Source organism: Macrotis lagotis, chromosome 1, assembly GCF_037893015.1.
Source record: "Macrotis lagotis isolate mMagLag1 chromosome 1, bilby.v1.9.chrom.fasta, whole genome shotgun sequence".
NCBI lineage: Eukaryota > Metazoa > Chordata > Mammalia > Peramelemorphia > Peramelidae > Macrotis > Macrotis lagotis.
In genome coordinates this window covers 395,769,065-395,841,153 of record NC_133658.1, presented here as the reverse complement: position 1 = coordinate 395,841,153, position 72,089 = coordinate 395,769,065, and positions in this window count along the sequence as shown.

Sequence of the window (72,089 nt, the reverse complement as noted above, 5' to 3'; positions counted from 1 at the left end):
TGACTCTCTTCCTGTTATCTGAGAAGTCTGTTTTCTTTTAGACTTGATTTCTAGTTCCAATTCTTCCACTTATTAATGAAATGAAGGTCTTTATAATTGCAAAGTTCTATGGTGGAACTTCTGATTGTATGAGTCTGGGGCAGGATCTTAGATTCAAGGGCCTCCTAAATCCAGACATTCAGTATTAGAGTTAGAGGGTTAAAACCCAAGAAAAGGGATTGATAAATGGCAATAGTTCATACTTACATAGTGTTTTGTGCTTACAAAGTTCCATAATAAGTAGGGAAAATACATATTATTATTTTTTAAATTATGTTTATTTATGCTTTTTGTTTTTTTACATAATAATAATAATAATAATAATAATTTCTAAACACATCATACTACTCTACCCCACATTGAATCGTTCTTTCTAACAAAAAAAAGTAAAGAAAAATAATCAATACAATGACTACATATAACATATGCAAAAATGAGTTGGGAAGGTTTTATTTGTCCTCTCTTACAGATGAAAAATACGAGTGTCAGAAATCACACAAGTCTTTGGCTTTAAACTCAGGTGTCCTGATTCCAGGTCTAGAACTCTAAACCAGTAGTCATTCTTCTCTCCCACCTTGAAAAATACTATAGATAAGTAGTTGGGAATGGGAGGAAAGGGCAGAGAAGATGCAGAACTCTATTTCAGAGAGCTAGCTTAATATAGTAGAAAGAAAATTGGTTCTAGAGTCTGAGGAACTAAGTTAGAATCTCGTATCTGCCATCCACTTCATACTTCCCTTGGGCAAGTCACTTCAATTCAATACACCAAGCATTTATTAAGCTCCTACTGTACTAAGGAAATACAAAGACCAAAAAGAAGCAGGCCTTGAATTCAAAGCATTTATATTCCCTGTACTTCACATCTTTGTGCCTCAGTTTCCTCTTCTGTATAAGAGAAGATTACTTTGCATTCTTTTTGTTAACTTTGCCTTCTTAAAAGTTATTAAGGATTTCACATTGTTTTTTGTTTATGTAGATTATATCACCAACGGTTACCATATTATGAATTAAAATGTCTTATTATGAAAGTAATTTTGATTCCTCAGACCCCACTGAAAGGGTCTCAAGTGCCTCTGGGAATCCCCAGACTACACTTTGAAAACTATCCTGTAAAATGATAGGCTTGGGGGTGGGTAGGTGGCACAGTGGATAGAGCATCGGCCCTGGAGTCAGGAGTACCTGAGTTCAAATCTGGCCTCAGACACTTAATAATTACCTAGCTGTGTGGCTTTGGCCAAGCCATTTAACCCCGTTTGCCTTGCAAAAACCTAAAAAAAAATGATAGGCTTGGATTAAAATTGGCCTCTAAATTCTCTCCTTAATCCCAATCTCAACCTCCTTCTTAGATACTGAAACTGCAAAGCTGCCATAGCCCTCTAGGTGGCGCCTGGCTCTCTTTGGGAGCCTGGCAGGCGTCTCGTGGTGAATGCAACAGGAGAGAGATGGCTTGCCTTGGCTACCAAGGTCGACTTTCCCAGGCTTCCCAGAGGGAGCCTGGGAGTGACCGGTGAAAAGAAGTTTTGAGCTGGGGGAATTTTAGGGCACAGAAGGTAGGAGATAGAAGGGAAGATAGACTACAGATCAGAGAATAATAGATTAGAAAGGGATTTTTCAAGGTCATTTTAATGCAGGAGTTATTAACATTTTGGGGGTCATGGAACCCTTTGACAAACTAAGGAAGTTTATGATCACCTTCTCAAAACAATACTTTAAATACATGAAATAAAATACATGAGATTGAAAAGAAAACCAATTCCACCGAAAGTTAATTTTTTTTGTTTAAAATTCATAGATCCCCGTATAAGAACTCCTGATGTAATCCAAATCTGTCATCATATAAATGGGGAAACTGAGACCTAGAGTTGAAAGAAAGGTATAAGGAGCAAGTGCTGTATAACTTCAGGGGAAGGAGAGATCACTAAACTGGTTAGAAAAACTTTAAGGTAGTCAGACAATAAACATCAAGCACTTACTATGGCCATATATACACAATATATACTGGTTATACAGAAAAACACACAAAAAAAATCTCAAGGAGCCTCTAATCCAAGGAGGGAGACAACATGCAAAATATTATGTACAAGTAAGATACAATATGTGTGTGTGTGTGTGTGTGTGTGTGTCTGTGTGTGTGTGTACATATACAGGATGAATTGGAAATAATTAATAGAGGGAATGCACTGGAATTGAAGGAGTTCTTATAGCAGATGGAATTTTAGTTGGGTCTTAAAGGAAGTCAGGGAAGACAGATGAGGAGAAAGAGCTTGGAGCAGAGAAGATGGGGTGTATTGTTCAAAGAATAGCAGCATATATGGGAGGAATAGGGAGGTTAGGTGTGAGAAGACTGGAAAGGCATGGGGCAGAATGGCTGGTGATGAAGAGCTTTGAAAGCTAAAGAGAGATCTTTATATTTTATCTTGGAGGTTATGGAGAGTCAGTGGAGTTTATTGAAGAGGGGGGATAGCATGCTCAGATCTGTACATTAAGATTACTTTGGAACCTGGAGGGTGGGCTAGAATAGAGAGAGACTTATGGAAGGCTGTTATTGTAAATAGTCTAGGTATGAGATAATGAGAACTGCACTGGTGGCAGTGTTAGAGGAGAGAAGGTAACAAGAGATGTTATGAATATAAAACTGACAGACCTTGGTAATAGATTGGATATGAGAGGTAAAAGAGTGTGAGGAATCAAGGATGACTCCTGGGTTGTAAACTTGGGGGACTGAGAAAATGAAGTGACCTTAAACCATATTATGAAAATTTGAAAGGTTTAGGAGAAAAGGAAATAAATTCCATTTTGACACAATGAAGTTAAGATGAAGATGTCTACAGGACATCTGGTTTGAGATGTCTGATAAACTGCTGGAAATGTGAAGCTGAAGGTCAACAGAGAGGTTAGGTTTGGTTAAGTAGATTGAACCTTTATTTGAATACAGTTGGAAATTGAATACTAAGTGAAGTAGTATGGAGAGAAGGAAAGAAGAGAAGAGAAGTGAATGGAAGAGAAGGGAAAGGAAAAGGAGGCAGAGCCTTGTGGAACTTTCACAAATAACAGATGTGATCTAGATGAAGATTCATCCACTTTTTTTTAGGTTTTTGCAAGGCAAACGGGGTTAAGTGGCTTGCCCAAGGCCACACAGCTAGTTAATTATTAAGTGTCTGAGACCGGATTTGAACCCAGGTACTCCTGACTCCAGGGCTGGTGCTTTATTCACTACGACACCTAGCCACCCCCTAGATGAAGATTCAGCAAAGGAGGGTAAGGAGTGGTCAAATAGGTAGGATAAATATCAGAGGAAAGTGTTGTCAGAAAAAAACAAAAGCAAAGAGAGAAGAAAGCATTAAGGAGAAGAAAGTGAGTGTTAAATTCTGCATACGGTCAGGAAGAATGAAGATTGAGAAAAAGCCAACAGATTTAGCAATTAAGAGATCATTGATAACTTTGAAGAGAGCAGTTTTTGTTAAATGATGAGGTCAGAAATCTTGAACTGGGTCTTGAAAAGGGGGCATGATATGTAAAGAATAGGAAGATTTCTTTGAAGATCATTTCTACTTTTAATTTTTTTCAAACCAGATAGCCTCTTTTAAAAATTATTTTCCAATTACATGTAAAAATAGTTTTCAGCATTCTTCCTTTTGCAAACTTTTAAGGTCTACATTTTTCTACCACCCTCTGTTGTACACGTACAATTGTGTTTAACATAATTCCTCATTAGTCATGTTGTGAAGGAAGAATTAGAACTAAGGGGGGGACCACAAGAAAAAAAGGAAAAAAATAAAAGAAATTTAAAAAATTGAATATAGTATGCTTTGCTGTGCATTCTGGCTCCATAGTTTGTTTGGTTTTTTTTTTTCTGAATGTGTATGGCATTTTTCTTAACAGGTCTCTCAGGATTGTCTTTTATCACTTAATTGTTGAGGAAGTTGCATCTATCATAGTTAATCATCTCACTATGTTACTGTTAATGTGTACAATGTTTTGCTGGTTCTGCTCACCACTCAGTGTGAATAGATACTTTTTTAATGGAGAGAAGTAGGGAACCTGAGATAAGGGCTTGGGTGGGACTCTGCTTTGGAAGATGGGGGGTCTAGATGGTCTCAGGGCACATCACTGTTGATTCCTCCACATAGATGGCATATATGGAACAGTGATTGTTGATGTTTTTTCTCCTCTTCTTCTTCAGTTGTTTGGTTGTTTCACTTGTTTCAGACTTCATTTGGGATTTTCTTGGAAAAGATACCTGAGTGGTTTGTCTTTTCTTTCTCTAGCTCATGTTCTAGATGAGGAAACTGAAGTAAACAGGGTGGAATGACTTGCCCAGGGTCACCCAACTAGTAAGTTTCTGAGCCTGGATTTGAATACAGATCTTCCTGACTTCAGGGGACAAGGATTCTCCAGTAAGGAATGGTAAAAGAGAAAATTTTTTTTAAAATTTAAATATTTTATTTGTTTTTCCAACTACATGCAACAGTAGTTTATAGCCAATCATATTTTTGGCAAGGTTTTAAGTTTTACAATTTTTCTCCCTTCCTCCCTTCCCTCCCTCCTCCCCATGATGGAAAGCAATCTGATATAGGCTCTATAGTTAAAAACCATGCTAATCATAAATCGATATTGAACATGTTGTGAGAGAAGAATCAGATCAAAATGGAAGAAGAAAAAGAGAGGGGAAAAAATTCATAGTATATAAGACAACTTTTAAAAACTGAAGATAATAAGCTTTGGTTTTCTTTTAAACTCCTCATTTCCTTCTCTGGATATGGATGGTATTTTCTGTCACAAATCTTTTTTTGAAAAATTCATTTATTTATTTATTTTGAATTTTACAATTTCCCCCCCTCATCTCGCTTCCCTCCCCCCTCCCCCCCCCCACAGAAGGCAGTCTGTTAGTCTTTACATTGTTTCCATGCTATATATACACATTGATCTAAGTTGAATGTGACAAGAGATCATATTCTTAAGGGGAAAAAAATAAAGTATAAGAGATAGTAAAATTACATAATAAGATAATGGGTTTTTTTAAAAATTAAAGGTAACAGTCTTTGACTCCGTTCAAACTCCACAATTCTTTCTCTGGATACAGATCATTATTCTCCATTGCAGATATCTCAAAATTATGCCTGATTGTTGTACTGATGGAATAAGCAAGCCCATTAAGTTGATCATCAACCCCAATTTGCTGTTAGGATGTACAATGTACTTCTGGTTCTGCTCATCTCACTCAGCATCAATTCATGCAAATCCTTCCAGGCTTCACCGAATTCCCATCCCTCCTGGTTTCTAATAGAACAATAGTGTTTCATGACATGCATATATCAGTTTGCTTCCCCAATTGATGGATATTCACTCAATGTCCAAATCTTTGCCACCACAAACAGGACATGAATATTTTTGTACAAGTGATGTTTTTACCCTTTTTCATAATCTCTTCAGTGTATAGACCCAGTCGTGGTATTGCTGGATCAAAGGGTATGCACATTTTTGTTGCCCTTTGGGCGTAATTCCAAATTGCTCTCCAGAAAGTTTGGATGAGTTCACAGCTCTACCAACCATGTATTAGTGTCCCAGATTTCCCACATCTCTTCCAGCATTGATTATTGTCCTTTCTGGTCACATTGGCTGGTCTGTATCACAAATCTTTTAAAATTGTCTTTGATTATTATACTGCTGAAATGAACAAGTCCATCATAATTGATCATCACCCCATATTGATTAGTATATATATAATCTTCTGGTTCTGCTCATGTCACTCAGCATCAATTCATTCAAGTCTTTCCAGGCTTTTCTGAAATCCCATCCCTCATGATTTCTTACAGAAAAATAATGTTCCATCATATTGAAATCTCAGTACACAAACATTCAAATGGGTCTGGGATCTCATAGAATAAGTGTTTATTTAGTCCCATTATGAGCCAGACCCTGTGTTCAAAAAGAGACAAAAGACAATTCCTGACCTCAAGAAACTCATCATCTAATGGAGGAGATAACTCACCAAAAAATACAAGCAAATTATAGACAGGATAAAGAGGAGATAATAGAAAGAAGGCACTAGAATGAACAGGGATTGGAAATGACTTGGACTTTAAAGAAGTCAAGGAAACAAAGAGGCAAAGATGAGGAGGGAGAGAATTCTAGGCATGGGGGACAGCCAGTGAAAATACCTGTAGCTGAGAGATGGAGTGTCTTGACCAGGGAATAGAAAGGAAGTTATAAATTAAATAAATTTAAAAATATATGGGAGCAGGAAGGGTAAGATATACATAGAATTGGGAATTTCTGACAATGATGTGTATTTCAACTAATCTACACTTGCTAATCTTATATTTTTTTTTAGGTTTTTGCAAGGTAAATGGGGTTAAGTAGCTTGCCCAAGGCCACACAGCTAGGTAATTATTAAGTGTCTGAGACCGGATTTGAACTCAGGTACTCCTGACTCCAGGGCCGGTGCTTTATCTACTGTGCCACCTAGCTGCTCCTAATCTTACGTAATTTTCAACTAAGTCCTCCCAAAACTTCACCACAATGGGTATTCCATGCTTCTACTTTCTACAAACATCTCAAAAAACAGGATGGGACTGAAGGCCAATGCCAGTGAACATTTGGCCAGGTCCCATAAGCCTACCCCACTAATTGCTTTTTCCCTAGAGACAAAATTAACCAGGAAACTCTTCAAGATACTCTAAAGGACTAGACTTCCAGAATTAGGGACACCTGGGATCCATTGGGTAAGCTTTGAATTTAGTCATAGCTACTACTTTTTTCTGGATCCTGGAATAGTCAAGCAGGTAAATCAGAACTGGTTGAAGTGGAGAAAGAGAAAGCCATTAATAAGAGTTTAATAGGTACAGACTCATTAAACTATTATTTACTCATTAAAGGGTACCTTGATGGCACAGTGGATAGAGAATTTGTCCTGAAGTCAGTGAGAGCAGAGTTCAAATTTAGCCTCAGATACTTACTAGCAGTGTGACCCTGGGCAAGTCATTTCACCCTATTTCCTCAGTTTCCTCATCTGTAAAAGAGCTAGAGAAGGAAATGGTGAACCATTCAAGTATGTCCACCTAGAAATCCCCAAATAGGGTTGCAAAGAGCCAGAAGCAACTGAAAAAAAAAAGACAGAATGTCAGCAAAATGCTCATTAAAACTCATTATGTCACTGATTTTGGGATACCAAAAAAGGAGTACTGCTCTGCATCCTCTGAAAAGAGAGTGAAAGATATATATACATATATATATATATAAAGAAAGAGAGATATAGATAGATGCATATTTTACATATATATACAAATATCTATTTTCTGCATATGAATATATTTTAGGAAGATCCTTGATATACTACAATGCATCAAGAAGAGGTCTACTAATAGGGATGTATTGGTAAATGTTTAACAACCAATTCTCTAAAAATTGTATACACAGTATACTTCTAAGTCTCATCTGCATTTTTAACATCTTCTCTATCACTTTCCTAAGTCTAAACAAGCAAAACCGTAATAAATCAAGCCCTGATTTGTAGTGTTTGCTGATTTCTGAGGAACAAATGCTCACACTGAAAATTTGCAATCATCTCTTGCAGATATGAACTGGACCCAATACACCTTTGACTATTAGCATGACAACAGAAAGAAAAACATTAAAAATAAAGTATGGGGAGGTGAGGGGCGGAACCAAGATGGCAACAAGAAGGGAGTCTTAGGCGCTCTCTGATAAAACTTGAAACTAAGGACTCTAACTAAACTTTCGAGAGACAGAACCCACAAAGGGACCCAGTGAGCCAGGTCTCCTACTCAAGGTAACCTGGAAAAGAGCAGAAAGGCTCTGCTCCCCAGGGTCGGGAGGGCGGCCCGCCAGAGGGGTGCCCCGCCAGAGGGAAAGAACTTCAACCCCTCAGAGGCAGCCCCAAGGAGCTGGGAGCTGAGGCTCATAGAAGCAGGGGAGTCTCCTGAGCTGCACCCCGGGGAGCACCCGACACGAAGTGGTGGAACAGCAGGGGACCTCTGCCAGAGGGAGCACATGGAGCCCAGCCCTTAGGGCACACAGAGAGCTGCATGGTCTTTCAGCAGCAGAAACAGAAGCAGGTGGAGCCGGTAAGCAGGAGGCCCCGGGGCATGAGTCCATTGATCCTAGGGAGGGGAGTGAAGAGAGACTGCTGAGCTCTGTCCTCTGCCCCTGGAACAGGACTCTGGGGCTCTGACCACATTCAGATCCTGATAGCAGTCTAGGCCCCCCATAACACAGCAGGACCCCCCCACCTCAGCCCAATGGCAGAGGGGGGTGCATATGGTCATTCACAGACCAGGAGGGAGGACAGAGCTTCACACACTGAGACCCTTGTGGGAGTGTCCCAAAAGCTCAGGAAGCACCCCAAAACCAGGCTCAGGCTGGGAAAATGAGCAAGCAGAGAAATAAGAGGAAGACCATTGAGAAATATTTTGCATGAGCCCAAGAACGATCAAACCACTCAGTCTGAAGATGAGGAAGCACAAGCTCCTGCATCCAAAGACTCCAAGAAAAACAGAAATTGGGCTCAGGCTATGACAGAGCTCAAAAAAGACTGAAAATAAAATGAGGGAGTTGGAAGAAAAACTGGGAAAAGAAAGGAGAGAGATGCAGGAAAAACATGAAAATGAAGTCAGCAGCTTAGTCAAGGAAATCCAAAAAAATGCTGAAGAAAATAGCATGCTAAAAACCAGCTTAGGTCAAATGGATAAAACAGTTCAAAAAGTTATTGAGGAGAAGAATGCCTTAAAAAGCAAAATTGGCCAGATGGAAAAAGAGATAAGGAAACTCTCTGAGGAGAACAAATCCTTCAGACAAAGAATAGAATTCAGGGAGATTGATGAATTTAACAGAAATCAGGAATCAATACTTCAAAACCAAAAAAATGAAAAATTAGAAGAAAATGTGAAATATCTCATTGAAAAAACAACTGATAGGGAAAACAGACTTAGGAAAGATAATTTAAAAATTATTGGAATACCTGAAAGTCATGATCAGGGAAAGAGCCTTGACATCATTTTCAAAGAATTACTACAGGAAAATTTCCCTGATATTCTAGAAGCAGAGGGAAAAATAGAAATAGAGAGAATCCACCAATCCCCGCCCCAGAAAGAGATCCCAAAAAACCAACCCCTAGGAATATTATAGCCAAGTTCCAGAACTTCCAAGTCAAAGAGAAAATATTACAACCAGCCAGAAGGACACAGTTCAAATATCTTGTGGAGCTGCAGTCAGGATCACACAGGACTTAGCAGCAACTACATTGGAAGCTCGTAGGGCTTGGAATATAATATACCGGAAGGCAAAAGAGCTTAGAATGCAGCCAAGAATCAACTACCCAGGAAGGCTGAATGTCCTCTTCTAGGGAAAAAGATGGACTTTCAATGAACCAGGGGAATTTCAAATGTTCCTTTTGGAATGGCCAGAGCTGAGCAGAAGGTTTGATCTTCAGATACAGGATTCAGGTGAAGTATGGAGATTGGAGGAGAGGGGGGAAATATGAGGGACTTAATGATGATGAACTGCATGTATTCCTGCATAGAAAAATGACACTGATAATACTCATATGAACCTTCTCAATTAATAGAGCAGGTAGAGGGAGCTTTTATAGTTGAAGCACAGGAGAAAGCTGAATTCGAAGATAAAATATGGTGTAAAAATGGAGTCAATAGAAAAAAAGGGAAATGTAATGGGAGAAAGAAAAAGGAGAGGGGGAATAGGCCAAGATATTTCATATAATAAGTTTTTTCTTTATTACAATGAGCTGTTGCAATGATATGGAAGGGGGAGGCAAGGGGGAATGAGGGAACCTTTGCTCTCATCAGAGGTGGCTAGGAGAGGAAACAGCATATACACTCAATGGGGTATAGACATCTGGAGTAAGAAGGAGGGGGGAGCAGGGGGAAGGGGTGGGGATGTGAATAAAGGAGGAGAGGATGGACCATGGGGGAGAGTGGTCAGATATAATACATTTTCTTTTTTTACTTCTTGCAAGTGGCTGGGATTGGAAGGCCTGTCCAGGACCATGGGGCCAGGTGGATTCTGGGCCTAAGGGTTGGTATGGGGGCTCAGGGCTTCTTGGCCCCAGGACCAGGGACCTGTCTGCTGTGCCACTCAGCTACCCTACAGCAGAGCCAGAGTGAAAGGAGAGAGAAAATATAGTACATGGTAGTGGAGAAATAAGAAAGGAGGGAGTTGCAATCAGCAATGGCAACTTTGGAAAAATATGGAAGCAACTTTTGCGATGGACTTACCATAAAGAATGCGATCCACCCATGACAGAGTTGTTGGTGTTGGAACAAAGACTGAAGCACATTTTTTATTATTATTATTTGGGGGAGGGTGCAGGGCAAATGGGGCTGGGTGGCCTGCTTGGGGCCGCATAGCAGGGTGATCTTTGGGTGTCTGAGGCCGGATTTGAACCCCAGTGCTCCTGGCTCAAGGGCCAATGCTCTGTCTGCCACCCAGCCACCCCTACTATGATTACTATTTTATTTTATTTTGGGTCTTTTTTTCCTTCTTTTTGGTTTTTGCAGGGCAGTGGGGATCAGGTGGCTTGCATGTCACATGGCTGGGTGATTGTTGGGTTTATGGGGCTGGTTGTGGGCTTGGGTGCTCATGGCTCCAAGGCTGGTGCTTCATCCATTGTGCAACCTGGCCATACCTACAATTATTACTATTATTTTTTTTAATTTTAATTTTTTTTCTCTCCCCTTTACTTTATCGCCCAAGCAAGTCTATATTCATGGGGGGAGGGGTATTTTGTTTACTCTTAAACAAGACTATTTTATTAATGTAAAAAAAATTTGTACAAAATGAGAATTAAAAAAATAAAATAAAATGAAACAAAACAAAACAAAACAAAATAAAAAAACTTCTGCTCTCCAAAAAAATAAATAAATAAAGTATGGGGAGAAAAACAAGTTCTGAATACAAGACTATTCTAAAGAAGAATAGGGAAAAAAGTTCTACCTGTGATTTTGCTTATATAGGTAGCTAGGTGACATAGTGAGTGGATAGGATACTGGGCTTGGAGTCATGAAGTTCATGAGCTCAAATCCTGAGTCAAGCACTTATTAGCTTCATGACCCTGGAAATCTCACTTAACTTCAATCAGTCTTGATTTCCTCATCTGTTAAATAGAGGCAACAATGGTACCTCAATCACACAGTTGTTGTGAGAATCAAATATATAATAAGTACCTTATAATACTTGCATACCTTAAAATGTTATATAGATGTTAACCATTATTATTATTAGGAATGCCTAAATGAGGAGACTTACTCTACCAATGAATATTGGTACCTTCTCTGTAATTTGTAATTTTATATCATTGCTTGAGGTATCAAAAGCTTAAGTGACTTGTTCCCACTCACAGCTGGTATGATATTTCTGCTCTTGGAGGGATATCCTCTATTATTCCACATTGCCTGTAGAGAAGAGATCTTATATTGCTCAGTCCCAGAAAGATGGACATTACAGAGAATGTTTTCTGCTCAAGAAAAAGAAAATTTCCTAATGATGAGAATTGTTTAAAAGTGGAAAATACTATTCTGGGAGAAAGTGAAATCCCTGCCACCAGATTTCAAGTATCATCATCATCATCAATATATCAATATATCATTAATATATCTGTTCACTATGTCTAAGTACTGGAGATCTGAAAAAAGCAAATGATAGTCCCTGCCTTCAAGGAGCTTACAATCTAATAGGGAAGATAATATGCAAACAAATTTATACAAAGTCAGTCATATATAGAAAATAAGGAGATAATTTGCAGAAATAAGACTGAATGATCATTTGTCTGGGATATAGAAGAGCTTTATGCTTCAGGCAGAGGGTTGGCTTAGATTACTTCTGAGGTCCCATCCAGTTCCTGAGATTCTTCTATGAGAGTTCAAATGAAAGCGTGTTTGTGGACTAGGGTGGTCAGGGAAGACTTCTGGTAAGAAATGTGTGTTGAATGATGATTATGTTTTCAACAGGCATAAAAGATGAAACAAGACCTAAGGGGTAGGGGAACAGTGTGAACAAAGGCACAGAGCATAATTGAAATTAATTTGGCTTGTCCCTATGTCAATGCTAGAGAAAAATATTACCATGGATAAGAGGTTCAGTCTGCAAAGGTCCTGGGGAAGTTCCAGTTCTTGCAGACCCAGAAAAGCTGAGTAACACTTCTACTCCCAGGTTCTTAGAAAGAAATTTAGTAACAGTTTTTGAGCAGAAGAGATAGCCCAGAGAAGTCAAATTATAGTAAGAATGAGGAAAGAGACAAGTTTGTGTGTCCCCACTGCAGGTGGTCCCCCTCACTCTCAGTCTTCTGGGGAATGAAGTGCTTAGCCCAAGGGGATCAACCTCAGATAGAAAAGAGGGCCACTAAACTGTACACAAGGATCCCTGAAGATTGTATTGGCTTAGAAAACCACAAATTAACACTATGTTTGTTGTATTTTTATTTATTTTGTTTATTGTCCAAAAACATTCACTCATCATTGTCAGTGCTACAATGCAGCCTAAAATTGTGTATCTGATACCTCTGACCTATCTTACTGCTCAAAAGGCTTGAGTGGATGCAGACTTAATAGAGGAGTGCTTAGGAATGTAACTTCTGGGGGCAGCCAGATGGTGTAGTGGATAGAGTACCAGCCCTGGAGTCAGAAGGACTTAAGGTTCAAATCTACACTCAGATGCTTGTCACTTTCTAGATGTGTAACTCTGAGTCATATAACCCCAATTGTTTCACCAAACAAAAGGAAAAAAGAAAAAAAAAGAATTTTCAACAAGAATCTAGGAATCAAGCAACACAAAAAGAGAAATATATAACAGAAAGTGCTACTCAAATACAGACAATTGATCAGATTGGTTGTGTAATCTTGAGTCTTTATTTTTCTGGGTCTCAGTTTCCTCATTTATAAAATAAGACAACTGAACTAATATCTTTTTTCTAAAGTACTTTTTATCTTTGGCCATCTATGTTCTAAGACTCTTTTGGGTCTAACATTTTTCTTTCTATGTTCTAAGTTTCCTTCATGCTTTAATATTACATGTTTTATGATCCTTTTCAGTTGGGATGTTCTGAATTCTGCAGTTACAGTGAGGTGGGAAAGAGTTCTATACTTAAAGTCAAGAGAAGCATCAAGTTTCCTTTCTTGCCAAAACAAGATAAGCATTACATAAATCAGAACTGCTGACCATTATTTATTCTAAATTGTCTTCATGTTGTAAATACTAAAATTCCTTCTAGTTCTGACATTCTATATATCCTATCTATCACAAGTTTCTTGCAGATCTAACATTCTATCATTCTGAATTCTAAGATTCTTCCAACTTTTAACATTCTATTAGGATATACGGTGTGGGCTACAGAACCTTTATCTACTTTTGATGTCCACCTCTCACCTAACTCTCACCTGGGTATACAAGAAGCTGTAGCAGGCACAGTAACCATACCCAGGCAAAGCCATCTCAGCAGAAGGATTAAGACCAAGTTTAGGATAACAGAAAGATCCAAACCAGTCGGTGAATTAGGGGGATGTTTGTTCAAAACTTGTGAAGATTTCCCTTAGCAAAATGGGCAGATGAGAGCAATTTGTTCCAAGAGGCAGGAAGGCAGTTGAAACAGGTACTATAGAGTTGTGTAGAGTACTTAGAATTTGGTCAGACATCAAATATTCCAAGGTCATCCACTTCATTTCAGGCCATCACCAATCATCTTGACTTTTAAAAGTCTTGCCATTGGACTTCAAAGACTCTAGAAGAGAGACCAAGACTGCAGACTTTAAGAAATTTTACCTCACTTAAATCGAATTCATGAGCAAATCAAGACATCACCCCTGATGTCACAGGTCCTCTTCAAAGACAGAAGAAACAACAATTATCCTGCATTCTAAGAGGTCTTGCAGCTCTAACATTCTAATGATCTGAATTCTACAATCCTTTCACTCTAATGTTTTATGGTCTTGGTTTTTTTTATGTTATTTATATGGCTCAGTTACCAGATTCATGTTTCCAAATTTTACCATAAAAGCTGACTCAGTGCTTTGTTTTCTAATTTGTTGTTCCTATTTTGTCTAGCAATCAACAGCTTTGAGGAAGGATTTTATTTTTCTAGAAATTCAGAACTTCAAGCCTTCCAAAGGAAATAAGAGCCATAGCCAATTTGTGTCAGGGATGGGGTGTGGGGAAGATGGGACCTTAGTAATAAAATACACCTCAAAGACTATTTGTAACCTTTCTATTTTTAAAAAAGGAAGAAATTAGGACCCATACTGGTAAAGTAATTTATCTAAGGTTACAAAGTAATTATCAATCTTCGGCTCTAAGTCAGGTTTCCCAGACTAGGGTTTGCTCCTCTTTACCAGCTAAAAAGGAAAATGATGACTTAAGTATAATGGAGTGATGGAATGATTGTAGTTGGGTGGGGAAAATCTAGGAAGACTTGCTGAAGGAGGTGATTTTGGAGTTGGTTTTAAATAATAATAGCTTTTATATGTCCAAAGTGTCCCAAAAGTCTTGGTGTGGTTTTAAGCTTTCATTGCTTAAACTCTCATTCAATCCTTAAAACAGTATAATATGTAGATTGTACAAGTGTTTTTATTCTCATTTTACTGAGGAGGAAACTGGGGCATGGCAAGATAAAAGTGACTTAAACAAGGCTACCCTGGAAGTAAATGGCACCAATCTGGTACTTGTTTTCATTCCCTTACATGAGCAGGCAACACGTCACAGGATCCCATAACTTCTTGGCCTAATGAACATATCAGGAAAGGGGAGGGGCTGGAGAAACTCAAGTCAGGAGAACACATGTTCCCCATAATTCCTTTAAGTCACAGTTTTGAAACTTGATTTTTAAAGGAGAGAATTAGAAACTACATTAAAATGGAAGTGCATTAAGACAAGTAATTCTAAAAGATAAAATTGGGATTTGTGTGACTTTTTAATATTTTTAAGGATATCATGAATAAAATTCTCCTGAGGCTCAAATGAGGTGATGGCAATGAAATACTTTGGACACTAATTCCCCCCCTGTCCAATGCCCAGAATTTCACCATCATAATTCCCTTTTCTACCACTTTAGGGCCCACAAACAGTTTTATTGATTGACAGCCACCTTAACATTTCCCAAGATCTGGTTGCCCAACTTTTTTATCTTGACTATCACCAGCTCTTATGGGTCAAAGAGGAAAATAGTCCTTGGAGCTCCTTCCTGCCTCCTAGTCCCCAAATGTTCTGTAAGCTGGCTTTGTAGCACACCCCTCAGAGCTATTTATAGGAAACAACAGTAGCTTAAAGCTGGTTTCTGTTAACACAGCCCTCCCCCACTTCAAAAAAAAATCCAATTTTGCCTTGGAACTCCTAAGAAATATCTATTTCCAGAGACTCTGGAAGGAGAAATACCCTGAAACAGGAATTATGCGCATAAAGTTTCAACCTCCCTCCTATCATCTGGACAATAACAGCTTCTGTCTGGGGACAAGAGACACATTTCCTTAAGGTACCAGCTGAGAAGGAAGGATTGTAATATAAAGCAGCAATTAGGCTGATAAGACCAATGACTTAAATTATTTTGGACTCTGCTGAGGAAGACCAGCAAACCAGAGCCTGTTCTGGGACCAGATACCTGGTTGAGGTTCTTTGCATTCATCCATTCTGAGTCAAGTCTCCCTTGGGGTCCAGTTATAGAAATAAATTCTCTCTTTGAGACAGGGGGCTGAGAATCATGGAAAGTGCCCTTCACTAAAAAGAGCTGAGTTCTAATTCCTACTCCAATATGTTGGCTTAAGTTACTCATCTCCCCCCAGGCTTCAGTTTTCTTTTCAACTAAATGGGGATAATAATCTCTTGTTCTGCCTGTCTGACTGGATTGTTGGGAGGGTTAAATGAGATGATAGAATTTTGAACTTTGAAAAATAAAAAACATCATATAAACCTCATTAATAGAATAAGAAATATAGAATGTCAGAGTTGGCAGGAATAATGGAGAACATTGGAGCTTGAAGAGAATTTTGGAAATAGAAAGTGAGAACTGGAAGGAATCTTGGAAAATACAACATAGAGTGTGAATGCTGGAAAGGACCTTAGGACATTGAGTATTAGGGCTAGAAGAGATCTTAGAGATCATTTGTCTAATTTCTTAAACAAACAGATCAAAGGGCAAGATCTTGCTAGAGGATGTGCATTCACCTCCAGTTTCCACATTCAGTGTTGGTTCTAGTAGGAGATGAAATGACAGATACATAATTGCTTATGCTAAAAGGCAAAATATGGCACCTGTATTAGGGAAGTACAAAGTATTCAAAGGTTTCAAAGAAAGGAAGGCTCATTTTTTTTTTAGGTTTTTACAAGGCATCGGGGTTAAGTGGCTTGCCCAAGGCCACACAGCTAGGTAATTATTAAGTGTCTGAGGCTGGATTTGAATTCAGGTACTCCTGACTCCAGGGCCAGTGCTCTAACCACTGCACCACCTAGCTGTCTCAGAAGTCTCATTTCTAACTGAGGTTACCAGGTGTCTTAGGAGAGAACTTTAAAGGTAGGAGGAGACAAATACCATTGACTCTGAGGATAATGATTGCAATAAAGTTTCTCCCAAGAGGAAGTTCCTTCATGCAGCTCACATTATCTTATGGTCTTTGCCAGAAGAGATTGCTTGGGAATCTAACCCTAGTCTTCTAGCCCAACCCCCACTACCTTTCCTGCTCTCTATCTCCCGTCTCTCCCTGTCTTGCCTGAGTGTCTATAGGGTCCACCCCCATTGGGTAGTATCTGACTGCCTCCCTCCTATGTTTTCTCCTCTGAAGGATCAGACCTGAGAGAAAGCAGACTCCATTCAGGTCTCTTGGTCAATGTTAAGAGCTATACTACTCATGATCTCTCAGCTGGCAGAACTTCTGGGAAACCCAGGATATAGGAAAATGCATAGAGAAACACTCCAAATGGCTATTATTGGTCAGTTCTAACTTTCTCCCCACCTCTGCCAACCCTAGAGTCAAGAGATTGGAATTGAACTGTCATTAACAGAAAATCATGGACTCTCAAAGCTAAAAGGACCTTAGGATACAGAATCTTAGAGATAGAAGGGACATATTAGAGACCATCTAGTTATCATTATCTTCTTTTACAAAGGACACATCTAAAGCTAAGAGATATTAGACAAGGACACTCAAAATCACAAGCCAGTTAGCATCAGGGTCAAGCAATGGATCAAAAGTCCTTCAGAATTTTCTAAGGCATTAGATGCTTCTGTTCTTAGTACCGGGTTCCTGGTAGTAAGGGCATAGGTATTCTTTTATTATCGAGAAGAGGGTATAAAAAAGGAAAAATCTGGATTTGAAGGTCAAGGTCTCAATGTCAGTCCTGTCAGTTTTGTGGACTTAGGTAATTCTCTTTACCTCTCTGGATCATCTATAAAATTAAGGGGTTAGATTTTAAGATTTTAAGACTTGTTAACTTTAAAAAGTTTTTTTCACATCTTTTTATTTTTTTCTTTTTTTCATGGTTATTTTTTCCTCTTAGTTCTAATTCTTCTTTTACAACAAGACTAATATAAAAATATGTTAAATACAATTGTACATGTACAACCTATATCAGATTGGTCACTGACATGGGGAGGGAATGGGAAGAGAGGGTGGTAGAAAAATGTGGAACTCAAGTTTTCAAAGGATGAATGTTGAAAACTATATGTAATTGGAAAAAATAAAAATTAATTAATTTTTAAAAATTTCGTTTAAAGTCTTTTCCTTATCTACTTTTGACATCTTTTCCATGATTTACTGATTCAACCAAAAGGTTTAGGATATTAAAGCCAAATCTTCAACTACCCTTGTGAAGAAAAGCTCCATTGAACTTTCAGGGAAGGGGAGAAAAGTCATTCTATCAAAGTTTCAGCCTGATCTCCTGCCATCAGGGAAGAGTAATAACATCTGCTCTTCAGGTCCCAGCATTTGTGTTAACTCTCCCTGGTCATACACTCTCCTTTCCAGTGATTCTGAATGCCATAGGTCAACATTCAAAACTTGCTAGCCCAGTTCTCCATCTCCCATTGTCTGATCTCTTATTTCCATTCCCTGAAGCTAACTCTCTCAATGGTCTCACTCTGGAATGACTCTTCATAGGTAACAAGTATGTTTTCATCTTAAATCTTTTCCTTTCCCAATCCTTCCATCTCCTGGCTCTCACTGAGACCTGACTCCTTCCTGATGATATGGCCTCCCTTTCCAGTACTGACTATACTTTTACTCATTTCTCCTCTACTCAAGGTGGGAGAGTTGGAATACTCCTTGTTCCTCATTGTGACTTCCAGGTTCTCCTTTTACCACCTTCATTCAATAACTTCTCTTTTAAGATTCTCTCAATACATATCTACAACCCAATCAAAATTCTGGTAACATTTTATTTACCAGCTTCCAAGGTACTTCCCTTGTTCGTATAATGAGTTCAATTCCTGGTGCAGTCTGTCTCTCCTCCTCAACTCTTACCTTCATACAGGGGACTTCAATATATATATATATATATATATATATATATATATATATATATATATATATATATATATATATATATATATATATATATAAACATTCATATAGCTCCTCAATCACCCTAATCTAAATTCCTCAACTTCCTCATTTCATCTCCTCTCCCTTCCCCACCTCAATCACATACAAAGATGGTCATGCCTTTGATCTTACCATCACCCATAAATGCACCACTTCCATGTTCATGTACTCTGAAATTCTCTTATCTGATCATAATGTATCATCTACCACATGTCCATCTGCCTTGCACCCCCAAACCTTGTTCTTTAGCTATATTATGTCCTCTAATCCCTTCACCTCTCAGTTCTTTCCTAGACCATTTATCCCTGTCTTAACTACACTCTTCTTCACCCCTTGGTGATCTTCAACTCTATACTTTTCTCTTCTGGGTCCCTTGACCTTTTATCTTATTGCCAATCTTGCTTTGCCTCAGTCTTGAATCACTTCTACCTTTATTCTAATAAATGTACTACTGAACAAAGTTGAAGAAAATCATGAAACTATGCTGACTGAGTCCACTACAAATTTTTTGTTACATAACTTCAACTGGTCACTCGCTTTTGCAAAACAATCCTTTTACAACTCTCCAATGAACTCACCATTCTTCTTTTCATATTAACTCTTCTAACCCTTTTATTCCTTCTCAAAACTCCTATGGTTCACTCTTCCTTCATTCAACTCCCACTTCTCCCTTCTTCTTCATCTCAGATTGACTTCAGATGACTTCTGTCATTATATCCTCCTTCAATCATGTCTCACATAATGAGGCAGTCTTTCTTCTTGCCAAGCAACCCTTTCTATAAGCACAAGGAATTTCTTTTTCCAGTAGATTTCTCCCCTCTATCATTTCACTCTCTCACTTACCTTCAAAGTCTCCCTGTCTACTGGCTGTTTCCCTATTAACTACAAACATGCTCACATCTCCCCCATACTCAGAAAACCCTCAACTTGATCCATTCATCCCTCACAACTATTGTCCCTTAACTCTCCCCACTTTTGTGGATAAATTCTTTGAGAAGATTGTCTGCAATAGATGACTTCCAGCTTCATAATTTGACCAAAACTGCTCTTTTCAAAATTACTTATTCTTGATGACCAAATCTAATGACCTTTTCTCAATCTTCAACCTTCTTGAACTCTCTGTAATCTTTGATTCTCCATCACCTTCTTCTCCTTGATATTATCTTTTCTCTAGATTTTCTGGATACTCCGCTGTCCTAGTTCTCCTCTTTATCCATCTGACCACTTGTTTCTTAATTTCCTTTTCCTTAACTCCTTTATTACCATTGAGGTCAGCACCATTCTCCCAGTCCACTAGGCTCACCATCTAGAAGTCATACTTGATTCTTTACCCTCTCTCACACCCTATATCCAATCTATTGTCAAGACCTGTCAATGTTACCTTCACAACATCTTTTGTGTCTGCTACCTTGGTACATGCTATACTGTCACTATCCTGGTGTAGGTCATCATCACATCTGGACAATTTGCTATAATTTATGGTTTCCTTGCCTGGCACAAGGCTCTCCCCACTCCAGTTCTTTGTTAGCTCAGCTGTCAAAGTGATCTTCCTGGCCTGACCATGTCACCCCACCACTCAATAAACTCCAGTGACTCTCACCTCCAAGATCAAATATAAAATTCACTTGACACACAAATCCTTCTGTAACCTGCCCCTTTCTATCCTTCCCATCCTCTTTTACCTAAATCCTCTACCTCCCCTACAACATACTTTGTGCTTGTGATACTAGCCTCCTTGCTATTCCTTGAATATTATAATAATGGCAGCTAGGTGCCCTAGAGATTAGGGTACTGGGTTTGAACCTAAGACTCATCTTTCTGAATTCAGATCAAAGCATCAAACCCTTACTAGCAGTGTGAACATGAACAGGTCACTTATCTTTATTTAACCCTGTTTGCCTCAGGCTCCTCATCTATAAAATGAGCTATGGAAGGACATGACAAACCACATCTTTGCCAAGCAAACCTTAAATGTGTTCATAGTCAGATATTACTGAAATGACTAAACAACCATAAATTCATTTCCTGATTCCAGGAATTTTTATTGGAGGTCCCCCAAACCTGTACTGTTCTCATTTCCTCCTTCTGGCATCCCTGAATTCCTTCAGGTCCCAGTGAAAATCCTACAACATCCAGAAATTTCCAATATATCCTATATATAGTTTGTACATAGTTGCTTAAACACATTGTCTCCCCTAACTGACTATGAGTTCCCTGAGCCCATGGATCGTCTTTAGTCTTTCTTTGTGCCTCCAGTGGAGGGCATTTAATAATTGTTTATTGATTACTAACCCTTCAAAACTTGAACCCAGGATTGGCAAATAATGCCACCAGGTGGCAGTAAGCACCTTGTCACATGGGACATAAAACTTCCCTTGATCTGAATCCTGATTTATTGAGATAGAAATTTGAATTAATTGGGATAGAAATTCTTCAGGTGTGAAGTCAAGAAGACCTGGATTCAAATCTCACCTGAGACACTTACCCTGAGTTGCTCTGGACAAGTAACACTTAACCTCCATTTGCCTCAGGCAATTCCCCAGAATTTCTTATGGAATTATAAAGGGATTATGATTTCATGGGAAGTTGTTATCACTCAAAGAAATATAATTCATGGGATCATTCCTTGATCCATATACCATTGTAAAGATTATTTAAGATAAGTGTAAAAGTACAAATGCACCTAAATAGGTCCTATTGATCAATTTGAGGTTTTCTTGGCAGAGACACTAGAATGTTTTGCTATTTCCTTCTCCAATTCATTTTACAGATGAGGAAGTGGGAAAAACACAGTTAAATGACTTGCCTGGGTCACACAACCAGTGTCAGAGTTAACATTTGAACTCAGGTCCTCCTGACGACAAGGCCAGTGCACTATCTATTATGCCACCTATGCCACAACATTGATTCATTTGTGATTAAAATAAAATAGATAGCATTTATATAAACTTTAAAGTTTATACAGTAGTGTATATATATATATACATATATATGTTTGCTATATCATATAATAGTTATATGTATATATGTATATATATATATATATATATCTCACACACCCAGTTTTAACCCCCTAAAATGTAGGGTACCAATAAAAAAACAATGTACCATTGGCCACAATTGATCAGACATTCATTCTAAATTGTTTCAAGTAGTTGGGACAGTTTACATTCTCTTGAGCAATCCTACTTTTGATCAAAGGCATGAAATTTTTGAGACAATGATCCCCATAGAATGGAATAAAAGCAACTGACCATTCTTATCCTAAGAAAGATATTAGGGTTAAAATAATCATGAATTCAGATCCCAACAGCACCCCTCACTAGCCAGTCATTTAACCTTTCTCAGCTTGGGAAGAGTGACAATTCCACTGATGTCTCACAAAGCTGTAATGAACAGAAGAGGTGATATGTAAAAAAGGACTACCTGAATATAAGATATCATTATTTTCATATAATACATATTATATTAAAGAAGGAATAAACTGAACATATGAAAGTTATGGAGTACCATTGTTCTATAAGAAACAATGAATGGTCAAACTTTAATGGAAAGAATTACATGAACTGACACTGAATGAAGGGAGCGGAACCAAGAGAACATTGTAAACATCATCATTGTGAATTGATCAATTATGATGGTTGCAGCTCCTCTCAGCAGTGCAGAGATCTAGGACAACTCTGGGAGACCTGTTATAGACAACACAATCCACATAGAGAGGGAAAAAAATTAAAAACAGCAATAACAAAACCCACAAAATCTGAATGGGCACAATGTTTACTTTTTTAAAAAAGCTTTTGCCTTCCTATTCCCTATCCCTTCCCCTGGTTCTAATTCCTCATATACCAAATGACTAAAATGTGGGTATTTTGAACATGGGTGCAACTTTTATTAGACTATTTGCCTCTTGGGGGTGGGAGCAGAAAGGGAGGATAGTGGAAAAATGTGTAACATGAATATGCAGATGGATATATGTTAAAAGGCTTTCATAACAAGTAAGTTGGAAAATTAAAATGTCAAAAAAAAAAGAAGTAATTAATCTGGGACTTTTATCTCACCAGCATATACTGATTAGTCACTCATACATTGAGCCAGATATGGTTCCAAGTATAGCAAAAGCCCAAACTTGCTATACCTGGTGAATATTCCTAGGAAATGAGTAAACTGTAAATTATCTTAACAATGCGGGCTTTTGTGATTCTGAAAAGTTTGCAGTCAACCTGATTTCTAAGACCTGATTCAACATTTTATGTCCTTACCTACTTCTACCACCACTTCTACTACCACTACTACTACCACTACTACCACTACTACTGTCTGTAATATATATGTATATAGATAGATAGATAGATAGATAGATAGATAGATAGATAGATAGATAGATTCAACTTTCAAAAGTGTTGCATAAAGAGTTGGTAGGTTCCTCCTCCTTGGAGGTCTTCTAGCAGTGTCTGAATGGCCACTTGTTGGACTGGTTATAGAAGGTAGTCCTTTGGTGTATGTTTGCATATTTAACCAATGAGGATCCTTCTACCTCTCAAATCTTTAATTCTGTGGGTAGATCATGGAGTTCAAGGTGTTAGAGATTATGTTAGGTTGAATTTAGCACAGAGTAAATCTCTTGTTTGCACATAGATTTTGCATATAGTAAGTGCTTAATATATTTGTATTGACTTGACTTTTTGATAACTATGGAGACTCACCTTGGTTTTATTTTTTATTTTTTCCCCTCAAACCAACCTCAGAAACAGAATGACATCTGATAATGAATCAAATAGAAAATCTCACTTATTGTTTCACTCATTGTATTTCTACCTAGAAACTATACCTAGAAAAGTGTGTGATAAGTGCTTAATGAATTCTTATTGATTGATTAATTCTCCAGTTGCAGCATCTGATCTTCTCCAATCTTTCCTCCAGTTCCTTAACTATCAAAACCTTCCACTGGGGGAAAAATTGTAAAACTCAAAATAAATAAAATCTTTCTAAAAAAAAAAGCTTCCATGGTGGATAAATTTAAGATATTAGTCTAATCATTGAGGATTTGTCAAAACCAAATTTAACCCCCCATTATTAATATAGATTATTAATATTAACCATTTTTGCAAAAGAGCATATATCTTTACAAACAAAAGATAGTCTCTATTTTCCCAGTGTTTCTGCATAACTTTAGCATTCTCTCACCCAATTTTTCTTCTTACCATTGGGAAATAGTCTTTAAACTGGTCTCCTATAGAGAAAATCATTTCCCCTAACAATTCTGGGAGCTGTCAAATTCAAGGCTAAAATGATGCCCATTTTACAGACATTGAAACTAAGAAAGCAATCTGTCCTTGGTTATAAAACCTAGAACTCAGGTATCTTGAGATGCAAAACCTTGGTATTCTTTAATTGGAGAAAACTTGATCAATATCTTCAATTAATGCACATTTAGCCAAATCATCCACTTCAACAGGAATTCAACCAACCTTGAGTAAGACCCTTTTTCCTTTCTACCTGTAAATGGGGCAAGGCTTTAAGCTAAGTGATCTAAGTAAGGTCTATTCCATCTCCAGTATTCTGTATTCTATATTCCCAAGTCCTCTTAGCTCCAATATTTCTAGTTCTAAGGTTTCTTCCACTTTTCACATTCTTTGTCATATGTTCTAAGGTTCCATTCAATTTTGACATTCTATTTTCTATATTATAATGTTCTTTCCAATTTTGACATTCATAGAAAGACCTTTCCAACTTTAACATTCTTTCATTAAGTTCACCTTATGTAAAGGGGATAAATACCAGAAGTCCATTGTGGAGAACATATCAGATCTTACAAAGTAAGAGATCACCTGCTGCAACTCCCTTATTTGACCCCCAGGGACTTTTCCAAAGTCACAGGGGTAGTTCCTGGACAGTGTCAGAAATAAGATTTCCCATTTCTCATTTGAAGGCTATTTTCACCACCTAGGATCACAGGACTACTAGAGCACACTGCCTTGTTCAGATATGACTACCAAGGAGAGGCACTGTGTATATGTGTGTATGTGTGTGTATATGTGTCTGTGTGTGTGTGTGTGTGTGTGTGTGTGTGTGTGTGTTCTGGGGTCTTGTGGGTTGGAAGAGAAAGGAAGGGTTCTTGCTCACCCATGTTTGTGCCCCAGCTGCCTGATCCCCCCAAAGCCTAGGGTTTGGGGCTAATGTCCTCTCACTGCACCTTATATAAATAATATAAATAACTAGTCTGGGGACTTCAAACATGCCACCTCAGATGTATGGCAGGAGATTACAGGGTTTGTAAGGGCTCAGCCCCTCAATCATCCCAGCAGCTTAGAGCTTTCTACTAAAATAGAGATCAATGCTTCAGTTTTATGGGAGGCCCCCAGACCACGTGACCAGGCCCCAAATCCTTTGTTTTATGACTTGCTTATGCATTCCTGGTGAGAAACGGTTTACATCTTGGGCCGGGGAGCCCTCCTAAATCAGCTGCCAGGTTTTTGCAGCTGGTAGAAAAGAGGAGCTGTCATCAGACTGCCCAGAGGTGAACGGGCAGAATGAGAGGCAGGTTAATGACAGGCTGACCAGCCCAAGGAACCTCTACTGGGAACTAGAGAAGGAGGGGGACAGGAAATGAGACCCCTTTCAGCTTCTTATGTCTACTCCCATTTCCAGGTCACCAGGTAATATCAGCCCTACTGGGAAGGAGCAAGAATAGAGCTACTCAGAGACAGAGAATTATAGGGAAGATTTGGAGTCTAGAGATTTAATCGCATACTGGCACTCATCCTAGATGACTTATTTTCTGAGTTTTGCAGTCTTCCTCTATAGAATAGGAGTGATGATGTGTATATATTATATGTCAGAAGATTTTTTTCAAGGAAGGATTTTTTTACACTTTTGAGGACTTTATAAATTTTAAAGCACTATATAAATAAGAGTTATTAGTATTGTTGTGAAAAAAACATAGATGGTTAGAGATGAAAAAGACCTTGAAATCTAAAATATCATAACTGAAAATGAACTTAGAGCAGAGAACATAGCATGCCAGAGATGGAAATGGCTTCAAATACAGAATGTTAGAGCTGAAAGCAGCCTCAAGTTATCTAATTCATCCCTAACTCCCACCAATACATATATATATATATGTGTGTATATATACACACATATATATGTATATATGTATATATGTACATATATATATATATATATATATATATATATATATATATATGTAATGGTGAAGTATTTGAGGCCTTGACTCCAAGTCCATATCAGCCTCTGGAGCTAATTGCCAAGTCAGTGATTTTCTCGCTCTACTCACTGTTGTACCACATCTAGGGGGCTCCAATTTCTTCATCCATAAAGTGGTAAGAATGATCCCTGCCCTGCTAACTTCACAGAGGAATCTCAAAAATCAGATGTGAAATGGCAATGGAGAATTAGAGGTGGAAGAGATTCTCTTCACCTATGGGTAATTTAAATTTTGTTTCCAGGGGGGAAAGGAGTAACTAACTGAATTGGAATTCAAAAATAAAATGTTGAGGACTCTTCTAGATCTTGACTTCACCATTTCTTTCCTTAAAAATACTCTTTAAAAAGTTTTAGCTTATAGTAGTTCAGAGTAGAACTGAGAAAGATAATTCTCCTTAGCTAGTTGGCAGAACTCCAAGGGCTCTCTGGCCCCTTGATACCCCTCCCTTTCAGGTGTTAAATGTTGGTGGGGAGAGAAACACCTCCCTACTCCCCCCTTCATCCCACTGGATATGTTTTAGTCTGGTCTGAATGTTTACACCTTAATTGAAACCCTTAAAAATAAAGATTCATTATAAACTCTGACAGATCCTTAAATTTAACTGTGCAAACTGTGCCACTATAATATTTAAAACCCCATTTGAATGGACGCTCTATCAAAAACATATGGTGTCCCATCTGGCCTCCATGCCCAGCTCGCTGTTTAATTTGGGCAAATACACACTGTGATATTTATGTGATGTGGACCGAAAGCAGCAGCCTTCGATGATTTGGTTTGGGTCTTTTCAAGGTCCTAGGGATGAGTTGGTTTCCCAGGCCTTATAGGTTAGGGATCCGGTATCCCTTTATTACTTTGATCATTACTCTGAGTCAGAAAATTTCTTGAATTTTATTTTAAACTTGTAACTTTTTTTGTAATTTTATTCTGAGGATTTTAAGGTGAGTGATTAAACATCGTGATTAGGCTGAGGATGTAGCATCACGGAGTAGAAGGTTGGGATACTTGTGTTCCAATTCTAGTTCTGGCAATGACTCACTATGGACTTAAGACATACCCTTTCCCCACTGAACTTTGGTTTCCTCAACTATCAAATGATGGGTTTGGATTGGATGCCCTTTAAAGTTTCTTCCAACTCTGCCATTCTGTACTTCTCTCTGGGCCTCGCTTTCCTCTCTGTAGAATGGGAACAAAAATCTCCTTCTGGTCCCCTATCTCACTGGATTATTTAAAGGAGATGCTGGATGTAAAAGCATTTTGAAAATTATAAAAAGTTCAACAGAGGTCTTCTAGGAAGTCTTCCAGTTCTGACAATCTCTGTCCTAGGTGTACTGGAGAATCACCTGGTGAGGTTCCCACCCTGAGATCACACACAGGGAACACTATTGGCCATTTGGTGAGACATCTGGGAGTGCACACCACTGTAGAATGGAGCAGCCAAGCTCTCCATTTCAGAGTTTCACCTCTTCTGTTTCCTTTCTGCTTTACTGCATGGTGAGGAAAAGCTTTTAAAGTGGGATTAAGCCAGACTGAATGTGCATACAAAAGGCACTGATCAGGCAGAAAATCTCTCTCTCTCTCTCTCTCTCTCTCTCTCTCTCTCTCTCTCTCTCTCTCTCTCTGTCTCTCTCTGTCTCCGTGTCTGTCTGTCTGTCTTTGTCTCTCTCTCTCTCTCTCTCTCTCTCTCTCTCATCCTGGAAATTCAAAAAAAAAAAAAGGAAGAAGTCTTGTGTCTCTAGGTGTCTTTGAGGTCACAAAGCATCTCTTCTCATCTCCACCATCTGGTTTCTCTAGCTTCTTTTAAGTCCCAGCTCAAATCCCGTCTTCTACCTCCTTTAATGCTAGCACCTTCCTTCGGTTGTTTAATCTTTGGATTATTTTGTATATAGAAAATCTGAGTTCAAATTTGACTTTAGATGGATGACATGGATGATGCTGGCCAAGTCACCTAACTCTTTTAGTCTCATTTTCTTCATCTGTAAAATGGAGATAATAATTGCACCTATCTCTCAAGGTTGTTATAAGGACCAAGTGAAATAATAATGGTAAGCACTTAGTCTGGTTTTATAATTGTTAACTATAATCTTCATTATCATCATCATTATTCTATATATTTCTTTTCAAGTGAGCTCCTTGAGAGCCAGGATTGGCTTTTGCCTTTCTATGTATCTTCCACACTCAACACAGTGCCTTGTGAGTAGTGAGTGCTTAATGCATATTGACTTAATGGTTTATTGACTGACTTCCCTTCTGTCACTGTTGCATCTAGACTTTTCTGCTCTAAGATGAAGGCCGAACTAGAGGCCTTCTAGAGGCCGAACAACCTTACAAAATCTGAAAAGTCACAAGGGTCCATGGCAGAGGTGTCTAGAAGCCATCAGTGCTGAGACAAGTACAGTCCCAAGGAGTGACATGTAGGATCCAACTCAGCCATCAGCAAGAAAACAAAAGATGTCCAGGGACAGTCTCAGGGTCCTCCTTAGGTAGACGTTAATGCACACCTGCACTTGGCTGCTTGGAGTGAATTTGGTGATGCAAATATTTTGCAGCAATTAATTTAAGTTTAAACATGTTTTCATAGAGTGTGCCCTCATTTGGGAGATGTCTTTGCACTCAGGAAATAATCTTTTTGTAAAAGCTAATTAACATTAATTGCTTATTGATGTTATTGAACAGATGCCAATTAAATTAAGCATGGGGCGTTAATCAATGGTATTAATATTTCAAAGAATAAAAGGGAACAGGAGATCAAGATGACTGAATTAGAACCCTAAGAGGACCTCTAGACCTTTCAGGGAGACATATTGTAGTCTCTCTTTTGGACTCAACCTTTCAACGAGAATGAGAATTTGGGAGAACAGCTTCATGTCAGAGAAAGTCCTTTTATCTCTGACATTCTTTGTTGCATTCTTTCCCAGTTTTCCACTTAACAAACATTTTACATTTTAATGTCCTTCCTTCTTCAACACTCTATGATCTCTATCCCCATCACCCAATTCCAAAATGTATTTCCCAAACTTGAAGGTACTCACCCAAATCCAGTCTTTGCTCTTTAGAATTTTTCCTGGGGATAATGATGACCTCTGGTCTGGGTTACAATGACTACAGGGGATAGCCAAACACAGCTAAAAGAACCATATTTCATAGGCTACAGAGGTTCCTTAAGCATAACAGCTCTTAAAACACGATATTTTGAAGATTTAAGTGTAAATGAACCAGGCACATATGGATCACATTTCCCCTAAATTACCTAGGATTTAGGGCTGGGCTGAGAGGCCCCTGGAGCAAAAGGTGCTTAGGATTTTAAGAGCCCCCTTCTTACCTAGCCCTTGAGTTTCTCCAACTCACCAATTCTTGAAAAGATGGCATGGAACCTGCATTCTACTGCCAGTGTCACTACTAACTTAGGTGTGTGACCCCCATCCAAATCACATTCCTTCTTTAGGCCTAAATTTCTTCATCTGTAAAATTAGGGAGTTAGACTAACAGGTTAAAGTGACTAGAATGCTGGACTTGGAATCAGGAAACCTGGGTTCAAATTTTACCTCTGATGCTTAGTAGCTGTAGACCCTGGCAAGTCAGTTAACTTCTCTGTTCCTTAATTTCCTCAACTGTAAAATGAGAGTTAGGCTTGATGTCCTCTAAGTCCCCTTCTGACTATAAATCCAAACTCCTATGATCCTAAATGGTCTTATGACACTTCCAGCTTTAATTTTTATGATTTTGTGACATTCCTTTTGAAATATAAGAGTTACCTAGCAAGATGGAATATAGCCTATTTATAGATGCACTTAATGGGGAAATAAGTAGAGTGATATTAAAATTTTCAAAGCACTTGAACATACTTTATTTCATTTATAAAGTAACTATTATATTGCTATTGTTCCCAATATACAGAAGAGAAAACTGAGGTGTGGAGTGGAATGTCACTTTATTATTATTATTACAGAATTTAATAGATTTGAGAGGTAACATTTGAACTCAGGTTTCTCCTGATTCCACTACTCTGTATTGTTCTCCATGACATACTCTATCATGGATAGATCACCTCCTTATCCTAGAAACTCTCTCCTTTCCTGCCCCCCCAATTTTGCATTTTCCCTCTGTATTGGTTCCATTCCACTGTCTAAAACATATCTGAGTCCCCAACCTCAAAAAAATCTCAGTAGAACATATCTCCCCTGCTAGTTGTGATCCTATATCTCGCCTCCCTTTATAAGCCAAATTGCTTTTTTTAATTTATTACAATTTTCCCCCAATCTTGCTTCCCTCCCCCCCCACAAAAGGCAATCTGTTAGTTTTTACATTATTTCCATGCTACACATTGATCTAAATTGAATGTGTTGAGAGAGAAATCATATCCTTAATGAAAAAAATAAAATATAAGAGAGCAAAATTACATAATAAGATAACTTTTTTAAAATTAAAGGTAATAGTCTTTGGTCTTTGTTCAAATTCCACAGTTCTTTCTCTGGATACAGATGGTATTCTCCATCACAGATAGCCCATAATTGTCCCTGATTATTGCACTGATGGAATAAGCAAGTCCATTAAGATTGACATCAACCCCATGTTGCTATTAGAGTGTACAATGGTTTTCTGCTCATCTCACTCAGTATAAGTTCATTCGAATCCTTCCAGGCTTCTCTGAGTTCCCATCTTTCCTGGTTTCTAATAGAACCATAGTGTCCCATAACATACATATACCACAATTTGTTCAGTCATTCCCCAATTGATGGACATTCACTAAATTTCTAATTCTTTGCCACCACAAAAAGAGAAGCTATGAATACTTTTGTACAAGAGATGTTTTAATCCTTTTTCATGATCTCTTCAGGGTATAGACCCAGTAGTATTGCTTGATCAAAGGATATCTACATTTTTGTTGCCTTTTGACCATAATTCCAAATTGCTCTCCAGAAAGGTTGGATGAGTTCACAGCTTTATCAACAATGTGTTAGTATCCCTGATTTCTCACATCCCTTCCAACACTGATCATTGTCCTTTCTGGTCATTTCTCTAGTAAGTAATGATTTAGAGCAATTTTTCATTTGACTATGGATTGCTTTGATTTCCTCAGCTGTAAATTGCTTCCCCATATCCTTTGATCATTTGTCAGTTAGGGACTGATAAGCCAAATTTCTTGAAGAAAGATATCCACACCTAGTGCCTTTACTTCCTCTCCTTTCACTTTCTTCTAAATCCTCTGAAAATTGATTTCCTCCCTCATCACTTAACTCTTGCTGCTCTATACAAAGTTAGCAATTACTTCTTTTTTAAATTTATTTTTATTAAAAGATATATTTGAGTTTTACAATTTTCCCCCAATCTTGCTTCCCTCCCCCCACCCCCCCACAGATAGCACTCTGTCAGTCTTTACTTTCTTTACATGTTGTACCTTGATCCAAATTGGGTGTGATGAGAGAGAGAAATCATATCCTTAAAGAGAAGAGAATTCTAAGAGGTAACAAGATCAGACAATAAGATACCTGTTTTTTTCTAAATTAAAGGGAATAGTCCTTGCACTTTGTTCAAACTCCACAGCTCTTTATCTGGATACAGATGGTACTCTCCTTTGCAGACAGCCCAAAATTATTCCTGATTGTTGCACTGACTGAATGAGCAAGTCCTTCAAGGTTGAACATCACTCTCATGTTGCTGTTAGGGTGTACAGTGTTTTTCTGGTTCTGCTCATCTCACTCAGCATCAGTTCATTTCAGGTTTCCCTGAAATCCCATCCCTCCTGGTTTCGAATAGAACAGTAGTGTTCCATGACATACATATACCACAGTTTGCTAAGCCATTCCCCAATTGAAGGACATTTACTGGATTTCCAATTCTTTGCCACCACAAACAGGGCTGCTATAAATATTTTTGTACAAGTAATGTTTTTACCCTTTTTCCTCATCTCTTCAGGGTATAGACCCAGTAGTGGTATTGCTGGGTCAAAGGGTATGCACATTTTTGTTGCCCTTTGGGCATAGTTCCAAATAGCTTTCCAGAAGGGTTGGATGAGTTCACAGCTCCACCAACAGTATAATAGTGTCCCAGATTTCCCACATCCCTTCCAACAATGATCATTATCCTTCCTGGTCATACTGGTCAATCTGAGAGGTGTGAGGTGGTACCTCAGAGAATCTTTAATTTGCATTTCTCTAATAATTAATGATTTAGAGCATTTTTTCATATGGCTATGGATTGCTTTGATCTCCTCATCTGTAAATTGCCTTTGCATATCCTTTGACCATATGTCAATTGGGGAATGGCTTTTTGTTTTAAAAATATGACTCAGTTCTCTGTATATTTCAGAAATGAGTCCTTTGTCAGAATCATTAGTTGTAAAGATTGTTTCCCAATTTACTACATTTCTTTTGATCTTGGTTACATTGGTTTTATCTGTGCAAAAGCTTTTTAATTTAATGTAATCAAAATCATCTAATTGGTTTTTGGTGATGTTCTCCAACTCTTCCTTAGTCATAAACTGCTCCCCTTTCCATAGATCTGACAGGTAGACTAGTCCTTGATCTTCTAATTTGCTTATAGTATTCTTTTTTATGTCCATGTCCTGTAACCATTTGGATCTGATCTTGATAAAGGGTGTGAGGTGTTGGTCTAATCTAAGTTTCTTCCATACTAACTTCCAATTATCCCAGCAATTTTTATCACAGAGGGAGTTTTTATCCCAATGGCCGGACTCTTTGGGTTTATCAAACAGCAGATTACTATAGTCATCTCCTGCTTTTACACCTAGTCTATTCCACTGGTCCACCACTCTATTTCTTAGCCAATATCAAACAGTTTTGATGACTGATGCTTTATAATATAATTTTAGATCAGGTAGGGCTAAGCCACCTTCGTTTGTACTTTTTTTCATTAAGCTCCTTGCAATTCTTGACTTTTTATTTCTCCATATGAATTTACTTACAATTTTTTCTAACTCATTAAAGTAATTTTTTGGAATTTTGATTGGTAGGGCACTAAACAGATAGTTTAGTTTTGGTATAATTGTCATTTTTATCATATTAGCTCTACCTATCCATGAACAGTTGATATTTGCCCAGTTATTTAAATCTAATTTAATTTGTGTGAGAAATGTTTTATAATTGTTTTCAAAAAGATTCTGAGTCTGTCTTGGCAAATAGACTACCAAATATTTTACATTGTCTGAGGTTACTTTGAATGGGATTTCTCTTTCTAGCTCTTCCTGCTGTTTCTTGCTAGACATATATAGAAAAGTTGAGAATTTATGAGGGTTTATTTTATAACCTGCAACTTCGCTAAAATTGCTAATTGTTTCCAGTAGTTTTTTAGATGATTTCTTGGGATTCTCTAGGTAGACCATCATGTCATCTGCAAAGAATGAGAGTTTTGTCTCTTCCTTCCCAATTCTAATTCCTTCAATTTCTTTTTCTTCTCTAATTGCTGATGCTAACATTTCTAATACAATATTGAATAGTAGTGGTGATAATGGGCACCCTGTTTCACCCCTGATCTTATTGGGAATGCCTCTAGCCTCTCTCCATTGAATATAATGCTTGTTGATGGTTTCAGATAGATACTGCTAATTATTTTAAGGAACAGTCCATTTATTCCTACATTCTCTAGTGTTTTTAATAAGAATGGATGCTGTATTTTGTCAAAAGCTTTTTCAGCATCTATTGATATGATCATATGATTTCTGATAGGTTTGTTGTTGATATAATTGAGTATACTAACAGTTTTCCTAATATTGAACCAACCCTGCATTCCTGGAATAAATCCTACTTGATCATAATGTATTATCCTAGTGATGACTTGTTGTAGTTGTTTTGCTAAGATTTTATTTAGGATTTTTTGCATCTATATTCATCAGGGAAATAGATCTATAATTTTCTTTCTCTGTTTTAACTCTTCCTGGTTTAGGTAACCGTACCACATTGGTTTCATAGAAAGAGTTAGGCAGAGTTCCATCTTTCCCTATTTTTCCAAAGAGTTTATATAGGATTGGAACCAGTTGTTCCTTAAATGCAATTACTTCTTAATTGCTAAATCTAATGGCTTTTTCTTAATCCTATCTTTATTTGTCAATGTTAATTATCCTCTCTTGCTAGACACACTCTCCTCTCTAGGTTTTTATGACAGTGCTTTCTTGATCTTTCTGCAACTTCTCTGACCATTCTTTCTCAAACTTCTTTGCTGGTTCATCATCCATATCCAGCCCTCCAATTGTGAGTGAATCCCAAGTCTGTCCAAGGATTTCTTTACTTTTCTCCCTACATTCTCCCACTTTGTGATCTCATCATATCCCATCAATTCAATTATCATTTTTATGCAGTTGATCTACATGGGCAACTCTACTCTCTCTCCTGAGTTCCATTCCCACATCATAAATTTTCTATTGAGCATTCCAAACTGGATATCCTTTAATTTTCTCAAATTCAAATATCTAAAAGAAAACTCATTATTTTTCTCCCCAAACTCCCTCTTTTGAACTTTCTTATGGCTTAAAAGGATATCATTATTCTTTCATTCACCCAAATTCACAACCTCAGACTGGCATTCTCAGATCCTTACTCTCATTTACCCCATATAACCAATCAGTTGCCAAATCTTATTTTTAATTTCCACAATAGCTGTCATTATGCCCCTTTCTCTCTACTCACAAAGCCTCTACTTTAATCCAGCCCATCCTAACCTCTTAGTTGGATCATTGAATTGGATTCCTTTTTTGGGTTCCATGATTCTAGTCTCTCCCCACTCAAATTTATTCTCTATGTAACCACCAAAGTGATTTTTCTAAAACCCAGTTCTGATAACGTCATCTTTCTATTCAAACTCCAGTGACTACCTATTTATATGCCCTAGGATCAAATACAAACTTCTCTAGTTGTCATTTAAAGGCAGATTTCATATATATCTATATCAATTATCATATCCCTATATATAGATAACTCCCAGATTACTATATTGAGATAGATAAATAAATATCTATTCCTTCTCTCTATCTTTTTAAAAAATTTTATTTAAGGCAATGGGGTTAAGTGACTTGCCCAAGGTCACACAGCTAGGTAATTATTAAGTGTCTGAGGCTGGATTTGAACTCAGGTCCTCCCGATTCCACAGCCTGTACTCTATCCACTGTGCCACCTACCTGCCCTGTCTCTGTCTTTCTGTCTTTCTGTCTCTGTCTTTCTCTGTATCTCTCTTTCTCTGGTTGTCTCTCTGCCTCTGTCCCCCTCTCCATTCCTGCATTACCAACCACCTATTGGATATCTCCAATTTTCTATAAGAATCTCAAGTTCAACATGAACAAAATGGAACTTAATATCTTTTTTCTCACCCTAAACACCCCTATTTCTGGTATGAGATCATTTTTTTTAGTTTTTTGCAAGGCAAGGGGGTTAAGTGGCTTGCCCAAGGCCACACGGCTAGGTAATTATTAAGTGTCTGAGGTCGGATTTGAACTCAGGTACTCCTGACTCCAAGGCCAGTGCTCTATCCACTGCGCCACCTAGCCGCCCCGAGATCATTTTTTATTATTGATATTCACAACCTAATTTTCATTCTTGATGCTTTATTTTCCCTCATCAACTTGGATCTCTCCCCAATATTTAGCCAATCAATCTCTAAATTATTGATTCTACATCTCCAATATATCAAACATCCATTCCCTTTTCTATACGCACAAGGCAACTACCCTAGTAGTTTAGACTATCATCACTTCTCCCTTGGACCTTTTATTCTCTTCCCTCTGTCCAATCCATCCTATATATAGTTGCCAAAATAATTTTTCTATAGTTTCAAATAAATATAAGAAGACTTGAATATAAGAAAGACTTAAGAACGGTTCCAGAGGGCTAATGATGAAACATGCTTCCCACTGTCTGACAGAGAAGTAATGGATTAAATGAAGAATCAGGGAAGCTGATTCCAACAAAATAATTTAGCATGTGACTAATGTTTTGTTTGACTTTGACACTTTTCTTCTATTCTTTCTTCTTCTTCTTTTTAGGTTTTTGCAAGGCATACGGGGTTAAGTAGCTTGCCCAAGGCCACACAGCTAGGTAATTATTAAGTGTCTGAGACCGGATTTGAACCCAGGTACTCCTGACTCCAGGGCCGGTGCTTTATCCACTATGCTACCTAGCCACCCCTATTCCTTCTTCTAATGAAGAGAGAAGGAAAGGACAATAAAAATTTCTTAATTTTAAAAGAAATCTCAAAGGTCCTCTCATCCAACCCATACTTGAACAAGGACCTCTCCCACAGCATCTCTGACAAGGAGTCATCCAATCTCTTGAAAATGAAGAGAATTTCACTCCCTCCTGAAGCAGCAGGAACTTTGGAACAGTTTAGTTATAGAAGAGCTTTTCCTTACATTATCTAAATTCACCCCTCTACAACCACACTTTATTACTAGTTCTGTCCTCTGGTTACAAGAGGAATCTTTTAAGTAATAGCCCTTCCAAGTGATATCAATTATGTCAAATTCTTCCTCTTTTGGTATGAATTCAAGGCACTTTATTATCTTGATTGCCCTTTCTTGAATATCCCCCCTAGCTTATCAAAAATATGGTTCCCAGAACCAGGCTACTACTCCTATATAGTCAGATATACAACAGGATGAAGCTACTGTGCTTATGTAGTACTATTCCTACTATATCCAGATATAGTCAGAATACATCAGGACTATTATTTCCCTGATCCTGGACACTATGTCTCAATAAAGCCTAAGGCAGCATTGGTTTTTTGATTGTCAGAGTACACCTAGTGCCCACAGATATGTCTTTTGGTTCTAGCCCACAGACAGGTCAATGGACTTCCATCCTAGCACAGAGTGCCATAGCTCATAGGTGGCCTGGAATGAGTATTACTGGTGTTGACAGAATGGTTAGGGGTATGTGGGGGTTAGGTAATACTTAAGGCCCCATAGATAAGCTTCCAACATGAACAAGATAGGAAGGTCCAGAAAATGCTCTCCTTCCCCAGAGGAATTCCTTTGGGACTCCATTAGGCTGCATGCCAATATAGGGAATCTATGCAATACCCTGCTCAAATCTTCCTAGTCAAATGTTACAGAGTAATCTGGCAGGAGAAGCACTGGAGACCAAGGATCAGGTCCTCAAGTAGCCATATGTTTTGATATATTCCCTAGAATGAGGTTTTCCTAACCTTTTTGTGATATAGACCCTTTAAGGAAGCCTATTGAAACGCAGGAGCCCTTTTCTGAGTATAATCTTTTTAAATGTACAAAATAAAGTACAAGAGATTTCAAAGGAAATATATTGAAATAAAATTATCAGTTAAAAAAAACTTGGTCATAGAACTTAAGTTAAAAATCTAAAACACATTTAAACTCATGGTCTTGCAAGTGAGCCTCCATTTTCTCCAACCTCAAAGAGAACATACTTAAAACCTGCTAGTACTCATAATACTATCCATTTCTATGACATTTTCAGGTTTATGGAGTTCTTTCCTTCCAGCCACCCTTAAGACAGTGGGAGCATGATCACCACTATTTTGCAAATGAGGAAGAGACCACTAATCATTGAATGCATACACTCATTTTACAGTTAAGCAAAATAGTGGCCAGTAAACAGCAGTGAGTTGACCAGGGAGCTAGTATCAATGAACCCTGATGCCCAGATCTCTGGGTTACCAATCTGGGGCTCTTTTCATAGTACAACTCCTCCTCAGATCTGGCCCTTCCTCTTCAAGGACAACCAAAGCCAGCCAGTTTTTCTAATCCTACCACTTTGGAAAAATTATTTTGTTGGAATCAGCTTCAAAGAACTTCCAAGTCTAGACTGTGCCAAGAGAAATTAGCCAAGTCCCCAAGTGATCTAAAGCACAGGAGCACACACTATTGGCTTTAATGTGATTAGAAGGAGATAGAATAATGGTGTAGGCAGGGATAGGGATAGCAAAAGTCCCTCCCAGAAAGTGGGAGCAGAGAGAGCAAGCTCTGGATAATTTCTGTCAAAGACTATGTGAATTTGCCACCCTTCCCCCACTATTTCTACATCTCCACTTAGGCAAAACTGATTCTTTAGAAATTAGACTGTCCTTTTAAGAGAAGAGGCATTTCTTTCTCTTTGGGGTATCCACAATGGATGGGGAAAAGAAAGAAGCAGTTTGCAGACCAGGGAGGAACAAAGAGAAAGAAGAAAAGTGTAGAGATGAAGAAGGAAGAGAAAAAGGCTAATTGAGTTAGGGAAGGAGCAGATGGGGAGAAGAAGGAGAAATGAGAAGAAAGAGAAAAATAGGAGAAGGATGAAAAAAGAGGGGGAGGAAGAGGACATAGAAAAGAATTGGAGCAAATAATCTTGGGGGAGGGAAGAAAATGGATTCTAGAAAGACTAAAGAAATTCCTATACTCAAATGAGAATTGGGAGTTGGGGTGAAGGTGGAGAGCATGCAAGTAGAGGAATTGAGTAGGGCTAGTCACAACACAATCACAGGATTCAACATAAACTCAGTCTGACATTTAAAACTCTTATCACTGTGGTCTCAGCTTACCTTTGCAACCTTATCTTTCCATCAGTCAGTTAGGTCTCTTACCTGTCCCAAGATATGTCTTCACCTTTATTATTTTCCTTTGCCTGAACATTCTACTCTTGCCCATCTCTCTGCCCATCCAAATCTTGTCCATATTCAAGAACAAACTTGAATACTTGCCTGAGAAGTAGGAGATCTGAATTTGAGTCCCTGATATGCCAGATTGATGTGACCTTGGGAAAGTCACTTCATTCCTCTCTGAACCATAGTTTATCCCTCCATAAAATGAGAAGAATGAAATATATAATTTCTTAAATTTCATACCAGAACAAAATCCTATGGTCTTATGATTCAATGATCACAAAAGAATTTTACATATATAATATCTTGTGATAGTATACAATGTCACCTCCTCTAGGGAGCCTTTCTTGAACACCTGAATCCCTTAGTTATCCCCCCCCCCCGAATTTCTAGAGCATTCAGTCAGTTCCAGTTCCTTGGCAATCATCATCCCTTTCTTATTCATCCAATCATTCAACCAACAAGCATTCATTAATCATCTACTAGTCTAGGAAATGGAGATATAAAGACCGAAATGAGATATTAGTGATCTCTCCATATGTAGGTGATCTTCCCAACAAATCTGGGAGATTTTTGAGGAATAAGGACTTTGTGTCATAAACTCTTAGAGTTGGAACCTAAGATGGTTTCTAATCTAAACTCTAAATCAGGGATGGGGAACCATTTTTCTGCCAAGGGTCATTTGGATATTTATACTACATTTATATTAATACTATATATATACTATTGGATATACATATATGTGTGTATACTATTTGGATATTTGGCTATACCAAATAACCAATTTAAAAATTAACCTGATATACTTGGTCAAATAATAAATTAATCCCTAAAAAACTCTTCATCTGCAGATCAAATGATTTTGCCAGATCACTGTGCCAGATCAAGTGATTTTGCAGGCAGTCCCATGGATTGGACATTCCCCATCCCTGTTCTAAATAAACATAAATGCCACTGACTGAATATTGAACAAATCAGCCAACCTTTATTTGAATAACTGTAATGAGAGTAAAGTATATCCTAGTAATTTCCCATAATATACCCCACCTAACCCTCTCTAGGGTCAAGCAGTAAAATCCTTTTCTTGTATGATAGCCCTCCAGATATTTGAAAACAGTGATTTGAATGCAGTGAGGTCTAGAAGAAAGCACTGATCTTGGAATTAAAGTTCAGATCTTAGTCTACTATTTACTACCTGTGTGATCTTGGGTAAAGGTGGCAACCCTTCTTCAGGCTTCAATTTCCTTCTTTATAAAATAAGGAAATTGAAATAGATGATATTTGGGACTCTCTTCCAGTGGGAGAGTAAGAGCAGGAAAGGATCTCAGAGACCATCTAGTGGTCCCAGAGATGTTAAATGACTTGTTAGGATTTGAACAGAGGTCCTCTGACAACCTTATTAAGTGCTTGCTATGAGTGATTGGGGGTCATGTTTTTGCTGTGGTTGTTTATTTTTTTGCATAGTAGATACTCAATAAAGATTTGCTGATTACTTCTCAAAGTAAACCTCCCTGCAGGAGGGGGTGAGGGAGAGGGAAGTTCTCCAACCCTAAAATCAGAGATAGGGGATAATAATTGATGAAGGTTTAAGGTTTTCCAACTTTTAAGATTCTACATCTTAATGGAGATGAACAGTTTCATGTATGATGTAGAAATATTTGCTTTATTTGGTGTTTGTTCATTTAAGAATTTTTAAAAATGGAAGATAAAAAGATTTTGTATTCTATGTTATACATACTTCCAAATTTAAGAGTTTATATTCTAAAAGACTTTTCAATTCTAGAAATCTATATTCTGAGATTCCTTCTAGCATCAGCACTCTGTGTTCTATGTGAATTCCCATTTGGCCCTGAAATTCTATGATCTGTGGTTCATCCAAATCTAACTTCTTATGATTTAGGCATGGAACTGTTATTTTTCAAAAGGGCCCATTTTATAAAGTACCTACTAACTTATTTGCAAAATACTAATATATGTACAAGATTCTTTGTTAGGCAAGGAGAAAGACACAAAGATCATTGAGATATGGTCTTAATCCTAAAGAATTACCTGGATTCAGAAGTCCAGACCTGGGGTGAGCTGGAGATGGTACCAGGAAATGATCTCAGCCCACTTGCTCTAAGGCAGAGTGGAGACCTAGCCTATTCCAGGTTCTCCCTGGTGCTAACTGGACAGTTGCCTTCTCTGACCCGCATGCTGCTAAAGCACATTCTTCTGCCACATAAATTTCAGCTCCATCGACTTTGAAGTTTCCCTTGGGGACAGTTGTTTTTGTTTGTTATCAATGGTATCCCTCCTCCCTCCCCCATTACTGGCAGGGCTCCCCCCCCCCCCAGCCTTTAGAGCCCCCTGTCCAGGCTGGGCTGCCAGGGACCATGGGGCTGCCAGAGTTGCTGATAAGGATGATGGATGGGCAGTCTCCTGGCTCCAGGGCGGCCCCGAGGTTTCCTGGGAGCGGGAGACAGTCTAGTGATTCCAAAGCCCTTCGGAATGCCTGTTTAGAAGCTGGAGAGCTAGGGAAGGTTGGGGGATGAGGGGATGGGGAGGGGCTGGATGGACAGAGAGAGGGGCCCCATATCTTCCCAGATGAACTGGGTTGGGTCTGGGTCTGATAGCAGATTTCAGCACCCTGCGGCTGCATTGATCCCCTTCCATGTCGACAAGGTTCCTTTTCAGCATGTGCTGAACACCCCAGACCGGTCATCAGGACAGTAATACCTCTTGGGCAGGGGTTTGGGATTCCTATCAAAGAACACAGGCCCAAATTCTTTTGATCACTTATACCTCCCTAGGTTGGGGAAGAGGGGAAGGAGCTGCAATGGCCTAAGCCCCCTTAAGCATGACAAAATCAGAGTCATGGAAGCATAGATGAATGGGATTCTTAGAATCATAAACTACTGGAATCTTAAGTCTTAAAATCATGAAATCTTTCAATCCTCAAATTTCAGGAGAAAGTTCTTCATTTTGCAGATAGGGAAACTAAGAACCAGAAAAGTAAATCACTTGCCCTAGGACACACAGGTATTCAACAAGTATTTATTAAAGACCTACTCTGCATCAGAAACTATTCTAAGCACTGGATCCACTTTCCTACAGGGAAGACACACATTTTTATTTTAAAAATCACAAAGTTGTAAATTATCTTCGAATTTTGGGGAAGAAACTGGAGAAGCAATATAAGTTAGTAACAGGAACAGTGACTTTGAAGTCAAAGCATAGGGGTTCATTGCCCACCTCAACCACATCCTATGTGAGCTTGAGTGAGTCAGTTCCCTAATCTGTAAAATGAAAAGTTGAACTAGATGGTTCTATGGTTCTCCATAGAACCAGATGTTCATCTCTTCTAGATCTATGATCCTAAGATCTACAGTAGATCCTGTCAGATCCATTAAGGTCTCATAATTTTATTTTGAAATTTGATTATCCTTCCTCAAATTCCAACCCTCATTCATCTCTTCCCTCCCAAATACTGGAAAACCTGAAAGGCTGGGTTACTCAGAAGAAAAATTAAAAAAATCTTTGAATCAAAAGACCTTGGCTCTAGACTTCAGTCTGCCACTGACTTATTATTGAACCCTGAGTAAAGACACCATGTTTATCTCAACTTCTAGTTCTCAACTAGTATGTTGGGCTAACAATCACTCTATTGATGAATCTCTACCCTAGCTCTCTCAGAGAGTTGTGCAAAGGATCCTAACAAATAATAAATAATCAAGTTATTTTAAAAGTATGAAAAATAAAGTGGTATTATCTTCACCTTTTCTCCAGAGGGAGGGCTATATAACTTGTACAAGAGGAATTCTTGAGTTTTTCTTGGCATTTATGAAATAGATAAGAAAGTTTAGAAACAAATACTATTACTAAAGGCTTCTTAGAACATAAAATGTTGTAATTAGATGAGGCTTAGAACACAGAATGTGAAAGCTAGAAGGAATCTTCAAAATCAAATTATACTTCCTCCTTTTATAAATGAGGGAATTAATGCCCAGAAGGGTACTATCTCATGACTGAACATCATTCATTCAATCACCATTTATTTATATCTACTCTGTGCAAGGCCCCATGAAGGCTCAAGAGAAAGATACAAAGATAATTAAGACATGGTCTTAATCCTAGAAAATTACATAGATTCAGAAGTCATACCAGGAAGAAATCATGTACAACTTAGATTAGTGATAGAGATGAAACTAGAAACCAGAAGGAGCTGACTGCCTTTATATCTGCTGTGCTTAGTATACAGTAAGCACCTAATAAATGCTTCTTCATTCATATATTCACTCAGCAGTTAGCTGATGGGAACTATGTAACCTGAGAAAGTGAGAAGTGATCTATCTCCCTCTCCCCACCCTCTCCCCATTCCTGGGAGATTAGCTGTGGCTCTTCTTCTTTGGAATACTTATAATTAATCATACCCAAACCCCTGCTTTGTGATAAAGTAACTCTGGGCCCTATTAGAAATTGTCCTCTTCTTGGGGCCATGTAAGACTTCCACACTCCTGACTCTCCAAACCTTGCCCAGTCTTTCAAATTGGATTTAACCACAAAATCATGGAAGTTCTCTCAGAGGTCATATTGATTTACTCTCTGCCCTTAGGTAATGTTATAGTTGGAATAGACCTTAGAATATAGAATGTCAGAGCTGGAAGAAACCTTAAAAGTTAGACCATAGAATACATTATAGAATAATGATATTGGAGAGATCTTAAAATATAGACTATCAGAACAAGGAATGAAACTCTTATCTGTTTTTGTAAATATCCTAAAGGAAAAAAGTGAAGCCAAGTCATAGACTTTTAACTCTAGAAAGGCCCTTCAATAAATAAAATTTGTCCAAACTAGCTGCAAGCCAGCAGCAGAACTAGGGCTTAAATGAGGGCTTAAAATCTTACTCAAACATGGTTATCTCTGGACTTGGTTATTAAAGATGGAGGCAAGATAATCTGCAGAATATTCAAAAGCTTTTTGGCACTTCTGGACTGAGAACAAATGGTCAATTACAATGGCTTTGTTTGAAGCTTGCCTTCAATGAAATTGAGTGAAGACGTGATAATAAGAAAAATTCCTTCTTTTTCTAATTTTCAAATAATGGGATGACAAAAGAATCTTTGGATTTGAAGCCAGAGGCTCTGGGTAAGTCACAGGTCCTCTCTGGACCTCAAGTCAAGTCAATTCAAGTTAACAGGAATTTATTAAATTCCCATTCAGAGCCCGGCATTGTCCTGAGGACCCTCAAAAAGAGGCAAAAAATTGTCCCTGCTTTCAAAAAAACTCAAAATCAGCTTTTTCATCTGTAAGATAGAAATCTTATCTGTACTACCTGTTTCACAAGATTTCTATAAGGATTGATTGAGATGAGATAATATATGCCCAGAACTTTCGTAAATGTTAGCTATATAATCACAATAATTTATAGAATGTTACATAATAACATATAACAATGTGTTATGAAAATGTGTCCTGTTATTCACATTCCGCTGGTCTTATAGATAGTGACTTTTAAAGAGAGAGAAAAAAATCATTTCTTGTCTTCTAGATTTCAAGAATGTCAGCATCCTGGGTGGTATAGCTCCAAAGTAAAGCTATTGCCAGCTTAGAGGTATTGTGGGATGGTGACAAAAGGCCTTGGAGTCTAGTTCTGACGTTGCCATTTACCAACTATATGGTTTTAAGTAACTTAGCTTCTCTGTAAAAGGAATGGTACAGTGGATACGGTGTTGGGTCTAGAGTCAATATGACTGACTCATCTTCCTGAATTCAAATCTGGCCTTAGACTCTTGCTAGCTATGTGACCCTGGGCAAGACACTTAACCTCTTTGTCTTAGATTCCTCATCTGGAAAAGGAAATGACAAGCCACCCCCATTTTCTTTGCAAAGAAAACCCCAAATGAGGCCATGAAGAGCCAGATAGAACTGAAAAATAACTCAACAACAATTTATTTGTACTGTCTACTTCACATGGATGTTATAAGGAAAGTACCTTGTAAGATGTCAAATGCTATTGAAATGTGGAACATTTTTTTAATTCCATTGTATTTTAGAATATGATAATGTCAGTAGATGGACTACATACATAGAACATTAGTGTATTGAAGCTTCCTTGAATATTGTGACTTTGGAATTTTAGCAAAATGTGGGAATTTTTCAGGATGCTATCATGTGTTGGACACTGTCCCTGCAGGGATAAAATGTTGTAGGGGAAAGGGGGAAGTACACCCCTTCTCTATTAATGGATTGAGTTATATATGTCTTGCTCCAGGCTAGAGGCTATAATCATTGCTGTAACTTGGCAATTGGGATCCTATTGTGGGACTCTCAATATTTTGCTTGTAATGATATCAGTTACAGGATGCCAGGGACTAGTCGTGAAGTAGTGAGACCACTGATAGTGGGTGATTTGGGAAAAGAGTTGGTACAAAGACTATTTATTGTCTGAGACATAGCATTCTCAGATCATATTTTATATAACTATCATAAAACACAAAATGCTAGAGTAGGAATGAGCTTTGGGATCTTAGAACTGGAAGGGCATTTAGAACAGATAACAAAGAATGTTAACCCTAGAAGGGAGTTTAGAACACAGAAAGTTGGAAGAAATCTTAAAATATAGAACTTAGAGTGTTAGAACTGGAAGAGAATTTATACAGAACATAAAATGTTAGCTCTAAAAGGGAACTTAAAACTTGAAGAGACTTTAAATACTAAACAAAGATAGTAGAGCTGAAAGAACATTTATAACATAGAACACAGAATATTAAGACTTGTGTTGTTATGTCTTCATGACTCTTCATGACCTATTGGGGGTTTCTTAGCAAAAATATTGAAATGGTTTACCATTTCCTTCTCTAACTTATTTTACATTTGAGAAACTGAAGGCAAACAGAAATTAAATGAGTTGCACAGGGTCACACAAGTAGTAAGAGTTTAAGGCTAGATTTGAATTCTGTCCTTCTTACTCCAGGACCAACCCTGTTTCTTCTGCACTAATTGTGAGTGTCAGACCAAGAATGGTTTAGAGGTGACTCTGTAGCTCTAGAAAAAAAAAGACATAAAATTAAATCAATGCTAGAACTGGAAGAGTCTTACAACACAAACTGTTTTAACCTTGCTACCAACATTAAATTTTTGTGCATACCCCACCTTTCCTTTTAACAAAAGACTATAGTACAAGATCATACCATAAGTTGAACTCATACATACTTAATTTTTTTACTTAATTGTTTTCAAGGATCCTCCATAGAAAAGAATACTGAAATACAAAACCTAAACTGTTACAGTTAGGAGAAATTTTAGACATTCAATTTTAAAGTTGGAAGAGGCCTTAGCTACCATCTACTGTGTCCCATTTCTTGTACAGCTAAACTGAAGAAGAGAAATGATTTGTCTACACTCATCTATGTTCACTGTTGATAGACCTCCTATCTCCCAGGTCAATGCTTCTCCCACTCAGTGTTGTAGGAGAGACAGAACACTTGCTGCAACTGTAAACTGGCATCAAATGAAACAAATCCACAAGAGGGGTGCTACTCAAAACCAAAATGCAGGTCTGTTTTTCTAGACTCTATATTTCTAAAGCTTCAGATGAAACAAATCCATGAGAAGGGTGCTACTCAAAACCAAAAAAGCAGGTCTGTTTTTCTAGACTCTATATTTCTAAAGCAAAAGAAAGGGAAAAATCTAATTGCTACAATGAAGCATACTAATTAGCTCCCCTGCGTTTTGCACGTCAAATTCAAACCACTTGTCTCCACATAAAGTCTCCTGTAGGTTATACCATTAACACCAACCTAACAATCATCAGGCCCCATGGCCCATTGAGTCTGGAACAAGAAGTTTGGACTTTTTTGAAAATATGCCTATACAGAGAAAAAGCCGTGAGATCAAGTGATACTTAAGGAGGGTTTTTTTTTTCTTTCCCCAGAGATGAACTACAGTATGGGCCTAGAGACAGGAAAAATACTGTGGTCCTAAGAGAGATGTAAATGACCTCAGGCCAGGTCCCATTATCTCCCTGGACCTTGTACAGAATTTGACAGAAATGCACTGGGTTTTGAGGGAAAAGAACACATTTCCACATTCTTCTCCCCTGGAGAAGATGTTTATAAATCCCTGTGAAAGGTTATCTTGGTTTGACTCCAGGCAGGTCTAGCATTGGGCCATAAGAACACCAAGGAGAAGTTGCGAAAGGGGCTGGGAGAGAGGAGGGGGCCTCCTGGCAAGATGCTGCCACTGGCCCTGTTTTTTCCCCTTTCTGAATTAGCTATTCTATCTATTGTCTTTATGTCCCCATGACCAGACTACTAAAGCATAAGATTCCTCTATAGCATTTGAATCTGTTACTTGATCCCCAAAGGGATTGTTTATATAGTGCCTACGTGTATAAGGAAATCTGCTAAGCTCTTAACAAATATTATCTCCTTGCAACAACCCATGAGATGGGTCTATTATTATCCCCAGTTGAGAAAACCAAGACAAACAGAAGTTAAGTGACTTGCCCAGGTACCATACTAATAAGGGTCAGAGGTCAGATTTGCACTCATATCTTTCTAACTCCAGGTCCAACACTCTAGAGTGCTAATCTTGAGACACACCTCGATATAATAGAAAGAACCCTGTATACTAGGTGGGAGTCAGGTGATATAAAAGCAAGATGTGACCTGAGGCCACACCCTTAACCTCTCTTGGAGATAATTCTTTCATGACCTTTACTTCCTTCTGACCTCTGATAGCTCACAAATACATAGGTAATCTAGAAACAGTGAGAAGGGCACCAGGTTAGGAGTCAACAGGCCTAGATTCTGGACCATACTCTGCCCCTATAGTGACCACAGGCAAGAATGGGCTCACTTGGACTTAGACCTAGAAAGAGAAAGAAAGAAAGAAAGAAAGAAAGAAAGAAAGAAAGAAAGAAAGAAAGAAAGAAAGAAAGAAAGAAAGAAAGAAAGAAAGAAAGAAACAAGGAAGGAAGAAAAGAAGGCAGGGATGAAGGAAGAAAAGAAGGAAGGAAGAAGAGAGGGGAGGAAGGAAAGAAGAAAGGGAGGAGGGAGAAAGAGAGGAAGGGAGAAAAGAAGTGAAAAAGAAAGAGGGAGAAAAAAGGAAGGAGAGAGAAACAGGGGAAAAAAGGCAGAGAGAAAGATTGAGAACTTTAAGCCTTGCCAAGCAATATACTCAACATTGGGGATAAAACAGAAAAAGTATATCACTCCCTGCTCTCAAGGAGTTCACATTCTAATAAAGGATAAAACACACATAAGAGGATTCAGCTACCGAACAGATTGGAGGACCCAGAGGTCTTTAGAATGCTGAGGCAAGATGGATGGTAATATATGTTTTTTATTGCCATTTCCGTGAATAAAGCCATATCTGTTTCTGATGTAGAACTGTAATGACACCAAAGGCACTCATATTAAAAAAAAACTGCCCGCTGTAGTGGCAGTTACCAGGTCTCATCTCCATAGAGGTCATTTTTCTGGCTATGTTTTCAGGGACCAGGCTGAAAGAAGGGACAATAGGCTGGGCGAGTACTGATAATTCTGGAGCTCTTGGCTTATTTATCCCTTGGTGCCATTGGGACTGGTGTTAACTGGGGGCTGTTACCTCTTCCATAAGGTTGCCTTCCTTATGTAATGACTATGGGGGATGAGTTGGAAGCAATTTGACTGCTTTTTTTAATCAAAGTTAATCTCTAAGCCCATCTCATAGACCAAGTCACAGAAGGGGATATGACACCTAGGGAGACAGTGGCAATCCCACTTTCCACAATTATTTCCTGTGTGACATTGAGCAAATCTCCTAATATCTCTGTGTCTCAATTTCTCCATGTGTAAAATGAGAGAGTTGAACCTAGATGGTCTCTAAGGTCCCCCCGTTCTGGATCTATGTGTTGGTGCTGAAAATCACTACTCTAGAAGTTACTATATCCTTTGCTTTGTTTATGCTCCCAAAGACATTTGGCTCCCAAACCCTCAAGAGTCTACCAATTTTTATTGAATCAGGCATGGATCCCCTTTGGGGATCAAGTAACAGATTCAAGCTCTGCCTGGCCCAGTACACACACATTTTATTGAATCAAGCAGGTTTATTCCCACACTCAGAAAAGGAAACATTAAGAAATAAATACAAGGACAATAAATTGTCAAAATTGACAAAAGAAGAGAATAGTCAATGTCAGAAGGCAATATCAGAGTAAACTAATGCATTGTTAGTGGAACTGTGAACTGGTATAACCATTCTGGGAGGCAATTTCAGATTATTCAAATGAAATGATTAAAATTTCTCTACTGCTTGATTCAAAGACTACACTGATGCCAAGATAGGTCATTAAAAAGACAATCCATATTCAGCAAAATATTTATAGCAGCACTTTTCATAGTAACAAAGAACTAGAAACAAAGCAAATGACCATGGATTGGGAAATGGCTAAACAAATGCAGTATATAAATATAATAGAATATTTCTGGGTGGTAAAAAACAACTGTTGAGACACATACAGAAAAGCATGCAAAATCTTATGTGAACTGATGAAAAGGAAAGTAAGTAGAGCCATGCAGCAGCTGCAAGGATTACAACCAAGTAAACAGAAAGAACAACTGTCACAAAAATGATCTAAACTGAGAAATTATAAAGAACAAGCTTGTCACCAAAGAGCTTATGCAAAAACACTTTTCCCTCCTCCTCTGCAGAAGTTAGAGTACATGGGATAGAACATTACATTTTAAGTCAGATCTTTTAATATATCTATTGATCGATTTTACTGATTGGCTTTTTTCTCTTTAAAAAAATAACATCTGTTTTAAGAGATGACTCTGGAAGAAGAAAGGCGAATGAGGGGGAAATAGAATTTTAAAAATAAAAAGTATCGATTAAAAATTATTAAGAGGCTAAGGCTCAGAGAGTTTCAATGAAATCTCTGGACTAAATGGATTTTTTAAAAATTATATAATGCTGTTTCTGATCTAGACCCTAAATGATATTTGCAATGCTTATGACTCAAGCAACTCAGTCATATATCCTGGATCCAAATACAACACTTTATTCAATAGTTCTTTCTCCCAGTCAAGTTGGGATGTCATAAGAATGCATAAGCTCATGGCTGTGATAACATCTGCAAAACTAATACCTTGGAGACAGGTACAAGACTGACAGATAAGCAGTGAGTCTAGTTACTCCTTTCTAAGGGCTCCCCAAAGGCAAAATTTAGACAAATTGTTGAGAGCCAAGATCCAGAGAAATAGCTCCTTGGGAGCAGATTTCTCCTAGAAATTAGGTCTTCAGAATGGTAAGCACAGAATCATCCTAGCAGATAAGTATATTTGTGGAGAAGAAATTGAGCAGGAATTAAGGATGGGGACAGAAATGTAGGAATAAGACCAGAAGATTTCCTGATGACTATAATAAGAAATTAAATGAACCAAAAATATACTGGTAACTGCATAGGAACAGTGAGAAGAATTATGTGGCCTAACAGTCACTGGCTTGGGAATTCAGAGATTTGATTATTGGTCTCAGCTCTATCAGGTTTCTAACAACAATTTGAGGGGGAAAGGGGAGAGATAAGGCAAGTATATTTATATCCATTTCACCCATGGATAAACTGAGTCCCAGAGAAGGCAACTGGTTTCCTTAAGATGACCAGCTGAGTGAATTGGAAGAACTATGACTAGGACCTAGCATCCTCATTCTAGGGTTTTACTGTATCTGGGCTCAATATATAATTTCAGACCATTAAAGGTCAGAAAGGAGTAAAGGTCGTGATATGCACATCTCCCCTGGTGAAAGGGCCTTTTGTCAGTCCATAAATCCAAACTGGGCTCTGTTTATCCTATTTTCTGATTTAGCTAACCCGGGAGTCCCTGTATAAATCACATGGGGTGATTTACACAGAAAGCTCTGCCTGGCCCAGTACACACACAATGTCCCCCACAGAGAGCTGTTAGGGAGACAGGCCTCCTCAGGAAAGTGGAGATAAGACTGTTAGAGTCTTACACCATAGTGGGGGGGGAGGAGCATGGGCAGGGAGAACTGATCTTAGTTCCTGATTGGAACCCCCCAGGAATTTGCTGTGGAACTCAATTTAAAGCCTGTTATTTAAGATATGCTCCAAATTTAAAAGATTCCTTCATGCAACCAACTGGCAGAATGTAGTAGACCTGAGTTCAAGTCTCAGCTCTCATACTAGCTAAGTGAGATAAGTCACTAAGACTATGATTTTCATAAAAGGTGCCAATCAAGATTGATAAAGTGAGTTTCCTCTCCTGGCATTCCCCTCTACCAGTGAAATCACAAGACTCATCTCAATCTCATCCAAACAACATTGATTAAGTCCTTTCTGTATATTGAGAATAGAGATAGGAACTGGGTGGGGGGGGATAATATGTCTTGTGGATAATATAACCCTACCTTCATATGGCTTACATTCCTATAGGGACATCTCTAATTAAAAGTAGTATGTAAGTACATTAGGGAGACACAGAACTATATTTTGTTTGGTCTGAGAGAACAGGTAATTTTTTTTAACAAGGAAATGAGAGAAAATTTAATGTAGGAAGTGGGCAAATGGGTTGATTTTTTTAAAGACTGGATTGAATAGGTAGAGAGGAGAGAGTGGACCAGGAGCTGAAAGAGTGAAGAGGGTATTAAGAAAAAGGGAAGGGCAGAGAGCAATCCAATTTGACTAGAGTATAGGGTATATGGAGGAGAACTGGATGAGATAAGGCTGAAAAGATAGGGTGCAATTAGATTGTAAAAGGCCTTAAGTGTCAGGAAAAGGAAGCTGAATTTTATTTAGTGAGCCATAGGGAGCCACTGAAGATTTTTGAGCAGAAGAGTAACACAACAAATTCATGCTGGCAGAATGATGAAAGGGGGTAGACACTAGAAGCAAAAAGATCTGTAAAGAGACTACAATAATTGTCCAGACAGGTGGGAGGTGGGCTTATTGTAAGGTGCTGACAATAAGAATAAAGGAAGGAGATGGAAGTGAGAGATGCTGCTGAGACATAATTAAGGAAGACCAACTAAATATGAGAAGTTAAAGAAATGGGGAAAATAGACAATTATAACAGAAAGTTGTACCACTGACTAAAAGATAAAATTAAAAGACAAAGAGATTTAGAATGAAATATAATGATCTCACTTTTGAACTGAGGTTGAGATGCAGGGTGGGTGTTCTCTTTTGAGCAGATGGAGATGTGGGTCTGGAGCTCAAGACAAGAGATAAAGATTGGGGAGTTGTTTACAGAGAGTCATCTGCAACAATTCACTTCTCAATCCCTTGCAATCTTCTGTCCCTCCCACACAGCTGAAACTGCTTTCTCAAAAGTTACTAACGATTTTTTTAACTTAGGAAATGCAATGGCCTTCATCTTTCTTAACCTCCTGGTAGCTTTTAACATGGCCACAACCTCTGCTTGCCAATCCCTTTCTCCTCAGTGCTTCTATGACATAGTTTTCTTTTGATTTTTCTCTTGTATGATTTCTTTGAAGTATACTTTTCTGGATCATCATCCTCTTTCTATCCATTAAGTGTATAGGGCCCTATACAGAACCATCTTCTCATTTTTTTCTGTGCATTCTCACTTGGTGACCTCATCAACTCTCACAGATTGAGTGATCATCTCTATATATGTAACTCCTAAAATCTATATGCCCACTTCTAATCTCTATCTCTTGAGCACTACTAACATATTGCCAATTGCTTACTGAACATTTCCATCTTGATAGCCCATCTTAACTCAAACTCATCAAAATGGTACTAATGACACTTTCCCCACATCCATCCCTCTTACAAACTTTCCTATTTCAGTCAAGGGCATCCTTTCAGTCTCCCATGTTCTCAATTTTTGAATCTTCCTGGATCTTTCCCTCTTCCTCACCCTCTTTATCTAGGATAGGAACAGAACTTGTGATTTCATTGGAATAACTCCTTCACCAATACAGGTTGGCACCTTCAATGCAACTAACACATAATCTTAGAAAGTTTCTCAAAGTTCTTAGAGAGAATATTAAGAAGTCAAGTGACTATCTCAGGGTCAAAAAGTGAGTATATGTCAAAAGTGAAATGTAACCCCAGATCCTCCTGGCCCTGAGGTTGGCTGGCTATCCACTACATCAGAGATATCACAGGTCAAAACTATGCAGAGAGGCTTGACCTAGATTAAAATATAATTGGGAAATGGTTAACAATATAAAGTATATATATATATATATATATATATATATATATATATATATATACACACATAGATAATGGATTCAATTATATATATATATATATATATATATATATATATATATACACACACACACACATAGATAATGGATTCAATTGTCAATATGAGGGTATCCAATTCCAAGTCTATCCCCATTGTACCACTTACTGCACTATGTCTAATAAGATAACAAATCTTATTGATTTTACCTCTTCAACAATTCTTGCTTCTGTCTCCTACTTTCTTCTTATACTGCCTCAATTCTAGTTAAACCTTTATATCTTCTCATTTAGGCTACTGGAAAATTCTTTCTCTTCTCCCATCCACCCTTCACATGGATGCCAAATTAATTTTCTTAAAACATTAACATTCCTAAAATTGATCATGCCATTACACACACCCCCCCACACACACATACAAATTTTTAAAGGCTCCATATTTGCCTCTAGGAATTAAGTAGACTCACTTTGGAACTTAAGGCCCTCCACAATTTGACTATCTATCTCCAATCTTAGTTCATATTACTTCTGTTTATATACTCTATTATAATTGAATTATCCTGTTGACCATCACCCACACAAAGCATTCCATCTTCTACTTTTGAGCCTAAAGTATTTGTAATGTTTTCTTTCTTTTTCTCCATCTTATAGAATCCCTAACTTTCTTCAAAGCACAATCCAAGTACCATCTTTCTCATGACACATTATTAATATTATCTCCTTCTTGGAAATGCTCTGGTTTTGTATTTATATCCCTGGTTCCTGGAACAGTATCTTAGACACAGAAGGCTCTTAATAGTTTGTTGAATTGAATTAAAAGAGAAGAACTGAAACCATGAAGATGAGTGGGACTACCAAAGCAGGAAGAGTAGAGAGAGAAGAAAAAAAGGTGAAGAAGAGTGCCTTGGATAACACCATCACTAAGGTATCAGGAAGTGAATAAGGAGCCAGAAAAGTAGAGAAAGGTGGAGCAGTTAGAAAGATAGGAGAGAAATATGTTTTGCAAGACTTCACATGAATAATTGATAGCAAATTGTTTGTCTTTGCAAGACTGGGTCAGAGAAGGAGAAAGGGAGGGAGAAAATTTGAAACTCAAAAGTTTTAAAATTAAATGCTAAAAAATTCCTTTACATGTAATTGGGAAATATTTAAAGAAACAAAAATATATTCTAAAAAAAAGAGGAGAAATAAAGTTGAAGGAAAGAGCAAGATCAGCAGAATCAAAAACTATATAGTGGTCAAGGAAGATAAAGACTGAGCAAAGGTCTTTGAATTTCATGAGTAAGAAGTTATGTATATTGGAAGAATACTTTCAGTAGAGGGTTGGGCAAGGAAATCAGACTGCAAGGGACTGAAAAGAGAGTACACAAAACAGAAGGAGAGGTATCAAGTACATACAGCTTTTCCAGAAATTTAGCACTAAAGGGAAGGAGAGAGATAAAATAAAATGAATGAGGTAGCAGGTTCAAGGGAAGGTTTATTTTTAAGGATTTGGAAAACTATAGTATGTTTCTAGACTTATGGCAAGAGATGAAGAGTGACAATTGAATCATAGCTCCAGAGGTAGAGTATTAGAGAGGCAGTATGGTATAGTGAACTTGTAATCAAGAAGGTCTACATTCAAAGCCCATCTCAGGTACTTTAGCTATATGACCTTTGTCAAGTCATTTAACCTCTCTGTGCCTCCATTTTACTTTCTATAAAATAAGACCTCTTTCAGTTAGTTCTATCACAATAAGTCTGAAAAGTGGGAGGGAACGGATTCAAGAGCATATGAAATCAGAAGGAAGGAGGCAATAGCAAACCTGAGCAGTTTTGACAAATGGAAGAAAAGAGCAATGGGAGTGCAAGACAGTTGACCAGAGTATTGTGAGTCATTTAATTCAAATCACATCAATGAATAAACAGAAAAAGCTTAAGTACTTACTGTGTTCTAAGTCCTAGCAGTACCATAGAAAAGTAGAGGCAGTCTTTGCTCTCCATTTTCACACTCTAACTAGAAAAAAACAATACATAAAAGAAAGTCCAGGTGCAGGGCAGATGGGTATATCCAGAAGTCCCAGGGGTACATTAGTGGACCACTGGCAAAACCAGAGCTCCTTAGGTTATATAAAATGAACCAAGGGGAATAATTCGGAACTACAAAGCAGAGAGACAAGGAAAATGAGGATTGGAATAATTTAGAAGACAGTGGTAGGTAAGACTAATGGTCCTCCATCTCATACAAAAGAACAAAATTATTAACTATTGTCTTCTCTGAATCCTATGAGAATAAGCAGCCCGGGGAATGGGAGAATGAAATAGGGAGGATCTCCCCCATGGTAGTGGTGAGTCATCTTGCCACCCAGAGTACAGAATGCATTCTGGGGGAGCCTCAGGAAAAGGAGAAAGTCAAGGGGGAAGGATGCCCTCATGGTGGTGGTGAGCCATCATGCCACCCAGAGTCCTAATATATTCTAGGAAAACTAAGAGAAGAGGAAGATCAAGGGGTGGTGATAGCAGTTTTTCTCACTGTCCAGTGGTCCCAGACAGGTACTGTGATAGCTCATTTATAGTGCACCTCTCTTTTCTGTTCTAACCTTTTATGTTTTGGGTATTGACATCCATTCCTAACACCCCACATGAAGTAGGAAGTTAAGTAGGAGGCTAAATCATCTGAAGACTATTGAGGAAGAAGAGATTACAGATGGATACAATTAGGAGTAAGAAGAAAGAAGAAAACTGAGGAGAGGGGGAACTGGGTTCTAGTCTCCAACTCAGTGTTGGAGGCAGTATGGTGCTGGATCTGGTCAGGGGACATAGGATCAAAACCTAGCTCTGCAACTCACTACTTTTGTGTTTTTGGTCCAGTGTTTTCACCTCTATGGAACTCATTTTCCTTGGCTGTAAAAGAAGCTATTTGGATTAGATGATCTTTAATGTCCCTTTTACTTCTAATTTCTCTGCTCTCAGGAACTCAATGTGTGACCTCAAGTAAGTAACTTTCCTTTTCAGGGCCTGAACTTCATTTGTTAAATGAGTAATTTGTAGTAGAATATTTTGTGGTAACAAAGAACTATCTTGACTTAAGAAATTGTAGTACATGAAGGTAATTGAATATTACTGTGTGGGGGGGAAAAAGATGAATATAAAGAATTCACATAAATATGGGAATATTTATATCAATTGAAGCAAAATGAAGTGAACAGAACTAGAAATATATATGTGTATAGATACACATTCTACATGTACACATGCAGCTATATAAAACTACATTATGAAATTACTATAATAATGTAATTAGAAAATGAAACTGAATGCTGTACAATTATAATATTAATGTGTGGACCAGAACAAAAGGCAAGCAAATGTATCTTCTGCCTTTCCCTGGAAGATTGGGAACTTGGAAATGGATTTTAAACCTATTTTACTAAATGTTCTTTAAATCTTTGTCACAAGGATTTACTAAATAAGAGATGGTCATGTTTGGAAATGAATGAGATTGGGAAACATTATAATGTAAAGGGAAGGAAAATTGAATTTGTAGTTAGGGAACCTAGGTTCAAATTCCTGCTCTGACATTTACTAAAGGTATAACACTGGGGCAAATAATTTTAACTTCTCTGGTTTTCATTTCCCTCATGTGTAAAAGGAAGAATTTCAATTAGATAACTCATAAGGTCTCTTCTATAATCTTACTGTAATAACCCCTCTCGGGCCCATTCTCTCAATCTCAACTTGGACTGGTGGACTGGGTAACCAGAGGGGCACCTCTCCTCAGGAGTCTTGGATTAATTAGGGTCCTAGAGGCAACCTTGCAGGATTAGAGATTCTAATGCTGTTGTTCATGAGCCCCAATGGGCTATGCTTCCTATTGGCTATTAACCATACTTAATTAGCTTTTAGAAAGGATGTTTATAGGAAGGAATGTTACATAAACATTCCCCCAATCTAAGGGCTTACTTCTCCCTTGAGAGGTAAACCCATCCCTGGGAAGATGGGCTCAAACTTAAAAAGGACATGAAGCCAAAGAGTAAATTCATAGCTGGTTACCCAGTCCACCAGTCCAAGTTGAGATTGAGAGAATGGGCCCAAGAGGGGCTATTATGCTAAGATTATAGAAGAGACCTTATGAGTTGTCTTACTGAAATTCTTCTTTTACACATGAGGGAAATGAAATCCAGAGAAGTTAAAATTATTTGCCCCAGTGTTATACCTTTAAACTTTGTTTTCTACATTCATGGAGTCCTGATTAAATTCCCTTTAAGTTGAGCTTTCTTCTGGGCTTTGAGGACTGGTGTTGGACAAGATCAAAGCGACCTTTCCCAGTGTGTCTAGTTTGTCCTTGATGTTTCTCTCAGGTAGTTATGCAGATGCTGCTATCAATCACCGTTGCTATGGACACACTGCTACTAAATCTTCTGATCTTTTAAAGTTAGTAAAGTCATCACCTAGTTAATTAGAGTGGAGGTGCAGTGATGGAGGAAAGAAACTTGATCCTCCTCCTCAACTTTCTAAGAGCAGTTCCTCAAAGAAGTCCTTCACCCCTGGATTAAGTAACAACTCAGAAATACATAATTCTGAAACTGATTTGCTGTGTTATATATATACACCCAGATTTTTCCAACCAATTATGAAGTATTTCCTATTAAGAATGCTTTCATTCAATGATCAAAGTACTTTATTCCTCTCAAATTGATTAAGAACTTGTTTACTTCTGATTGATTCAATTGAAATTTCTTGTCCTTCCATGTCTCCATTAATTGGTGGGAGGATTTCCAATCCCACATTTACAGCCTTACCCTATGATCCTATGCAAAAAAAATTACTATAATACAAATTTTTATGAAGTCTATGATTCCTACAAGTCATAATTCTGTATTCTTGGGTGTGTCCAACTTCAACATTATTTGTTCTTCCATTTCTGACATTCTGACATCTATATTCTAACTTTCCTTCCAAAACTGAAATTCTTGTTTTATATTGGAAATATTCTACATTCTAAAGTCTCTTTTAGCATCCCTGGCACTTTATAATTTATCATTTTGTATTGTAAAAAACTTTTTGGCTCTAACATTCTATATTCTACATTGAAGCATTTGTTCTACAATACGCATAGTACATATTTAATAAAGATAATGAGCGTCTATAGATCTCTTTAAAGTTTAGAAAATTTAAAAAATGAAAAAACAAAACAAAACAAGAAAGTTTAGAAAATGCTTGCCTCATAGCAACTCTTAGAGGTACATATTATAGGTATTTTATCTCCATCTTGCAAGTGAGAAAAACAAGACTTTAATAAGTTGTGTCATACCCTTGATCACATAGCAGGTGAATAACCAAGGCAGAATTTGAACCCAAGTCTCCTATCTTCATGTACTGTACTCTATTCTAAATTGTATGCAAAAAACGAATGAATGAATTTCCCTGGATGCTCACAACATCCCTTGTGAGATAAAAAGGAAAGAAATCATTGTCTCCACTTGTTTAGATGGGTAACAAAAAAGGAATTACCCAAGATTACTTCATGAATGACAGAAACAATTAAAACTCAAGTATCATGAGATTCTATTTCTGTTCTCACTGAGGAACTCCAGTTCGAACTAATCCCTCTTCTCTTTCCTAGACTGAGAAGTTTTCCAGTTTGGGATCACTGCATGGATTTTGCCTGTTGAACTAATTCACAATTGGTCCAACAAATTATCTAAAGCAAAAGTTATTAACCTGGGTTCCAGGGGATGGATAGATGGATAGATAGATAGATAGATAGATAGATAGATAGATAGATAGATAGACAGATGGATAGAAAAATGGATGGATGGATGAATAGATAGACTTATAGATAGACATACACACAGACATAAATATACACATATGCACACACTATCTGCATGCATGTTATATGTATTGTGTTGCATATATACATGTATGTGTGTTTATTTTGTTTTTATATGTGTGTATGTATATATGTGCAAAGCACATATACAAAGTAAGTACATATGCAGATATGTACTGTGATAATGGGCATTTATACATGTGTGCATGTTATTGCCTGTGTGTGTGTGTGTGTATGAACAGAATTTCAATATGATTAGTAACCTTTGAATTCCTATATAGTTTATTTTATACATTTCAAAAGAGATTCTGAGAAGAGATCCATAGGTACCAATATACTACCAAAAAAGGCACAGGAAACAAAAGTCAAGAGTGCTTGATCTAAAAATAAATGTTGCTCAATGTTCCATCTCTATTTGTTAGATGATGTGCAAAGGAAATGACCTAGAATCTATCCCTGCCTTCTAAGAGCAGTCAGACTGGAGCAATGAAGGAAGCTATGAAAAGTTTTGGGAAAAAAACTGAATAGGGAGTCAGAAAGCCTGTAATAAAGTCCTGACTTTGCTACCACCTGATTCTGGGTGCCTTCTGGCAAATTCTGTCACTCTCTAGGCCTAAGTTTCTTCATCTGTTGAACAGAGATAATAATGCTACCTATCTCACAAAAACATCAAATAATATAATATATGTAAAGTACTTTGCAAACCTTAAACTGCCAGATAAATAATATCTAACTATGCTAACTTAAAAATGTATTTAAAATTTAAGTAAATATGTTTAAAAAGATATTTATCCATTGGGGATTATATTGAATTAAATGACTCAGAGGTCCCTTCCAATGATAATATTCCAGGATGCCATGAAAATGCAGTCTTAAATAGAACAAACAGAATCTTAGGGATCAACATGAATCTAGAATATATTTGAGACAGTCTTCATAAGTCTAGATCAAAGCACATGAACAATGAGCCAAAATGACTATCAAAGAGTTGACCCTCAAGAAAACCAAGAGGGCAAAAAAGAACCCTGATGATTTCAAGTCATTTGACTTAGATACCTCAGGTACTAAAAAAACTGAAAGATATGATTGCTGGGCACTGTCCATGCCATTTGAAAGACTGTAGAGAATGGGAGAAACTTTACAAAATTGGAGAAAGGAAAATATCCTAATATTGGAAAAAAAGGGAAAAGAATTAACTTTACAGAATACAAAACAGAAGTTTAACTTCTATTCCTTGGGAAAGTCATAGAGAGATGACTAGTAAATGTCTTGGAAAGGAAGTGGTGATTACAAAAAGCTAGTATGACTTCATTATGAACAAACCATAGGAAAGTTCGAAGTGGGCAGGAGGGGTGACTAGGTGGTACAGTGGATAGAGCACCAGCCCTGGAGTCAGGAGTACCTGAATTCAAATACGGCCTCAGACACTTAATAATGACCTAGCTGTGTGGCCTTAGGGAAGCCACTTAACCCCATTGCCTTGCAAAAATCTAAAAACAAACAAACAAAAAAAAAAAACAAAGTGGACAGGAGAAAGTTGATGTACATGTAAACAATTGTTAAGTCAAAAAAAGTATTAATAAAAAGATATTTTTAAATTGATAATATAAAGGGTGCAATGGCTATATAGAGCATGGGCCCTGGAGCCAGGAGTACCCTGAGCTCAAATCCAGCCTCAGACACTTAATAATAATAACCTAGCTGTGTGGCCTTGGGCAAGCCACTTAACCCATTTGCCTTGCAAAAAAACTAAAAAAAAAAATGATCATACCAGACTAACCTTTCTTTCTCTTTCTCATTTATCAATCTGGTACATCAAGGGAATATTGTAGATACTGTTTACCTAGATTTACTAAAATCTTTGACAAAGTATCTCATAGTATTTTTTTGGAAAAGATGGAGAGATATAAACTAGACCATAACCGGTGGACTCAAAGAGCAGTCATTAATGGATCAAGGTCCACTAGGCAGGAGGTCTCCAAGAATGTCTATGTTTAATTCTATCACCTCTAACATTTTTTACCAAGGTCTTGGATACAGGCACATATAAATCAATAACAAGCATTTATTAAGGTACCACTTTATGTTGAGCAATGTATTGGAATACTTATCAAATTTGTTGATGACATAAAGTTGGGAGGAATAACTAATATACCAGATGACAGAGAGAGAGGACCCAAAAGGACCTTGATAGGGGAAAGCATTGGTCTTAATCTTCTAAAGTGAAATTCGATAGGGAACTAATTAAAAATTTTACATGATCTCAAAAAATCAATTTCACAAATACAAGATAAGGGGCAAATGATTAGAAAGCAATTTGCTTCAAAAGAATGTAGAGGTTTTAGTGGACTGTGAACTCAAGATGTGGCAACCAAAAAAAGTTAGACTTTAGAGTTTAAGAAAGTCATAGTTTCCAAGAATACTTAAGTAAATGATAATCTAGGGGTTATTAACCTTTTTTTGTGTCATGGGCCCCTTTTGAAAAGGAGGAGGAAATCTGGAAAAACTTATTGACCTCTTATCAGAATATTGAGTAACCCCCATCTATAGGTGAAATCTTGCCTCTTATTTCTGAACTAGTATTATAGTGAGTTCTTCGTCATAGAAAAAATGTCCTAATAATTAGACCAATTCAAAAGGGGAAAGGGATGGCTCTTGAGGCAATAATAACTATTATTTCTATAATGTCAGCCATTGTCCTAAGAGATTTACAGATATCTCACTTGTTTCTCACAACAAACCTGAGAGGTAGGTACAATAACCTTATTTTACAGGTAAGGGCAGCTAGGTGATGTCATAGTACACAGTGAGCCAGGTCTGAAATCAGGAAGACTCGTCTTCCTGAGTTCAAATCTAGTCTCAGACCCTTACTAGTTGTATGACTCTGGAAAAGTCACTTAACCTCTTTGTCTCAGTTTCCTCACCTGTAAAATGAACTGGAGAAGAAAAGACAAGCTTCAAATATCTTTGTCAAGAAAGTCCCAAATGAAGCAGTTTATGACTAAGGAAGAGATGGAGAATATCACTAAAAACAAACTAGATGATTTTGATTACATTAAATTAAAAAACTTTTGCACAGACAAAACCACTGGAACCAAGATCAAAAGAAATGTAGTAAACTGGGAAACAATCTTTACAACTAATGTTTCTGACAAAGGACTCATTTCTAAAATATACAGAAAACAGAGTCAATTTAAAAAAAAAAGCCATTCCCCAATTGACAAATGGTCAAAGGATATGCAAAGGCAATTTACAGATGAGGAGATCAAAGCAATCCATAGTCAGATGAAAAATTGCTCTAAAGCATTACTTATTAGAGAAATGTAAATTAAAGCTTCTCTGAGGTACCACCTCACACCTCTCAGACAGACCAATATGACCAGAAAGGATAATGATCATTGTTGGAAGGGTTGTGGGAAATCTGGGACACTATTACATTGTTGATGGAGCTGTGAACTCATCCAGCCTTTCTGGAGAGAAATTTGGAACTATGCCCAAAGGGCAACAAAAATGTGCATACCCTTTGATCCAGCAATAACACTACTGGGTCTATACCCTGAAGAGATGATGAAAAAGGGTAAAAACATCACGTGTACAAAAATATTCATAGCAACTCTATGGTGGCAAAGAATTGGAAATCAAGTGAATGTCCTTCGATTGGGGAATTCCTGTACAAATTGTGGTATATGTACGCTTTGGAACACTATTGTTCTATTAGAAACCAGGAGGATTGGGATTTCAGAGAAGCCTGGAAGGACTTGTGCAAACTGATGCTGAACGAGATGGGCAGAACCAGAAAAACACTGTACACCCTAACAGCATACCCAAAAGGGTATGCATTTGACAAAATGATACCTGTGCTTCTTTCCAATTCTAAAATTCTATTATTCTGATTCTCTGAAAAAAAAACATAGGAAAGCATCTAAAATAAGGCAAAGGCTACTCTCATGAGTTTAGCATAGGTAGAGATAGTACAAATCTAGAAAATGTGTAGGTGGTCTGAATGAGTCTAGGTCTGAATGAGACCAGGTAGTTTTGAAAGCCATCATCCAGATCAGAAGTTGGACTTGGTCCATAATAATCCTGGTGATTTTTGAAATGTCCCAAAGGAACCAAAGTGCTAAATACTATATTCTCTATGGTTCTCATTAATTGACCTTCTATCCTTCAATTTAAGAATGTTGTTGACATTTTCAAATGGTATATGAATATGTTGCTCTTCCCAGTTAAAGCCCCTATCCATGGATAAAATCCTGCCTTTTATTTCTGAATTAGTTGTATTATAATGAACCTTGGTCATATAGCCTTGGCATAGTCCAGACAACTTTCCAAGAAAACTGATGCTCATGCTTAGATACCATATGTAGTGTTCTTCTTTTAAGAGTCATAAGCAAATAAATGTTACATAATAAGAATACGATTCATAATAGAACAATAAACCATCTGCCAAATGGCTATGTACTAGTCTCCTAAACCCTGCAAGTCTCCCCAGAGATCCAATTTATCTCTACCTAGGAGTTCCAGGACATGTACAATTTGAATTTACTTAGTTCCCTATGACCATGCCCCTTATGAAGGACCAAAAGGGAGGACAAACAACATAATTTTCACAGGACGCTTAACTCATACTTCCAATCATGGAAATCTCTCTAGGAGAACTTTGGACCTGAGAGGCAGGGCCAAGACCATGTAACTTGGGATCCAGTGCAACCTGGAACTAAGAAAGATTGGTGCTTCCCCGTCTCTGCTTAATGATAGAGACCTCTGATTGCTCAGCACCTAATTTAGAAAGCAGTTCCTCCTTCTATAACCTTAAACTTGTATAAGATACTTCTTTTGCTGCTGTTAACATCTTTTTTTTCATTCTGTCATCAAGTCTCTGTCATCTGTCAAATGTCATGTCATCACTCAAATATCCCTTCGTCCAGAAGGAGATGGGGAACAGATTTCTGAAGGCCAAATATGACCAGTTCCTTCTATCTATCTATCTATCTATCTATCTATCTATCTATCTATCTATCTATCTATCCATTCATCCATCCATCTCTCTATCTATAACTATCATGTATGTGAATACACATACATATGTGAATGTGTATTTTATATGTGTGTGTGTTTGTGTGCACTTGGTAGCACAGTGCATAGAGCTCTGGGTCTGGAATAAGGAAACCCTGAGTTCAAATCTACCCTCAGACATTTATTAGCTATGTGAATCTGAGCAAGTTATAGAAGCCTGTTGACCTGTTCCTCCATCTTTAAAATAAATTGGAGAAGGGAATGACAAACCAGTATCTCTGCCAAGAAATCCCCAAATGTGATCATGAAGACTCATATGTGACTGAAATAATTAAACAACTACATATATATCATGAGATATATCTCCCTGTAACAACTATATATATATAGCTATATGTATGTGTGTATTCCTATATGCCTTAATTCAAGTTGTGGATAAAAATAGCAAATATCAGATAACCAAATATAAATGGCTGGGGCTCCCTGTGGAATCAAGTTGGCATTGATTAACAAATTTTCAGAAGAAAACTTTCAAATTACAAATGTCCACATGAAAACATGTTCCAAATCACTATTAATAAGAGAAATGCAAATTATAACAACTCTAAGATATCAATTAATTCCATGAAAATAGACAAAGATAATAAAAGAAAGGGCAAGCACTGTTGAAAAGACTATGGGAAGACAGGCACACTAATGCATTGCTGACATAACTAGGAAGTAGTTAAACCATGTGGTATTTCAATTTGTAATATTAAAAAAAAAGACAATTGTTCATATCTTTTGATTCAGTCAAATATGGACCTCAAGGAAGTCAGATAGCAACAAGCACCTGGTATATGCCCAAAATATTTTTAGCAACATTTTTTTGGTGGCAGCAAAAAAAATTTGAAATAAAGTTAGTTCACATTGATTGAGGAATGACTGAAAAAATATGGCAAATGATATAATGGAATAATATTGTGCAACAAATAATGACAAATGTGAGGAATTCAAGAAAAAGTGGGAAGATTTATGTGAACAGAAGCAAAGCAAATAACCAAAGCTAAGAAAGTATATACATTAAGTACAATAATGTAAATGAAATGAACACACACACTAAGTGTATACACACACACACACACACACACACACACACACACACACACACACACACAGATACAGAAAAGGTCCAATTCTAAGAAACAGAAAAATAGATTGAGAGTAATAGTGCTTGCCTGTGATCCCTGCTACTGGGGAGGGGATGGGCATAGAGATCGGTGGATTGCTTTCCATAGTTCTGAACTGCATTAGGAATAAAGCTTTTCCGGTGTCTGTAATATGTCTAAGTCCAAAATGGTGAACTTTGGAGATCAGGGGGATGCCAGGCACTCTAGGGAAGGATGAACCATCCTAGATTAAAAATAGAGAAAGTCAAAACTTTGGTATTGATCAGGAGTGAAATCAGACATTGGAGCGGTTGCTGTGCTTCCGGCATAGGGAGGTGGAATCTCAAAAATGTATATGTAGAAAAATCAATGTAGATGAGATTATGAAATATGGAATGATGGTTTTAGAACTAGAAGAAATCTCAAAAGTACCAGTCCAACTCCCTCATTTTAAAAAATGAAAAACCAGAAGTCCAAGAGCACAAAAGCAGTTAGTATTAGAGGCAAGAATTGAAGCCAAATCTTCTGACTCCAAAACTACTGGTTTTTTGTAGCACACTTTCTCCCCTCCCATATTACAGAGAGATAGGGTACAACAGAGACAATAAATTGTATCCTTTGCTAGACTAGGTTCTTGTCTATAGTGTTGTCTTTTTGTTTTATTTTATTTTGCTTTTGTTAAGTTTGTCACAAGGGAGGATTAAATCTGGGATGGGCAGTCAGTCAATAAACATTTATTAAGAACTTTCTATGTATTAAGGGCTGGCTAAAAAGTGCTGAGGTTGCAAAAAGAGGCTAAAGATAGCCCCTGCCCTCAAGGGGCTCACAATGGAATGAGGGAAACAGTAAACAAGGAAGTGTGCATGTGTGTATATAGGAAATAACTGAGAAAGGGAAGGCTCTAGAATTCAAAGGGGTTGGGAAAGGCTTTCTGTAGAAGATGGAATTTTAGTTGGGGTTTGAAGGAAGCCAGGGAATCCACCAGCAGAGCAGAGGAGGGGAGCATTTCAGGCACGGAGAAAATGCTAAGAGTTGAAAGATGGAATGTCTTGTTTGTAGAACAGCCAGGAGGCCAGTGTTGCTTATTGGAAGAGTAGGTAATAGGGAGAAAGATATAAGAAGAGTGGAAAGGTAGAAGGGGGGAGGCAAGGTTATGAAAGGTTTTGAATGCCAAACAGGCAATTTTGTATTTGATCCAAAAGGCAATAGGGATCTGCTGGAAGGATCCAATCCCGCCCTACCCAGATCCCCAGATCACTGCCCCTCTAACCCCATTCTCTCATTACTGAGAGGGAAGACCAATGACTTGTTTAACCTGGATATTAGGAAAATCACTTTGATGACTGAATGGGTTAGAGAAAAGACTGAAAACAACAGACCAAAAACAACAGACGCACCTTTGGGCTATTGCGGTAGTTTTGCTGGGAGGTGATAAGGGCCCTTTCCAGATTGGTGACAATGTCAGAGGAGAGAAGAGTTCATCTTTGAGAGACATTACAAAGGTTATATGGGTAGGTCTGGGTAACATTGAAAATGAGGAGGGGTTCTTGTGTAGGATAGTGAGGATTCAAGGATGATACCTAGGTTTCCAGTCTGAGGGACTGGGAGGATCAACACCATCCCAAGACATCAAGAAAATGTTTTTTTTAAATTAATCTATAATGATTCTGACTAGAATCTAACTACTCTGACCGGTCAATCAATAAGTATTCCTTGATCTTGTAATTCAGAAAAATCTAACCCAGTAGGATATTTTAAATGTTCATGTAAGAAAAAAAAAGGGGGGGGGGAAGACAGTTAGATGGTGCAGTAGAGGACCTGGAGTCTGTAGTCAGAGGATCTAAGTTCAAATTTGCCTTTAAACACTTAGTTGTACGTTTGTGAACAAGGCACTTAACCTCAATTGCCTCAAAAAATAAAAATTTATTTAATCTAGTTTCTGTCTCTCATCTCCATCACTTATGCTTTTCTGAAAAATCAAACATTTAAAAATATCTAAAGTTAATTGGGGGAAGATGTACATTTTTATTAAAAGCTCAAGCTTTTAAAGAAAAAAGTGACATTTTTCAGTTATAATGAAATACCCTCTCCCTTCCTTCAGGTCCCTAGCACAAGATTGCAGGCAGTAATAAGTATAAAAGAGCTGATAAATAACAAGAAAGAACAACAAATTTTTTCTCATGCAATATTTATCAGGATGTTTCTAAGAACCCATCTGTCACTTGGAGTCCCAGAAACACAAAATCTCAGTAAATCTCAGGAGATAAGTATTGTTTAAGAGAAACTGTATAGTAAAAAACAAAAACCAGCAGTAGTAGACTTGGAAGCAAAAGACCTGAGATTTGAGTCCTTGTTCTAGTTCTGTAATACTTTGTGGAGGATTCTGGGGCAATCGCTTTGACTCGCACTCTCAGTTGCCTCATCTGTCAAACACGAGGAGTCCCTAGGGGCTAGGATCAAGATGAACAATTCATTATCTGCTTCGTTTTCCACAGTTTTCTGTAAGAACTTGGATATACTCTGTCCTTTTCTAGGTGCTGAGGATTGTTGGGCAGGGCTAGAGACTGAGACAGCGACCTGCCTAGTTTAGATGAGGTCAATTCCCCAATTCTCAAGAGCAGGGACTTGAGCCAAAGTTGAGGTCATGGGGAACTGGTAATAACTAAGACACTGAAACTTTAGGCAAGGAACTTCCTCTTCCAATTCCCTTCTATGTCAAATGAGGGAAGTTAGGCTGGGTTAATGGTTCTCAAATTTTTTTTTGCCCTTCACAGTCATGTATAAGCTCCATTCAACATGTGGCTCCTCTGCCCAGGCACACCCTTTGATCACCTCTATGTCAGATAATCTCTAAAGTCTCTTCAAGATCTAACATTTTGTGAGCATCAGTGAGATAATGTGAGAGAAGGGGATTTTGTAGGGGATGAGTTCCCTGTTGGTAGATGTCTGCAAACAGGCTGAGGGGACCCAATATAGATTTCTACTTAGTGGTTGGTTTAGTTATCCTCTGAGGTTCCTTTTACCTCAGAAAGTCTGATTCTAAAGTCTTGTACAATTTTATTATTGATTACTATTATTGTTGACTATTATAAATGTCGATTGTTATTTATTATTGTGGCTATTATTATTACTCCCACTCCATTCCTTTTTATTAATATAAGCCTTGGGACCTGCTGGACGTTGTGGGGAGTGTGAGAGGGGCCTTAGGAGAGTTTCTAGACCTTCCACCTCCAAATCGGGCTCAGCTGAGTCAGAGGGAGGGCGGGCCAAATGCTTTTCCTCCTCCTCCTCCCTGTTTAAGAAGGACCCACCCCATCAGGCCCTTGATGAATGTCCAGGCCCCCTGGGTTATGACTGGCTGCCAGATTTGACGCTAACCATCATGCCCCCGCCTGGGTGTTTGAAGAAAGTGGGTAAATGCCGCTGGGGCTGATTTGGGAGATAGCAGGCTGAGGAGACCTCGCTCCCTCTGGCCTTTGAAAGCACTAGGCTCAGGCCGGTTCCAGCTGTTTAGTCTACCAATCACATTGGTGACAGGGAGTCTGGGACACCCATTCTGGCTGCCTGCGGCTGGGGAGGGGGCTATGAGCCTGGGCTAGGGGAGCAGCTGAGCTCACCCCCTGAGCTCCTGTGGGGTATTTTCTTTTTTTCTCTCTTCCTTGTTGCTTTCTCGATGGGCTGGAGGGGAGGGTGGAATGGGATAGTTGGTGTTGCGAAGAGATTGTTGCTAATAATAATAATAATAATAAATAATAATAATAATAATAATAATAATAATTACTTCCATATGTCAAATACTTAGTCACATAGGATTTGGAATTCGAGGGGCTTTAGCAATCACCTGGTTAGCAATCGATCATCTACTGAAGGAAGAATGATCTAGTTCAACTACCTCATTTTACAGAAGAAGGAGTCTTGGGAATTGAAGCAATCTGCCCACAGTCCTATAAAGTAGCAAAAAATAGGATCAAAACTGGGGTCCTGTGACCCCAAATCAAAGGCTCTTTCTACTACTCTACCCCACACAACATAATATAAATGCTTCAAATCATTGCTCATTTCAGTGTTGTGGGAGTTTTCTTCATTGAAGATCTGTATTTCCTTCCATCCCTTAGTGGATGATCTTCACAAGAGGCTATGACCAAAAACATTCATCACCAAATGGTCAGCTCTCTCTGTAGATTGTGACAAACTATTACAGGGCTCACAGTTGAAACCTTCATTTGTTTGTTAAATGATAATGCACAATTTCAATCTATATAGACTTAGAACACACAAGAACTTTCCTCATGATAGTTTTGTGAAGTGTGTAGATGCAAATATTGCAAGACTTATTTTACAGATGCTAAAACTGAGACCTTGAGAAGTTCAGCAGCTTTTCCAAGAGTACTCAGAATGTAGTAGAGTTGACAGAATAGACTCCCTAGACCAGTTTGGGGTTTTTTTGGTTTGGGTTGTTATTAATTTTGTTATTATTGTTATTATTATTATATTATATTGTTTTTATTATTTTTCCTACCAAACAATAGAGTGCTAGACTTAAAATCTAAAAGACTTGAGTTCAAATTCCACCTCTCAGATTAATTGAGAGACTTAATCCAGCTCAGTCTCAGTTTCCTTATCTGTAGGCTAGGTGGTCAAGTATATGGAATACAGGATCTGGAGTCTGGAAGATTCATCTTGCTGAGTTCAAATCTGGCCTCACTTGTAATACTTGTGTGACCCTGGGTAAATCATTTTATCCTGTTTGCCTCAGTCTCCTCATCTATAAAATGAACTAGAGAAGGAAATGGCAAAATCTCTCCAGTATCTTTGCCAAGAAAATCCCAAATGGAGTCCCAGAGATCAGACACAACTGAAATGATTGAATAATAAAAAGGTGGAGGATTGAAAGAAATAATGTATATAAGAACTTTGAAAAATCACTATGCTAATTATTATTTTCCATTGTTCCACAATATCCACAAAGTATTCTGATTTTTAGTTCTAGTATTCCTTCTCTTTTTTTAAACTTTTATTGACATTTTTGGTCCTTGCATTAGTCATTTCCCTTTCTCTCTAGACTGAACTCTCTTCTATGACAAAACATTCAGTAGAGAAGTCTTGTCAGATAATATATACAGTATTTTATTCTCTGTTTAAATATCTCTCCTTTATGGCCTTTCTGAATTTCCCCTTTAATCAGAGCTTAGTTTAGTGATTTTTTCATTCCAGTATTCCTTCCAATCATCTTTCCCACATTCCTTTTGACTCAAACCCCATCACCTGCTACCACTAAAGGGCTGTTATTTGGAGCACTCAGAAATAGGAAACAAAAGGATGATCCACTAACCTGGTTTGAATTGGAGAAATGATCCCTCTCTGGAGAGATGGACAGTACATAAGAGAATTATCCTGATTCCCATGCCAGAAATTCCCAAGTGCAGAAACATCTGGATATGATCCATTCTGACTGTGATGCTGTGTAAGTATACATTAGGGAAAAGATAAGTTTAGACCCCCTTGCCAGGCGAAAATACCTAAGATGAACCTTCTGTCAGAAAGAATTTTTTTAAAGTCTTGATCAGATTGAAAGATATAGCTTTCCAGAGTTCCAACCACATGAGGTAATCCCAGAGTGATAAAAGTCATAGAATTTTTAGATCTGGAAGGAACATTAGACATCAAATGTCAGAACTAGAAGGGAGCTTAGAAATACAACCTAAAACATCAAAACTAGAAGGAAGTTTAAATCATATATCCTAAAATATCAGAACTGAAAGAAGATAAAATATAGACTTAGAGAAATAAAAATATTAGTTTAGTAAGAACTAAAAAAGGCTATAAACCCATTTACCACTGAAGCTAATTTACTCACTTAACAGAAAAGAAAACTGGCCTCATTACTATCAGAGGTTTCCTCTCTTGCTTTTCCTCTAGGAAGAAGACCTCTAGGTCTTCTATTAGCACAACTTCTACCTAGGCAAATATGCTAATCATCTCACTCCTGGAATATTACCTAGGACTCCTGATCACTCTCTCCCCCAAATCTCTCCTCACTTCCATCCATCTTTCCACTTGCTGCCCAAGTGATTTTCCTAAAGCAGCCTGACCATGTCACCTAGTCAAAGAACCCCAATGTCCCCTGCTAAGCATGCACAGCCCTTTGCAACCCTATCCCAACTTGCCTTTGCCATCTTATTCTACATTTTTCCTCTTCTCTCACTCTAGCTTCATTCATACCTGAAATGAACTCCTTCCTCAAAATTGTTTCCTTCAAAATTTTGCTCATGTATGAGCTTCAGCATGAAAATTCCCCTGATTATACTGCTAGTGAGTGCTCCCAGGCCCTAAAACTGTCCTTATATTTATTTTGCATGTATTTTTTTGATGTACATTATGTTTGTTGCATTTCTTTTAAAGTATGCATATGTATCTCTAATTAGATGGAAGATTTGGGGGGGGATATATGAGGCTGTTTGCATTTTTACTTTTGTATTCCTAGTACAATGTCTGGGGTAACATAGGTGTTTAATGAAGGCTTGCTTATTGATTGAGCTGTGGACTGTTGTCCCAATTTGTGGATGGGAAAAACCCCCCGAGAGGGGAAGTTACTGCCTTTGAGACTTCCCATAAGGACCAGGCTTTCAGGCGGGATGTAACCCATCACATTGGAGAGTTGTCTGGATTTAGGGCTGGCAACTTCAGATCATGTTAAGCTCTTTTTGAAAATCTGAAGTACCCAATCTAATTATTGATATTCTGACTTCCCCCAAAACAAAGCAGTCCCAGATCATCCTCCCTAGACCTAAGCAGTATAAATGCAGAGGATAGAGATCTCTCTCTTCCATATTCATATCACCTCTTTCTCCATCCAGTCCAATCCACCCAACTGGAACTTCCTCCACTAAACTGCCCAGGAGTCCTTTTGATTTCTTCTGACATTTCCCCTTAGGTCTTGGAGTCTGAGACCTCTTCCTGGATGAGCTGGAAGTGTCAAAGGAGGATTAACCCTGAAGACCCTAGAAGTCTCCAGTCTACCCCCCCACCCCCGCTCAGTCAGCTTGTCTCTAGGATTCTGCTCCCTATGGCCAACTGGGAGTCAGGCAGTCCCAGTATCACAATAAGGGAAATCTAGAGACTCTTCTGGAGACTGGCTCCTACTAGTCACCTTAGTACAAGACAAATGAAATGTTAAAGTTGAAAGGAAACTTTGAACATAGAATGTCAAACCTAGAAAAAACTGGGCTTTAGAATAGAGAATAGTAGAGATGGGAGGGACTTTAGGACAAAATGTTAGAAACATAGGAACTTAGATTAATAAAAATTAGAGCTGAAAGGAATATTAGGAATCATCCAGCTAAATGGCTCAGTGGATAGAGCACTGGACCTGGAGTCAGGAAGAACTGAGTTCAGATGTGACCTAAGACTCTTCTTAACTGTGACCCTGGGTAAGTCACCCAATCCACAGGAGAAAGAAATGGCAAACCACTCCAGTTGCCAAAAAAAAAAAAACCATGGACATTATAATCCACAGAATCATGAAAAG